Raw genomic sequence first — 70274 nt, forward strand, 5'->3', positions numbered from 1 at the left:
TAGGGCGAGAGAGAGGGTGAGAGGGAGAGAGAGAAAGAGAGAGAGTAAGAGAGAGAGAGAATGGCGAGAGAGGAAGGAGAGAGAATGGAAGGCCGACGTCGCGAGGCGGCGGCAACGGCTAGGGTTAAGAGGGATAGGGGAGGCTGGGCAGTCCTCCAAGAAGAGTTAAACAAAACTCAATTCTTGAAATTATGACTGCCTATTGTTTCTTGAAAACAATGGCCAATATATAGGTCTTGGAGGAAAGAGAAATTGACGAGAAAGTAAAGATGTGCACCGTGTCACGCCAAAGGGCAGTTGTGGATTTACCTTTGGCGTCGTGTCCTGACGCGCGTAGGGACGTGCGCGGGTGGAGACGTGCTAGTCGACGGTTGCGGCGTGTTGACTTTCGTGTTGACTCTGGTTGACCGTGGCGGGTTGACTTTGGTTGACTTCGTCGTCGGGTCCATAGCAGGCGTGTTGACTCCGGTTGATCATGGTGACGCGTTCAACAGCGAAGTGTTGGCGTCCTGGCCATCAAAATGCATTTCATTTTTTCTTTGGGGTCACATTCTTAGAGCAGCAATTGTGTTGCATGCGAGTTAAATTTGTGATTTTTCCCCTTAACACGTGTCCATGCATGGTTATAAAGTGGTGATTAGTCCTCAAAACCAATCATTATGGCTTAGTAAATTACAATGTCAAAATAATGTGTATGTTCGTGATTGATAAAACCCATCATCGGCAAAAAAATTGTGAATTTGATTGTGACAACCCCCACCAATAACTAAGATTGCTCGGGGTTGGATAATCTATCAAATGCTGGTTAAGTGTGGAGGATATAGGTTGTTTAAGAAGAGAGAATCGTTGGTTCCTTATAGTCATTTCTCTTTTCTATCGTGACAACTCCTGTTCATAAGATCTAGAAAAGTGTTTGTCGACTTCGTGAATTAATTTCTCAATGAATTTGAATAACAATTCAACATAATATGAAATGTTCATAAAATTATTTAATTATTTAAGAAATTCAAAAAAGTATTTGCTTACTTTTAAATTTGATCTCTTACTGAATGTAAAGTCATAAAACATAGATACATAATTACATGTATTGTAAAATTAGATGACATGCATAGAATTATCTCTAATGTTAGATAAAAGAAACAAACATCTTCATGATTTTTAATCATGCTTATCTACTTCAGTTGAACAAATAATGTGGTAAAAATGAAAGAGTAACATGTTAAATTATATTTAATTTGATGGTACCAAAAAAATAAAGATCCAACTGAATAAAATATGTTAAAATACCAAAAATCCAGAAAAACTTAACCAATGATAATTGTGCTTGAGGTGAATTTAACCAATTATACCATCGTAACATAGAAAATTGATTTTTTTCTTCAAAATTTAAAGCACTTCCCAATCATGATTTAATTAAATTAAGTTGAATATCAGAACTTCCCAATCCGGTTGCTCCCTCCTAGGAGCACCCTATCCATTTCATCAATCCCTGCTCTCCTTTGCCCTGCTCCCCTCCCCCCACCCATATACTTCCCTCCCTACAGACCCCTATTTGTACCCCCCTTCATCCTCCCTCCCTCTGCCCCCCTTCCATGCTCCTCCCTCTATGTGACCCCCTCATTCTCACACTCCCCATGATGATCACAAATGACATGCTAATTTTAAAATTTATGTGAAATAGTTAGCATGCTATTTTAGTTTAAAATATTTTTATGAGTCAGAACATAAAAAATTCATTATTGATATTTTATGATTTTTAGTGAAATTTATTACGATTCAATTTGCACCACCATTTGTCGCATTCTGATTTATCCGACTATAGCAAATAATTGGTTGCGACCAATGATTAGTTGAGAGAATTAACACAATTGATTGATAACTACCATTTTAACTTGAAAACATTTATACATTGATTGATAACTCAACTAACTTAAAGCACAATAAATGTGATGGAGGATGACTAGGACTGACGCAGATAGGATAGGCTAACTCAACTAAGGATGGATAAAACAGACCACAAATCAATACGATCAATTTCAAACATTTAAAGTCAGAGAAAATGTTGATGGTGCAGCCCCTCTCCTCGGTCGAGGGTGGGACGACTGTCTTACAACCACCATGGTGAAAACAAAGCTCCAAATCTAATATCCTGAGTGGTCGGAGAAGATTCAAACCTATTCAACTAACCTATTCTACTAAGTCTGACGGGGGTGGAAAAACAAGCGAGAAAATACTGGATGAAATAATGTGGATCACTAAAGAGGGAAGGGTGGACCTTTTGCGTTGGTAGAGCGCAATAGGGCGATGCAGGGAGTTGTGGAGGTGTTTGGTGGCGAGAGCAGATGACGTGCACTTTAACAAGCCATATGCGGAGCCAACTGCGTGGTCAATTAGCATGGGGTCAAGGGGGAGTCACCCCCTAGCGGGGTTCGGGACAGCGCCCTGAAACCTTAATAGTAGACGAGGATGACTGCTATGTACGCCAGTCGCGAGGGCGGCGGCTACGGGCAGCGGTCGCGTTGACAACGGCAGATGATAGGGAAGTCTCCTGTCAATGGTGGTAGCGGTGGCAAGCAGCGGTCGCAATGGCAGAGATGAGACTAGGGCACTTTCTTTTAGAAGAAAAAGTTCAATTCCAAAGAAAAATCACCAAGTTCAGTACAGCATTGGCATATTTATAGGCCTTGGAGGGAAGAAAAACTTGAAATAACTGTGAAATTCAAATCTAATTTTAAATGACGCAAGGATCCCGGGTCCAAGGTTGGTGTTGTCGACGTGTCATGACAAGGGACATCTCCTGCGGTAGTGGTGTAACGTCCGGTGATGGTGCGTGGTCATGTGTGCCACCAAAATGTGATACGATGCATATGACATGTGGCCAATGATGATAACTGCCATTTTAATTTGTAATAAGTGCATCTAACTCCTTTATTGAACATGGATATTAGAAACAAAGTGATTTGACTGATGGGAAATGACACATTAGATGAGCCAAAATACCTTAACTTTATTTATTTTTAAGGTCCATATGGTGGAATGTTATTTGAAGGAAATTTTAAACATCAATTTGAGGACTAATGGTTGGATTTTTTAGTCTTAATGTCATGTGTCAGGAACTGATAAAATGCACTTCTAGGAAAAATTTAAGGATTTGTGTCAGAAACACATTGATTTAATTTTAAATGAATATTTTATGCCAATTTATGGGGAATATAAATTTAGTAACTTCAAATCATGATATCTGATTATCCATAATGAGTTTCAGGCTCATTTTTTTAGGTTATCTCCATATTTATCTTCTCTATCCATGCATGGCCTTGAATACCACAATAATCTTAATTTAAGCATGCATTTAGCATGAATGTCTGCAGTTGAAGGATTGTATTAGTGTGTTTTCATGAGAAACATTTATCAAATTTATGACCATGATGATGATTATGTGAATTTTCTTAATTCTTTTGGCATCTACTTAATGTTGAAATGATTTTTCTAAGTCAAAGATAATTTTTATTTAATGATTCTAGATACTCTATAATTTTTATTAGGTTTCTATTTATTAGATCTTGCTCCATCCAATGTTCCAGTTAATATTGGGATATTCTAGCCAGCGATAGGTTTTAAACATAATTGGAAGACATATCATTTGACCTCACAGTTTGATAAGTCCAGAAAACCAAGTAGGGGTTAATTGTAACGTTTTAAGCAGATGGGGACGCATGTGAACTGGAAAAATTACGTTGTTTAAACCACACTCAATGTAATTACTCATCGGGAGACATGTCCTAATGGAAAATATGTGTATTTTGTGTAATAAATGCACACAGTGTTGACGACTTTGTCCAGTGAGAAAAAATGGTGTATTTTTTTGCAATAAATGCATGCTGACTGGCGATGATGTGGGCCAATCAGGAAATGGAAGATTTATGTCACATTTAATGAGATACCATATAATACACTCCCTTGAACACATATTGCTCAGTGGGTGGAGAAAAAATGTATCTTTTCTGAAATCTAACATCTAATGGATTCACTCTGACTGGACCAAAGAAAAATGGGAATTTTCATGCCAGTCTAGGCACATCTTTTTGGGTGAATGAAAAATAGATAAACCCTAAACTGTTGGTGGACGCATGGATGAGAGAGACGAAGGATCCAAGAACCATGATTTGTTGAACTTCAAGTCATGACATTTCAAGATCCGACATATAGATTTAACGTAAACTATAAGGGTAAACTTCATCTTTTAGCCATCTCTTGATCTTGTAAACAATATATTTGGGTAGAACTAGAATGGGTAAATGTTCTTGATATTAGTTAGCCTGGATGGACACATCAAGCTTCATAAGTTGACATTTAAGGGAGTTCTTAAATTAAATCTGTGAGTTTCTTCTCCTTCTTGATATCCCCCTTATTTTTTAAACATCAACCATGGACCAAATATACATGCTCTGGGATGGGTTAGTAAGCAAGATCATCATAGTCTTCTAAGAGTGCACAAAAATCCCTTAAAAATTAGAGAGGTAGATCTATATTCAATCCCTCAAACTGGTAGGGTATACAGTCAATATTTAAATACCTAAATTTTAAATTATGATATACTATTTCCATTAACTCTCTCATCCTTATCTAGGATAGAGAAGATAAGGATGAGAGAGTTGGATCCTACCCTACTTTTCGTTCATAGCAGTGAGGCAATCCTAAACCCTGAATGATGCCCTGATGGATGCAATGTGACAATTGAATGGAGCCTAGGCAGGGGAAACGGCATCTAACACAAGTAACCTAAAATGGAACCCTTTATGATGACAACTTTTTGTTTCAAGAAATGGACTTCATAAAGTATCTCGTGATTGATAATTCTTTGTACATCAAGTTCATGCCAACTTTATGTGAATTTTGACTTTTGTAGCTTGAGTTTGACATTGATTAGTCAACCCAAATAGAACGGACCAGACAAGATTAGTCCAAGTTTTTGCTAAAATCTGGGACCATACTTGGACTGTCAAACCCTAACCGGTGTACTTTTTGAACACCAAAAGACCATATCATCATCCAAGATATACACTCAAAAGGAAGGACCAAATTTCTTTGATTTTTTTGCACGTTGCAATTATTGAACACCAAAAAGCCATATTAACACTCAAAAGACTGAACCACAATCAAATTGGATGTTACCGATGAGACCTTGAATGGCATACCCACCAAGACATTCCCATAAATGGGAAGGACTATCTTAATTTCAAACTTCATAAATCTGTCCGTGAATTAAAAGAAAAAGTTGGGTTCTTATCTTCAGAGCAAAACCTACTGCATGTAATTAAAATGATTCGTGTAGCTATATAGCATAGCATTCCAAGATACACCAAGATGATTGAAAATTCTGCAGTGTATGGGTCACAGCTACATTACACTAGAGAGAAGAGTCTCCCTCAACAGAAGGGATGGTTAAACTTTGCTTTTTACAGTTAATAAAATAATAATTACTTAAAAACCATAATATTATTGTATACAAAACATGATGACTCTATTGAATTCAGACATTTGATACACTTATTTTTATTTTGATGAAATGGTCAAGACTACACCAAATATATATGAATTCAGACAATAAATTTTGGCACATAGTTCAAAATAAAAAAAATACATATGACTCAAAGGATCTTGCGGGATTGAGATTTTAGTGATGTGATTATGATACCTCAGCAAAATGTGTTTGATAGTTTTTTTTAGAGATATTGGTTTTCATGAATTCAATCCATGGCACACCCTCAGGGAGCCAAAGGCCCAGTTCAATTTATTCATACCATTATAGAAAACTCATTGGGCGACAACCTGACCTTTTCACATCCTAACATCAAACTTGCAATCCTTGATCCGTCAGTATTGGCTTATTTTCCCTGAACTATCTATCTGCAGACTTGGGATTTCTCAGATTTTGACTTTGCTGGGGACAGTGAGTGACACCAACTTTCTACATTTTCTATTGGGATAAGGTTCAGGAACTAGGCGTTGAATTTAATTCTATTTATAAGCCAGTCTATCAGTAGGCCGTGAGATGTTGGTTTACTTCTACATGCATTCTTTAACAAAAATAATCCCCTTCTTACCTATACGGTAGAACCAATATTTATGTGTGCGTCAAACGTTTGAGTCTCTTGAAGCAACATTTTCTATCACACTTGTGTTCTTCAGGCTACTACAACCAAGTGTTAACTTTTACTTTGAAGTTAGTGGCTCCTAACTTTTACTCTGTGTCAACCAAACAACTATTCCCAAGCAACTCATTGATATTTTACTAAATATTCCGTGGTCGACCAAAGTTTCACTGAGATACACCTGAGGAATGGTAAAGAATTTTGGTGCACGCCAAGCTGCGCACAAGAAATTATAATAATTACGCTGCACCAGATCTCTCTTGATTGCATTTTTAATGTTGAGTTTATCTTAGCAAGTTACGCGCTCACTCATGTGCCATAAAAAAGCAGCATGCACACGTCAAACTGAGAACGACAAAAAAAACATTTAATAATAAAATTCCATGACCTCTGAGAAAAAAAGTTGTCAGATTTCGTACCAGCCTTGAACTACAAATTTAAACATGAAATATAAGCGATGTACCAGGTTCCTTTTTCAATACTATTTATTTAGAACACGATCATCATCACGATCACTTAGCCACATTAAGAAGAGAGAATGCAGGGCAGCGTCTTGTGTGTTTTCTTAATACAGTTCTTAATTTTTAAAAATATTTCTTTAAACGAGTTTCTCCCTATCTCCTTCTCGATCTATTCATTTTTCTATCTCTCCCCCACTTTCCCTCCCTCCCTCTATCTATCCCTCTATCTGCCTATCCATTCATTTATCTATACAACAATCTACCTATCCATCTATCGATCCATCAATCTACCTATCCATCTATCTATCTGTCAACCTATCCATCCATTTATCTATACGTCTACTATCCATCCATCTATCTATGTATCTATCAAATTATTCATCCATTTATCTATAAATCTACCCATCGATCTATCAATCAACCTATCCATCCATTAACCTATCTATCAATCTACCTATCGATCTATCTATCTATCAACATATCCATCCATTTATCTATATATCTACCTATCCATCCATCTATCTATCTATCTATATATATATATCCATCTATCCATCTATCTATCAATCAACCAGTCCAATTTATCTATATGTATCTGCGTATCCATCCATCCATCTATCTATCTAAACATCTATCTATCTATCACCGTATCCATCCATTTATCTTTATATCTATCTATCTATTAACGTATCCATCCAGTTATCTTTATATCTATCTATCAATCTACCTAACCATTCTTCCATCCATCTATCTATCTACCTAACCAACCATCCATCTATCAAGCAACATATCCATCCTTTTATCTATGTCTATCAATCTACCTACCAATCTATCTATCTATCAAGCTATCCATCCACCCATCTATCAATCTATATCAAAACTTTAGCAGGAAACGAGGCGAAAACGAAGAAGAAAAGCCAACGAAAAAATCGCAAGCCAAGCCTAGACCTTGTCGCAGAGCCGGGAAGAGGAAAAGACGGCCGAGTGGCCAGGGGGGGAAGACGGAGAGGAGAGAGAGCACCAGGAGAAGCGACGGGGGGACGTGGGCGCGGCTCCGCCGGCCACGACCCCCCCACGGAGGGGCGGCAGCGGCCTGAGCTCAGGCGATATCGGCGGCGGCGCCGCCAGACCCGCCGCCGGACTCGGCTTAGGCCGGTGGCGGTGCAAGATAAGCCCAAGCACAGCCCACAACGCTGTCAAGAGAGAGAGGGCGACGAGAGGAACGCCGACGGCCAGCGCGAGCTTCTCGGCGTGGGCGGCGGCGGGGGGCGCCTCCGCCGCCGGCAGAACGGGGATCGACGCCGGCGGCGGCGCCGCGGCGGGCGGCGGCGGCGGCGGCGGGGGAGATGGGAAAAGAGGGAAGAAGGGAAGTGGGTCGGTTGGGGGAGGAGCGCTGGAAAGAGACGAGCTTGGAGGAGAGAGAAAGCCCAGGACTCCGGCCATGGCGAGCAAGGGCAGCATGGTGGCTGATGGCTTCTCTCTCTCTCTCTCTCTCTCTCTGTCTGTCTGTCTCTCTCTCTCTCTCTCTCTCTCTCTCTCTCTCTCTCTCTCTCTCTCTGGGTGTGAATGGGTCGGAAAAGAGAGAAAGAGTAGGGCTTTACTCTAGATGGTGGATGATGGTTTCTCTCTCTGGGTGTTTATGAGTCGGAGGAGAGATAAAGTTTTACTCTAGATGGTGGGTTACGGTTTGTGTCTGGGTGTAATAGGTCGGAGGAGAGAGAAAGAGTAGGACTTTACTGGTGGGTAATGACTTCTCTCTCTGGGTGTTAATGGGTCGGAGGAGAGAGAAGGAGTAGGATTTTACTCTAGATGGTGGGTTATGGTTTCTCTCTCTGGGTGTTAATGGGTCGGAGGAGAGAGAAAGAGTAGGGTTTTACTCTAGATGGTGGGTTATGGTTTCTCTCTCTGGGTGTTAATGGGTCGGAGGGGAGAGAAAGAGTAAGGTTTTACTCTAGATGGTGGTAATGGCTTCTCTCTCTGGTGCGGATGGGTCGGAGGAGAGAGAAAGAGTAAGGGTTTTACTATAGATGGTGGGTAATGGCTTCTTTCTCTGGGGTGTGGCGAGCAAGGGGAGCATGGTGGGTAATGGTTTCTCTCTCTGGGTGTGAATGTGTCGGATGAGAGAGAAAGAGTAGGTTTACTCTAGATGTTGGGTAATGTTTCTCTCTCTCTGGGTCTGAATGGGTCGGAGGAGAGGGAATGGGGGGGTGGTCAAGTGGGTGTAGCTAGTATAGTGCTGTTACTTGATGAGAGTGGTCAAGTGGGTGATGGTTTCTCTCTCTAAGCCGTGGCTAGCACGGGCGACATGGTGGGTAATGGTTTCTCTCTCCGGATCTTAATGGGTCCCAGGAGAGAGAAAGAGAGGGGGTTTACTGTTTAGTGTTTACACTGGCTGTAACTAGTGTAATGTTGCTACTTGCTGAGAGTGGGTTATGATTTCCCTCTGGATCTTAAGGGGTTGGAGGACACTGGCTCTAGCTGGTGTAATGTTGTGACTTGCTGAGGAATGGTTTCTCTCTCAAGGTCTTAATGGGTCGGAGAAGAGAGAGAGAGAGAGTGTGGAGGTCTTTGCTCTTTACACTGGCTGTAGCTAGTGTAATCTGCTAGTCTGCTTAGATTGGTCAAGTGACTGATCTACAGTGTTTAAAAAAGGAAGCTTCTGTATTTATAAAAGGAATCTCGACAGAGGGGACAAGGCGAAATGACAAAAAGGCGACTCTTTTTTAAGAAAGAGCAGTCTGGGAATGCGCGTATAAAAAAAATGCAGAGCATGTTTGATGTTGACGTTAGAGAGGTGGGCCCCACCTGAAAATGTTTTTCTACTTTTTTTTCCATTTTCGGGCAAGAACATTAGCCCATTACATAGAGATTCATAGTAGACCGTTTGGCCTGAGGCTAAGTCGAGTAGAGCCACCAACTGAGACATTTGTTCAAAGAGCTGATTTTTACCATGATCTAAAACCCTAGAAAACATAATAATACCGAATGAAACAATAAAATTCAGCAATATAACCAGCAAAATTCCCAAAAATTTATGTATTCATAAGGTATTTTTATAATCCAGGATTATTCTTTCAGAGAATATTAGTCTTCATATGGACGTAGACAATAATAAATCGCCTGTCCCAGGCCAGAGATCGGATGACTACATTTCGATTGATGATGTAGCAATATTGGAAATGGGAAATCTGCTCTCTGTATTTACTAATACCCAGATATCAGATGAGGAAATTGGATAATTACCTATCCCGATGTCAGCATCCATCCCGATGTCTGACATTGGTGTTGAATATTGGGTTTTCAACATATAGATTGAAATATATTTTAAATTATTAAGTCAAACATGTTGAAACCAAAATTTGAACCCCATTTCTATTCTCCACGCCCGACCCAAGATGCATAATGTTTTGTGAAACCCAAATAAAGTTAGACTAGGTCAACTCTATGTAACATGTGAACCCTAGAGCACATTTTTTTACAGTGTGCTTTAGCTTGAAATAACTTATATTGTTTTCTTCTTTTATTTTTCCATATGGAACAATGGGTCATTAGTTTTAAAAAATATCCTGATATCATGATGCCAATTTTTTGGTATGGTTTTATATCTGATATCCAGATATCGGATCCTGACCATTACAATACCTATCCCCACAACCAATAACAAGCAGATATTTGATATGTGTCTGATCTGATATTCGGTATCTGAAATCGTCTGAATTTCATCTGGTCATCGGATATGGCTTGTCTGCTATAATATATCAGACAGATACAACCTAAGATACAAAATAGAAATGCCTACCGAAGAACAATGAGGTTTTTCTCTTCAGCACTAAAATATTTCAGGACAAGATAATAAGGACAGTGACCCATCCTAGTTTCAGTAGGGAATACTGATAACTAATGGAGGTTTATCATTTTATATAGTAACCTTGGAGCTCCCTCTCAGAAACTTTAAAAACCAGAGAGCAGAAGATTTTGGGTACCTGGTGAGACCGTTCTTATAGTCCACGAAAATGATTCCGAAACGCTTGGAGTAGCCCTGAGCCCATTCGAAGTTGTCCAGCAGGGACCAGACAAAGTACCCACGGATGTCAACACCATCCCTGAACAAATAAGATGCCCACACGTGGCAAACTGAGGTTCACAGGCCCAATAAGCTGTTGGACCCGTATGGGCAGAGAAATGTACCTGATAGCTTGGGCCACTGAGGCTATGTATCCCTTGAAATAGTCAACCCTCAACTTGTCATCCACAGCTTGCTCCAGGGATGTGATTTCCGAGTCTTCATCATCCATGCCTGTGGCGGATGTAAACTTTTTATACTGGATTCGGCTATGTATAATTCCCAGATGATTGGAAATTTGAGAACTTACCATTTTCGGTGACGTATATCGTTGGGTTGCTGTATTTTTGGGCAACATAGTTGAGGACTTTCCTCAAACCCCAGGGAACGACATATAGCCATTCAGAGGCTGCCTGTGCAAGAACGCTTAGGGTTAGGGTTTTAATTGGAGGAATAGGGTCATAGTAGGAGCTCACCCGTGGGCCAATTATCTCTCCCCCCGGCCAGCTGACTAAAAAAGGACGAAAGAGATTAAAATTGACTTAGTATACCAATTATAATACAAAAATAAAAATTGACTTAATCTAGTTTTTGTGTTTGATGTGGAGGCCGAGTATCTGTTTTTCTTTTATGAATCGATATAGTTCACCTTAAATATTTGATTATTATAAAAATTGAAGAAAGAAAGAAAGAAAGAAAAATACAAATGAAAGTTTGGAGGAAGATACCAATTCTTTCAAGCTCTTGAGATTGATAAACTTGGTCACAAGGACTTGGAACGTGGGCGATAAGTCTTGTTGTGTAATGATTTATGCCCACAAAATCAAGAGAACGGTGCAGTAATTCCTTCTCCTTGTCCGAGAATTCTGGAAGATTATTTCCTAGTTTCTCACGCATCGTCTTGGGATAATCACCAAAGAATATTGGATCCAAAAACCTTCATGAGGAAAATTATCAAACTAGTAAAAAGGAGTTTTAAATGAGTAAACTATTATCCTAAGGATTAGCTGCTATTTCCAATACACTGACTGCCAGATATTTAACAATAATTCATTCACTGCAAGAATTTACCGATAAAATTAAAATCACCAAATCCTCTATTTCACAAGATAATTATACTATCCCAGGCAGCAGGAATCCACAAGAGCTGCAATTTTAGACAACAGAAAGAAATTGTATATTTTCATGATTTTTTTTGGAAATTGTTTTTTTAACAACTGTTTTTTGAAATTGTATCCTCATTTGAAATGAAAGGCTATTTCCAGTTCAGTGACTGCCTGATATACAACAAAAACTCATTCAATACAAGAATTTACCGATAACATTAAAATCAGCATATCCTCAATTTCACAAGATATGTATAACATACCAGGCCGCTAGAATCAATAAAAGCTGCAATTTATTAAAACAGAAAGAAATAGACTATTTTGAAGATTTTTTTTTGAAATCTTATCCTCATTTGAAATGAAAGGTTATAAACTGTACCAGCCAAGATGAAAATCAAGGCGCCTCTGCGCAGCAGTTTTATCATGGATTGCACTTGAAAATGGTTCAGCCCATTCACAGTCAACTACAATTCCGATCTCACCCCCTTGCTTGGCCTGGAAGCAGTAAGAATTCTTGACATATGGCACATAACAAGAGTCAATAACTTGTTAACTATTGAAAAATAGCAGTAAACCTTATATTTCTTCCTATAGATGTCAACGGCTGACGCATGGGCTAAAAGCTGGTAGTGGGCAGCCAGGTAAGGCTCTGTTAATGGGTTATCTTTCCTTCCGGGAGCAAATGTGCCAGTTTGGTAGCCGTTAACGGCTGTTTGAAGTGGTTCATTAATTGTTACCCAGTGTTTCACTCTATCCCCAAAGCACTCAAAACAAGTCTCTGCATATGCAGAAAAATAGTACCTGAAATTAAAGCAGAGTAGTAAATATTTGTTTCATTTGCAAAATAGTTGCCATTGTCTCATGAAGGATAAAATCTTTATTATGTAAACATTTTATAGAAAACCTTTCACGCCGTGATGAGAATGACTTAAGTAAACTCACTGATAATATTTTTTTTTTGAAGAACTCACTGATAATAATTACTGTTTAGTTTTCGAAATTCTGCCCTCACTTTTCTTCAAAAAGGATCTGATAAGAAACCTCAAAACAGTTACTCTATTTCAGCGATAGGAAAGTATTGCTCCTCTCACAGGCTTAGTTGATGCCTGGAAACGAGGTACCAATCCCCGGTTCAAAGTGGAACAATGTATCTGGGAGATAGAAAGGGAAGGGGACAGGGGAACTTCAAGGGAAGCGGAAAGAACGTCGCTTCCGGGTGAGAGTAGCGTCCTCTGGTGCAGGTAAGAACATCTGTAGGGCAGTAGGAGCGGAAGGTGAGCAAGGGGCCAGCGACAGGGTTCGCTAGGGAAATGAGAGAGAGGGAGAGACTCACGGTGATTCAAGCTGTGTCTCTCTTCTTTCTCCACAACCCTTAAGTTAGGGTTGCTGTTGGGCTTGTGGGCTGCTGATGCTTCTTGGGCCTCCGCCGCTCGTAAATGCGGCCCGGTATCATATCAGGATCACTGCCTTAACATGCAACACAATATGCTAGAACATGGCATACAAGACTGATGAGAACCTGGTTTGATTAGCAATATACGCCTGGAGAAAGAGACACTATTGGGAGAGTCAGGATGTTAGGACACTAGGTCGATCTAACAATGTATCGAAGCAAATCTCGCACAAGATTCAAATGTATGTGGTACGAATTGGTATTCCCAGAGAGAACAAACAATACAGGATCGTAATGTCTGGAGATAGGGATGTTAACGAAGAACAACAGGGGAGAAGTAAGTAGACTGTGCTCTCCTGTTGATGGATGGCGAAGACTGGAGGCCGGATCAGACGTCGTCAGCTCCTGCGAGGATGATCTCCCGCAGAAGTACTACCGCTCTTTATTTATAGCCCTTCTCCACCTGCTCATTTCCCGCCCTTATTCAAACTCTCTCACTTGTGAATTAGTCCGCACGTGTGGGCTTAGAAACCGGTCTCTTCTTCGTCTGCTAAGTTCTAAGGAGATGCTTATCACAGGAGCAGACCAATGAAGAAACAGGAGGGGCACGTGCAGGCCCCACCACGTACCCAGACTCATAATTGTTTCTAATTGCAGTGATGCGAGGAAGACGAAAAGTCTATAATACATGAGACAGAAGCAGTGGAAGGGGTTACAGTTTTTCTGAAAAGGTATTTAGGCATTCTTCAAGGGCAAGGACTGCATCCGGCAAGGGCCAGGGAGAAGTCTTCGGCTATGTCAAAGTACTCATCATCTTTTGTTTTCTTTTTTTTCAAAAAAAAATCCATCATACGATCGATTCCGGTGGTTTTACTTAAGTCAAGGTACTCATCATATTAATGTCCATCATATGCAGAGGTACTATACTCATCTTCTTATGTTCTGCCGTCCGAGTTATCACATGTGATTTCTCTGGAAAGGATCCAATTCAGATATCTTTTGGAAATGCAAATCAGAAACTTCCATTAATTTTCGACCTTCTAGGATGACAATGAGAGACCTGACGGGTGATTTTTCACTAGCGAAGACAGTGCATTATTCCAAGGCAGGAATTTTTCATTAAATTTAGTTTATTTTATCCACTTTAATTCCTATTGAGAACACACTAACATGTCGCTCTAAGCCACGTTACAACTGTATAAGGTCCTGAATGACAATGCAACCCCTTTTCCTGCTCGCAGGTGATAACGTGTTACAGCTTCAAACTAATACGTTGTCATTTGATAGACAACGTATTAGTTTGAAAAAAAAACCATATTAGCTTGAAAGGTGGAGTTGATGGCGGAAGGCAATATAATGTGCAGGAGATGCCACCAGAGAAAGGAGGAAGGAAAGAGGGAATAATCATCTTCCCCTGGGGCTGGAAAGCCCTGATGTTTGTACAACAACACCAGGGTAAAATAGGAGGACATGGAAACAAGAAAAATACAAAGGAAAAAAGTCTAACAACATGCCCCCTTGAGCTGGTTAATGGAATTTTTCCATGCACAGCTTGTTACAGAACAAGAAAAATTGATGAGCGACCCTTTACGAAGATGCTCGCTTATTGTTAAGAGGAAGAATGTACTGATCCTGCATGTGGAGCTTCTTCTTGATGAGGCGGAGATCCACTTCTACATGCTTCATATGGTCATACTGAACTGGATTGTGAGCAAGACTGATAGCTGATTTCTTGTCATAAAACAAATGAACTGGATGACCAAAGAAGAGACGAACTTTGTTCAGCATTTGATTGATCCATATAACTTCACACAGACCCTAGGTCACTGTCTAAGAAAAATAGAAGATTTGGTCAGTCTTCCTCTCCTAAAATCTCCAAGGGCGCTTGCAGCATCCTCTGCCTTGTATCAGCTAGGGTTTGAGAGGGAAAATGGCATTCTAACAATAAGTTCTGACCAGTTTAAATACTGCAGCAAAGTTATTTCCCACAATGGGAAAAAGACATACAGCATTTGGGTGATGTGGACACCTACTTACATAATTTATTCACCACGTGGGAATAAGCCACGTAAGCCTCCTTTAGTAAGAACAAAAAAATAGAAGAGTTGTGGATCACTTCTAGAAAGTGGCCCACTTTTACACGGGTAGAAAAGTTATGAGAGCACTCATGGGACACTTGTAGTATGTAACCCATTTACAGATGGTTGAAGAAAAAAAAAGGAAAATAGATATAATCAATTGGTATCAGAGAACCTATGTGACCATCACCGCATGCACCACACAGATCTGCTGCAGACATCACCACCACTGCCACCACGCCGAAGATGTCAACTCCAAGGACAATAAACGCCAGGTTGTAGACGACTCTCATAATAGAAACACAGTTGGAGATGGAGCAACTGCTCCAGGATGCCTCTGACATCAAGGCGTCCCATGCAACCCTCAATGTGCTACTGGATGCCCTCACCACACCGATCGAGCAGCTGCTCAAACATCAAACCTTACAGGAGGCCACCAACGTGCCACCACCCTCTGACTTCCCCACCCATTCCTTTCCCTATTGCCAGCTCCCTTATTTCAGAACAACACTCTGCTGCCACCAATTGTGCCCGCAGAAACTTTGCCATCGCCCAGATGCCACAAACCCTCATTGCCAGCGACGTGGCCCAGCACCAGGACAAAGGCAGTCCTAATCCCCAAAGAAGGAGGCCATCTACCTTGTGCAGACTGAAGCCGGCCATCTGGGAACCACTCTGAACGTTATCTCAGGACGACAGTTGTCTTGGAGCCCACCTCCAGCAATCACCAGATGTGTCCAACATGTTCAGGAGCTATGAATATCGCTGTTATCTTCTACTTCAACTAAGACCTTCAGTCAAAAAATGCTTAGTCTCTCTGGGCGGCAGCTCCGCCAGACTATCCATTTTGTTTTACATTCTACACTCTTTCTCTCTCTCCCTCCCTATCTGTCTCTGACTCAATGGCCTACCAGATATTTACTCACTGAGATGGTATCCATCATATCTGTATCCATCTTCTTGTATATATACATAACATCTCAGTATCACTTATAACAAGTCTACATCTGAATCAAGTGAGATGTTGATAAGTTCTTTAATAGAACTAACCGTAGAAGGAAGGAAGCACAACTTTGACACCAAAAAGCACGCGCGCGGAAGCCGGCACGTGCCAAGGGGATTATAAATAATGAAGAGGGTGGGAGTTCAATGGATAAGTTTTAAATCTCTTTATTATTTCCCAATCGGAAGGGAGAGCCATGCTCGGCTGGCTGGACATGGGAGTGCACCGCCACCAGAGGAGAGGGGAATGACATTGCTCCATCTCCATATCTTCTCACCAATTCTCATTTCCCTTTTTTGATCTTTTCTCAAACATGAGATCACGGTGAACTCAATTTGAATCATTAAGATTCTTGAAGTTGTTTTGACATCCGAATATTTTTGGAGGATTAATCATTCTCCCAAAGTATTAGATTCAGGTAGAGATTCTTGTAATACATAGCCATCTGAGTGGTCCATCCATGTCCACTCATATTTTAGTGGGAATTCAGATAAAATGTGATCTAACAAGCCTACGTGTGACAGTCAGAATATTTATACTGTGGAACTGAAAAAAAAGAGAAAATTTTCACTGTAAGAATAATTTTACTTTGCACATACACTATCTTTGAATTCAGCCATCCTCCAAACGAAATATCAAGGCTGTAAGGAAGGTCCCAATGGTACAGTGTCACCGAAGGCTGAATACCTAAAACACAAAGATGCAATTCAATAAGGGCCTGCTGCATGAAAATTTAGAAAGAAAATCAACTGATATAGATACCTTTATCCAATAATGCATTAATTAGGTTGTTATAGTAACCAATCCCATCATCATTAACCTTAGTCCCGAATCCATCTGCAGAAAATAGAAGGATAAAATTAAGGTAATGGAAGGCATATAACTGATTTTTTTAGAACACAGAGGTAGCTTTATTCACAATAAAAGACTAACTAAAGAGAATCTCCCATGACATCAGCTTCTAAGCTAGGAACAGATCTGACCACCATTATTAGACTATATGGGTTTGTCACAAGATTTTGAAATTCAATCTCATCGCATTGTTTTCTAATGAGAACTTGGTCTTCCTACCTAGATGAAAGGGGGTTTTAGATGGTTGGAAGAGAAGGAGACTTAGGTATCAATAGAGATCCTTCCATGGTCTCCCTTGCCTCTGAAAGAGAGGTAATCTACAGGGGAGTCAGCCGAAGATCCAGTGATACTGAGACTATCACAAGGGGCTGGGGATCCTCAGGAGTTGAGGGGATGACAAAAACGAGGACTAGTTAAACCCCATAGGGCTTCAACCTCAATTCAATATTCTAGGCATCCTTCCTAAAAAGAGGGAAACTATTATTTAATGGGAAATTTTTCAAGAAAAAATATTTAAAGGGAAAAATTCAAAGGAAAATACCAAACTACCACAAGCTGAATGTAAATCGCCCTGGAGGAGACTAAGATATTATCAATTTCCCACAATAGAGCCAGCTTGTCCCCAAGCTGTTTCACCATCTTCCATCAGTGCATTGTTGTTGGAGTCTTCCCCTTCAAGCCACGTGGCACTTTCTGGGTGAGAGAATCTCAGCTTGGTGAGGCTGCACTCTTGATACACGTGTGTGCCCAGAGGAAACAATGCATCACCACATGGCACTTTCAGCTCTGTCCTGCCAGCCAGATCAGTCTTACCCGCCTCCTATGAGAGGGAGCACACGGTCATAGTGCTAGAACAGAAATGGAATGTAATTTCACATCACACAATCTCCACCAACCAAAATAATTTAAAGTTCTAACAGCTACAGGTCCATGCAGACTATTAAAAGTGGGTGATTAGGCTTATGGGATACATCTCCAACACTGCCAAGTATTAGTTAGATTTAATTTATCATTCTGTGTTCATGGGCACAGCCCATTAATTAAACCATGAATATGAATTATGTGCGCCTTCCCCACTTGAGACCCTAGTTTCTCATTTCTCCACTTGGTTATAGAGATGAGTAAGAGGAAAAGGGTTACTGGGCAGTCCTGATAACCTAGGTTAGAAAAGAGCTGCTTCAACACTCCCCCTCAAGTTGGAGAGTGTATGTCGTCCAAGTCCAACTCTCTGCACACCTATTCACTGCAGAGTCAAGTCCTTTTGTAAATACATCAGCCCATTGCGCTGCAGAAAAGATGAATACCATGCAGAATGACCGTGCTCTTGTTCATCTCTCTCCCTGCATCTCTTTCTTCATCCGTCTATCTCACTACCTACCTCTCACTTGCTCCCTTCAACCACTCTAGTCTCCCTTAGTGCCCACCAACTAGATGGCAGATGAAGGCACCCACAACTGGGGTCCTGACAAATGACAAGATAGAGAAATACACAGCTCACATATCTTGCATGTAGGAGTAAAAACTCAACAGCTCTCAGGCACTTTCACATATGATGAAATTCATTGGACCCAATAGGCTGAATAATATTTTAAAATTTCAAATAAGCCAAATGCCACAACAGCAGAAATGGCACTTCATCCCAATGACCATACAAATGAGGTGAATGCAGCAAAATAGAAACCATTGGGCTACCATGTTCAATTGTCTTAAATATGAAATGAAGTCATACGTACAAGTTGCAAGGACAACTAGACAGGATCCAAAAAATATTTTATTTCCAGGACAGAAGTGAGAGATTAATGCTTCACCCAATTAAAAAAGGGGGAATAAGTGTATATATAATAAAACATTTTAAGAATGCTACCATTTCAAGGCAAAGGTATACTACCAGGGAAAATACGAGACCAAGATAAGGAAAATCGATATGCCTTGAACCCTAGTTTTGAGATCAGCTCAACATCTTCCTGCATCAAAGAAGCCGTTGGTGAATTAAAGAAAATATAAAAAACTATTATGATAAAAATATAAAACGGATAATTAACAAGATTAAGAAACACAAATCATTTGTTCGACATGATTATCGAGACATGGAAAATAAAGATGAAAATAGCAACACAGAATTGTCCATATTTCATCATAAATTTTCTGCACTTCAGTTTCTAGATTACCTTCTTGTTAGTACCACATAGGTGTAATATTTAGCTTCTACCCTAATGATTTTCAGTGGCGACAACTACAACTAGATCTGATCACTTTTGTGTGTTAAATGATGTCTTAATGGTTGAAGATGGCAATGAAAGGTGTCAACTCAAGAAGGCCCAATGGGCCCAACTGGCACAGGATTGATATTACCCAACCATGTAACACCCTTTCGCAGAAAGAAGCAGAAAATTGATAAGTATGCATCGCCATGTATTTGTGAGAAGGTGCAACTGGTGCACGGAGACACTCTCCCCCAATGGTGACTCATCCATCCTCTATCCCTCTCCTCTCTCTGTCGTGCCCTTTTTTCTCACGACTCTGGTTCCTCTGTTGTATCAGGACAAATATTAGACTATTTTGAGGTACAAAAACCAGGAAAGTTTTTGGGACGATCCTAAGTATTAATATGATTGCCAGAGGGATCGTGACAATTTGGTATCAGACATCATCGGTATCCTCCCCTTACTCCTCTTGTCACTCTCGTTTTGACCCTCCCCATTGGCACTGCAAGTTGTTGGCACTGCAGCAAAGCCCTCTGATAAGTTCTATGCAATGAAATACAAGAGGAAACACAAACACAGAGCAAATCGGTGCCCTGTTGACTAACGCCGTTGACCAAGAAGTTACTAAATAAAGTCCCGAGGGTATTTCCCTATAAATAAGACGGAGGTCCAGGTATGAAGCAGGGATTTTTCTTGAAAGTAACTCGGCAGTTACGTCGGGAGGCCGAAGCAGCTGGAGAGAGTTCGACAGCTGATCGGAGGGAGGAGCACGACTCGTCGGGCCGCCCAAGAACTAGGAGTCACTAGAAGTCGGAAGATTCGAGAGGCATCATCAAGATCTTGGCCGATCGCGGAGAAGCAGCCTCGGGGTGAGAGTATCCCGATCCGCGAAGATCTGATCGGAAGAGATCTAGAAGTTGTAATTTCGAATTCGGAAGACATTAGGGAAGAAATAATGAATTTCGAACATTGATACTTCTACTTGTATCAATCTGGTATCAGAGCAAACGATCCGCGGCATCAACCGTACCAAATATCGAGATCGGCAAGGAATTCGACGAAAGCACTCAACGATAGCGGAACAGTGATTGGTCAAGATTTATTTGGGCTTGGGCAAGCTATCCAAGATCATTATGGAAGACAGCAAGGAAAAAGGGAAGGCGATGTGCGACGAAGTACCTGTACCAGCGGAGATCCTGGTCGGCATAATGCAACAGCTCCAACTTATGAATTCGAAACTGGAAACGATTCCAGCTTCGGCGCCTAAACCAGTCCCAGAGGGAGAACCAAGGTACAATCGAGTCCAGACACTTCAAGACAATCCTTCTGACCAAAAGAATGTATACCGCAAGGGAGACTTGCCTTATTTCAATGGCGCCAATGCACAGATGTGGTTGAACTGTGTTGAAAGATTCTTTTCAGTCAACAGACTCACCGACGACGAGAAGCTGCAGTTAGTCTCACTGCATATGGAAGGACCTGCACAGGGGTGGTTTATATACACCGAGAAGAATTTTGGATTCGATAACTGGCTGGTATTCCGACATTTCTTTGAAAAAAGATACAATTTCTCAGTAAGGACTCTCTGCATTCAGCTTATGAATCTCAAACAGACAGGCACCGTATCAGAGTATCGGTCAGAGTTTGAAGACTTGGTGGCTTTCTTATCACATATACCAGCAGACGTCCAAGAATCGGCGTATCTCAAAGGGTTGAAACCTGAAGTACGCGTAGAGCTAAACAAATATCGTCCCTATGGCATACAGGACATTATGGACTACTCGCTTGAGGCAGAGAGTAACTTGGCCATTTTAGATGGACAAGAGCAATCGGCGCCAGTTGTTCAACCTGCTTCAAGACCAGCTCTCAATAACTATCAGAGATCGGTGGTGGCAGGAAGAGGGGAAGGTCCAGCTCAAAGACACCCCCCAAGAGAGGCACCAAACCCAATCAGACAAGAAATACCTCTGAAGGAAAACAGAAAGAGACTTACTCGACTCTCCCCTGAGGAATTTTTACAAAGGCGAGAAAAGGGTCTATGCTACAATTGCAATGAGAGGTACACTCCAGGTCATAGATGTCAAAAGAAATTGAGTATATATATGCTTCAAGAAGATGTTGAAGAAGAAGAGCAACCGATAACGGAGGAAGACCTCATGCAGCTGGATGAAGCACCTCTGATAAGAGGAGAATTTATGTCAATTCAAGGGTCAAAGGTGGTCACGGGCCCAGACCCGCTCCTTTCAGACTCTGGGGCCGACTCTACAACCAACGAGTGACTATTCTTATTGATGGTGGGGCCACTTTCAACTTCATTAAACCAAAAGTGATCCAACAGTTGAAGATACAGGTTACACCATATCATAAATTTAGCATTACCTTGGGTGACGGATTTCGTCGACAAACGGAGGAGTATGTTTGAATCTCCCAATAGAAATGCAAGGGCTGACATTCACTCAAAACTTCATTCCATTTCCCTTGGGAGTTGTGATATTATTCTTGGCGTACCTGGTTGAAAACTCTGGGGTGGTTTCACTGTAACTATCACCATCTTATGATCAAATTTTATCTGGATGGGCAGGTCCATACTATTATTTCCGACCCAGAGCTGAATGCGTTGAGATTTACAAAGTTTGCCATTGATCAAGCTCATCAAGAGTGGGAAGAGTCAATGACCTACATTAACGACGCCAAAGATCAGCCTGCATACTCAACTTATGAGGTACTTGCTCTCGCGCTAGATCATGGTCTGCCTTGGTTAAGAGAATGTTACCCATATGTTTTTGAGCAACCGACTGAATTACCCCCATTCCGTGATTGTGATCATCGAATACATCTGGTTCCCGGGGCTAGTCCAGTTAATAAAAAACCTTATAGATACTCACACACCCACAAAAATGTATTGGAAGAGTTGGTACAAGAACTTCTGGCATCAAAAATTATTCAACACTCCAATAGCTGCTTTGCAAGCCCAGCATTATTAGTCAAGAAAAAGGATGGCGGCTTTAGATTATGTATTGATTACAGAGCTTTAAACCAGTTAACAGTACCCAACAGATTTCCAATCCCCATGGTAGATGAACTGCTGGAAGAGTTGCAGGGGATGACGGTCTTTTCAAAAATCGATCTAAAATTCGGATATTATCAAGTGAGAATGCATCCTAGTGATATTCACAAGACGGCATTTAAAACGCATCATGGCCACTTCGAGTTCCAAGTTATGCCATTCGGATTGTCCAATGCTCCGGCAACATTTCAAGCACTTATGAATTCTATTTTCTACCGACATCTTAGGAAGTTTGTATTGGTGTTCTTTGATGATATCCTAATATACAGCAAGGATTTCCAACAACATGAGCAACACCTTAAGGTTGTATTTGACTTACTGATGAATAATAAGCTTCATATCAACCTGAAGAAGTGCAAGTTTGGGTGTAAATTCATCGATTTCCTGGGTCATATTATATCAGCTGAAGGAGTGTCCACCGATCCCTCAAAAATAGAGGCAATAACACAATGGAAGACACCTATCACTATCAAGGAATTGAGGGGATTTCTTGGACTGACTGGTTACTATCGAAGATTTGTGTCAAATTATGGGGCCATCGCCCAACCTCTGACCACCCTTCTGAAAAAGAATTCCTTCCATTGGACAGAAAAAGCTGATGCTTCCTTTGAAAGTCTGAAACTAGCCCTGTCCAGGACTCCGGTATTGAGGTTACCAAATTTCTCATTGCCTTTTATCATTGAGACAGACGCCTCAGATATAGCCGTGGGAGCTGTTTTATTGCAAGAAGGCCACCCAATAGCCTATTTCAGCAAGGCCTTTCCCAACCCCACACGGTATAAATCCGCATACGAGAGAGAGCTCATGGCAGTAGTTTGGGCCGTCAACAAATGGAAGCACTATCTTATGTTCAACAAATTCATTATACACACAGATCAGTTTAGCCTACGCTACTTAACAGAGCAAAAAGAAGTGCCTACTCAATACCACCGATGGGTGTCAAAATTATTGGGATACAACTTCGATATTCATTACAAGGCAGGGAAGAATAATGTGGTAGCTGATGCATTGTCTCGCTCTCAACTAGAGATCTCAGGAGAGTGCCTCTCACTTTCGATGACACATTGGCTGGACAAGATAAAACTCATGCAAGAAGTCAAAGATGATCCGAAGCTGGGAGAAATTTATAAAAGAATTGAAAGTGGCAGCGAACAAAATTCCAATTACACTATTTACCAGGGGTTACTACTTTACAAGGGAAGAATCATCTTACCGACCAACTCTTCTTTAATTGCTGCGATCCTAAAGGAATTCCATGATTCGAAGGTGGGAGGACATGGGGGTTTTCATAGGACCCTCAAAAGAATAACTCAACAAGTCTCCTGGCCCGGTATGAGAAGGACTATCAAGACATATGTGAATCAATGCCCAACATGTCAACAGCAAAAATCCTCCACATTATCACCAGCAGGACTGTTACAACCTCTACCAATCCCCAACCAAATCTGGGAGGATATCACCATGGATTTCATTGAGGGTTTACCCAAATCGGAAGGGTTTGACTCCATTTTGGTGGTGGTTGACCGCTTAAGTAAATACAGTCATTACATCGCAGTCAAGCACCCATACTCGACTTCCACTATTGCTGAAATATTCGCTAAGGAGATTGTCAGACTGCACGGGATACCAAACTCCATCGTATCAGATAGAGGCAGCCTGTTTACCAGTCACTTCTGGAAGGAATTACATCGACTGCAAGGCACCCAACTCAAATTCAGCTCATCATACCACCCAGAGACAGACGGTCAGTCTGAAGTCACCAACCGAGGGTTAGAATGTTATTTAAGATGCTTCACTTCAGAGAAACCTAAGAATTGGAAGAATTGGCTACACTGGGCTGAATATAACTATAATACTTCCTATCACACGTCGATCAAGACTACTCCCTTCAAGGCAGTATATGGGCGTGACCCACCTTCACTGGTTCGCTATGGGTCAACTTCCTCCCCTTTCGATTCTATTGACCAGCTGCTGGTAGAAAGGGATATTATGCTCACAACCTTGAAACTGCACTTATCAAAGGCGCAATCAAGAATGAAAATTCAAGCTGATAAACATAGACGAGATGAGGAATTTGTGGAAGGCGATTGGGTCTACTTAAAGATACGACCATACAGAATGAAATCACTAGCAAAAAGGGTGTGCGAGAAGTTGAGTCCAAGGTTTTTTGGGCCTTACCAAATTACTAAAAAGATAGGATCAGTCGCCTACAAATTAGATCTGCCCCTTACTTCCTCACTGCATCCTGTCTTTCATGCATCTTTATTAAAACGAGCACTAGGGTCTCCCCACCAGTATGCTCAACATTTACCCCCTTATCTGACTGATGAATATGAATGGCAGGTATATCCAGAGAAAATACTTAAGGTTCGGCAAACTCCCTACGGAACAGAGGTCTTAGTCAAGTGGACCAAACTCCCCATCAACGAAGCCACGTGGGAGTTGTTACATCGGTTTCGCAAATCATTTCCAGAATTCCAGCTTGAGGACAAGCTGGATCTACAAGGGGAAGGTATTGATAAGTTCTATGCAATGAAATACAAGAGGAAACACAAACACAGAGCAGATCGGTGCCCTGTTGACTAACGCCGTTGACCAAGAAGTTACTAAATAAAGTCCCGAGGGTATTTCCCTATAAATAAGACGGAGGTCCAGGTATGAAGCAGGGATTTTTCTTGAAAGTAACTCGGCAGTTACGTCGGGAGGCCGAAGCAGCTGGAGAGAGTTCGACAGCTGATCGGAGGGAGGAGCACGACTCGTCGGGCCGCCCAAGAACTAGGAGTCACTAGAAGTCGGAAGATTCGAGAGGCATCGTCAAGATCTTGGCCGATCGCGGAGAAGCAGCCTCGGGGTGAGAGTATCCCGATCCGCGAAGATCTGATCGGAAGAGATCTAGAAGTTGTAATTTCGAATTCGGAAGACATTAGGGAAGAAATAATGAATTTCGAACATTGATACTTCTACTTGTATCACCCTCCCATCTCACTTCCATTCTCACACAGAAGCCTTCTCATCCTCTCTCTATCTCTCGTTGTTCCGGGCCGTCCCCCTCATGTCGGCCATCAGGCCATCTGCCACTACTTGTGCACCAGCAATCGTGCAGCACAGCTCGTGCCCAACATGTCACACTCTTGTGTCCTGCTTGCCCAGTCGCTAATCACGAGCGGTCACTTTCTGCCATTGTCTCTCACGCAGCCCGCGTGCAACCGGCACCAATCACGACATTGTCCAGAATCTCCATGTTTGCGGTCAGTCCTTCCCGCTTGCATATGTCTTAACACGTCGCCACGCATCTAGCCCGCAAAAGAACACTGTCTTCCAGCCTCCATCTCTTGCAACTCTGTCTCTCCGCATCACCCTACCACACTTTGCTTGGGTCAAAGGTCCATTGTACACTCTTTAGTGACTTGCATTACTTCTTCTAGTGTTTTCCCCTGCTTTTCTACCAACGTTGGATTTATGTGAATAGGTTAGTGGAATATATTCATGATTGTCAATGATGTTGAATTTGGAGCTTTGTTCTGTTGCAGCGTTTGTAAGACACTACTCCCGACCTTGACTGAGGAAAGGGGCTTTACCATCATTATTTATCCATATCTAAAAGTTTGATAGGTTTCCCCGGATGCGTCGGGGGCATTATCGTCATGCTGCTATGCTTCCTTTCTCTCTGTGTTGCCTTTAAATAGCACACCCTACTTTGAGGAGGGCAGACTGAATGTTTGAGTTTAAGTAATAGTTGGTTTCCTTTCCCTCTCGTCTCTTCTATATCCACGCTCCGTCTCCCTCCACGATCCCCGTCCTCGCGATCGTCTCTGCATCACCGCGTCTTCAGGCGGCTCGTCCCCGGCCGATCCCTACCTCCCCTGCTCGGCCTCCTCTTCTACCCTTCCCGTTTCACCTCTCTACCCTGCGAATCTCCTGCCTCGCCTCGTCCTCTTCCCCTTCTGATCCGAACCTAACACAAGGTTCGTATCAAAGTTTGAGTTACCTTTAAAGGCAATAACCTTTTGTCCAACCCCAGAATTACCTTTTGTTGTCCCATCCCATGTTCCTCTTAGTCATAGTGCATCAATTTCCTAACTATGTTAGTGGGCCACCAGACATAAGTGGCCCACATGTGTCCTTTATTTTATTTTAAGTAATGTCAGCGGGCCATGTCATAAGTGGCTCACTGTGTTTGGTCTTTTACTTCTTTAAAAGATGTAGTTGGCCAAATAATATAAGTGGCTTACATTCTGTGTCTTTTTTGAGTCACTTATTCCTATCTGGGAATAAGTGAGGCAAGTAAAGTGGGGTCCTAGCCCACTTTGATTTTTCACTGGTATTTAAAACTGATGTGGCTCAGAAGCCCATTCTCTGAGGCCCATTAGCAACTTGTGGCCCAAGAAGGAGATTCTTCTAGAACTGACAGGATCTGCAGAAAATTACTTAGAGCCTCTCAAAATCCTCTGACATGATTCTCTAACAGGATCCTCTGACAGGATTTTCTCTGACATGATTTTCTCTGACAGGATCTTCTGACGAATCCTCTAATAGATTCTTCCTCTGCCAGAATCTCTGCTCTAACTTGTCAAAGCTGCATATCTTCTGGTTTGTCCCATCAGGATCTTCTTGAGCCGCACAAATATCTCCTGACAGCTTCTACAAGCCCCAGAATCTGCAGGATATCTCTACTCAGGCATGTCAGGCTGCTTATCCTCTGTTTTAGCTTGTCATAATTGTTTTTCTCAATGTTTTGACTTGTGATTTCATGGGTACAGTCATTATGGACGACCCTGCACTTCTTGTGGCATATATAAGGCCTCCATGTACCCTTGAATGATTATTATTGAAGTCTATTGTTTTGTTGAAACTGTTGTTTCTCCCTTCTGAGTGTTCTCTTTGATAGAGAGTGTGTTTTAGTGTTTGTGGATTCAGGCACAGCCTCTTGTGGACTCAAGGATTGGAGAAGCTAGTTCTGTCGATTCAGGACTTGGCTCCTTCAAGTAGAGCAAGGCTTGTGGATTCAAGTCATGTTCTTACACCATTCGTGTACTAAGGCTGCGTCAAAAACAGTCTGATTGGGCATAGGAATTAAAGGATTCCATTCCTTTTGTCTTTCTGAAACTCTAGCCTCTCTATCTGGCTGCAGTACTGATAGGGAACAAAGCTTCACTGTTCTTCTCAAAGGAAAGGCTTAGAATGTCCTAAGTGGGCCCAAGGGGTCACAAGCTCAAATCATAAGTGGGCCGCATGTTATTAAAGACCCACATTATGTTCTTAAGTTGCTTATTCCCACATAGGGAAGAGCACTTAAACCAGTCATTCCCCCTACATCTAATGGTAGGTTTGCTTTTGTAAACCGTCATAAAAAATGAGAGAGGCTGGCGACATAGGAGAGGAGAAGATTACACGACAAAAAATATAAAACAATAATTATCATAGATAACATAAGTATAACAATATCCGGAGGAAATTCAGGCACGAATCGAATAGGAGAAAAAAATATATAAGGGCAGATATAAGAACAGTGAGGATCCTGAAACTTTTTCCATCTCTGGATGAAGATAACATTCTTCAACAAACCTAGAGTCCTGGTATTTTCCACTATAATGGTGCATGCGGGGGCTATTTCTCATGATGCAATATTGAAAGTAATCATGGAGCATTTTGGTTCAAAATGATCATCTAGCCTTTTTTTTGCCATTTCCCTTTCTATACACTTCCCCTCATCAAGAGGATCACTGATGTATGAAGTTTTCCACCGAGGGATACAAGTACGTTCTTTAGTCTAATTAAGTTCTAGGTTTGTGTGCTGGATACATTAGATGCAAACCATAAAATGGGTCATGAACCAATAGGCTCCATGAATACATTAAATATCGTAACGTGCAGCCGTAAAATACTAAGAAATATTAGGCGAAAACCTTATAACGATGATATTGATCAACTGCTACGTCTGCATTGCTTCCACTGTGGACGTTACCTGTAGAAACAGCACAATTAAATGAAACTGCGGAAATGTTCTGTAGAAAGCTTCTCAAAAATATTAGAACGTTTAGATCACAGTGCCTTGTTTTTCTGCAAAAATATCCCATATATTATCCCCTCTCCCGCCTTCTCTCCTTCCTCCTTCGACCTGAATACGAATATTTTTACTTACCAAAGAACTCTGAATAATAAGAGAAAGTTTATAAAGAAGACCAAACCCAAGGGATAAACATATGCTCCACTAAAAGGAGATCGAAAGATGCTCACGCTCGATAAGATGTCAGTCAAGTGGAAAAGAAAACATCCAGAGGATCTTGTTTTGAGATGTTTTTCCCATGTATACTGAACAGAGTTCTTAGAAAAATTGCCCGTTTAAAGCGCACTGGATAAGAAACCAATACATCCAATTCCTTACGAATGGAAAGACAAAAACACATCCAGAAAGGACTGAATGAAGACAAGGAGAAGACGTCCCACTACTTTATTGAGTTTTTTTTTCAATATCTACCCTAAATTGATGGTAAAAATTGTCTTCAAGAATTTCAGAAAATCATTCCACATTGAAGAGGAAAAAAATCGTAGGATGTTCTGAAAGTCTCCCACGACAAAAATTATATCCAAACTGAATCACCAAAAAATTGGTGTTTAAAAATAACCATGCACTACGCAGATCCCTGAAAATGATCGCTTAGAACAAATTCTTCAAAAAAAAAGAGACCGTTAAGAACAATGCGAGCAATGCGACCTCAATTCACTCCAATTGATTCTCGAAATACAAATAAATCACCAAAATCTGCCACCTCGACGTGGAGCGCGAGGGTACGGAGACCGATCATGCAAATCGACATCAAATGCAATCCTTCAAAGTTTTCAACAGGATGTGGAGGGGAAAATTTGGAGAAAGTAACCTCACAGCCCAATCGATCGTCACCTGGTAAGCAGATGTAGCGACTCCGAAGAGGAAATCCTCGGGGAAGTCGCTCCGAGAGACCTCCACACCGCCACTGCCGTCGCCTTCTACCAGATCCTTCATTGTCAGATCATACAACAGGAGAGAACCCAACCGTATTTATAGGAGAAGAAAAGAAACTGAGTAAAATTTGCAGTGTAGGGAATAGTGCAGGGACACGGACGGGACGGTTTTTTCATCCCAGTAAGAAAAAACCGTCCCGTCCGCGAGGTTGGACGAAACCGGGACGGAAATTCGTCCCGTGACGAACGGATGGGACGGTTTTCGTCCACTCGGATGAAAGAATCGTCCCCTCTGGAGATCTCGGACGAAAAAACTGTCCTTTTCGCGTCCCTGCTTTGATTCCAGACGTCGGATGGGACAATCTTCGTCCCCTCCTGTCCATCGTCCACCTCCCCAACGATCCGGAACCACCACTATGGATCTTACTTACGTCCCGATGACGATGAGATGTGACGAAGACATTGACGTATGGATGACGAAATCACTATGACTGTGTCTTCCTCAACAGGAATCAACATAAACACCAACATCATCTATCTGCCGAGTCCTTAAACTTTGTGGTCATTCATGTCGACGACAGTCATCAATGCCAGGAGTATAGTTCTTGATCGTACGAGACGGGTACAAAGGACGGGCCAGGACGAAGATCGTGGAATTGTCACGTCCAGAGTTTGTCCTGTCCCAAATATTTTCGTCCATGTCCCGTCTCGTCCCACGTCTGGGACGAAGCAGGGCGTACGCAAACCATGCATCAGCATCAGGGCACTCTGAATCTGACACATGGCACGGGACATGTCGAATTCCACCTGGAGACACCGTCCCGTCTGCGTCCAAGGCCCTGGACAGGACGGTTATTTCATCGATGGACAAAAAAATCATCCCGTTCGGAGACTGGCAGACAGTCTTCATCCTGCCATTCCTCCGGACATTTGGACGGGACAATTTTTCTGTCCACTGACAAAATTACCATCCTGTCTACGTCTGTGCACCATAGCCAGGAGTGGACCCATTTCCCAACAGGACAGTTCCCAGATAGGACGGTTCTGGACGGGGCTGTTTTGGACAACCCGAAAAAAAGGACTCGGGACATGACAAAAGCTGCCCTGAGTGGTCTGACAAAGGACGCGATGATGCAGAAACCGTCCCGTTTGCCGTTCACGGCCCTAGACAGGACGGCAATTTCGTCCATGGACAAAAAATTCATCCCGTTCGGAGACTGGCAGAGGTCTCTTCGTCCTGTCATTCCTCCTAACATCCGAATGAGACGATTTTTTCTTCCACGAACGAAATTACCATCCCGTCTGTGTCTGTGCACCATAGCCAGGAGTGGACCCATTTCCCAACAGGACAGTTCCCAGATAGGACGGTTCTGGATGGAACGGTTTTGGACAACCAAAAAAAAGGTATTTGGGACATGACGAAAGCCGCCCTGAGTGGTCCGGCATCTCTGTCCCAGATGATCGTGCACTACAATCGTCGTCAACAAAGCCGTCCACGTCATCCATGCATGTCATACATATACAGTGCAGGGACGCGGACGGGAAGATTTTTTCGTCCTGGGACGAAAAAATTGTCCCGTCCAAAGATTCAGACGAATTTTGGGACAAAAATTCATCCAGGGGACCACCAGACGGGATGGTTTTCGTCCCATGGGACGAAAAAACCGTCCGTCCAGAGGTCACGGATGTTGGACAGTCGAATCTGGACGGAAAATCGCCGAATTCACATCTGATGGTTGAGACGTAGCCACGTGGCCTCGCAATGACAATTTGCATCAAAGTCCCTGTTTTTTTTACGCGTGTGCAAACGGACGACGCTCTGAAATAATTGTGCATATGGCCTTTTGCATTCTCTCTCCTCCATAATTAATATTATTAAAAATCTGTATTAATATTATTAAAAATATAAATTGAGTTTTTTCGTCTGGGACGAGCGACGGGACAAAAATTCGTCCCAGGTGGACTGGACTGGACGAAAATTCGTCCCGGGAGAACTGGACGGGATGGCTTTCTAACCATCAGAAGAAAATTCGTCCCGTCCTTTGTCCCTGCACTGAATTCGAAACTATACATAAACAACACTAATCATCAAAATCTCAAATTAATAGCAGATGACGGGTGATGGTAGACATGAAAACAATATTAGAAAGAAATAGTGTGAAAATAGTTTCTAGTGAGAGAATCCGACGTGTAAAATCAGGTTTATATTTTCAAGAAATCCTTTAAAATTGACCTGACCTTCTTCAATCTTCCCCTTCAACCTGCTGAGCAAACCCCCGCGGTCTTCAATTCTCCACTCTTGTTCGTTCTGGCGAAGAGTTCGTCGACTTGGGCGATTTCGCAATGGGGAAGAACCAAGCATACAAAGCTATGCAGAGGGCGCGCGTGGGATCGAGCACCGGAGGCCCCGAGGATGGTGATGAAGGAATGGTTTGTACCCTTCCACCCTGTGAAACGTGTTGATTATTGCTTGCTCCGTTGGTTTTATTTGATGTTCAGGCAAAAGGGTTTTTTTTTCGATTCATGTAGTGTAACCTGCTTCTTTCAACCGATTAATTTTAGTTTTTTTCTCTGGGTTTGGCGGGAGTTTATGGGGTCAATTCTTCCGCCTCGTTTTGGTTTTTGAGCTCAATTTCTCGACTTTACTTTTCTCTAACTCGAGAAGTTGTCTGCTTTGCTCTCCAAGGACCTTAAAAAAGTTGTAATTACTTTGCTCTTTTTGTCATCTGGACTCTGGCCGATGTTGCTTTACGCTTCAATTTTAGGCAATATAACTCCTAAATATCTTCTGAGCTGTGCTGAATCGCATTGGAAGCTTTGGAAGTTGATGCAATTCATGGGAGAGCTGACCCCAGTCCCATTGCTTCTTGGGTCGGGGTTTCAGTGTTGGATTTCAGTTTTTTGTATACTGTCTGTCGATTTCTGGGATATCTTCTCCTGAAATATTAAGTACCGATTTTTCAACTTCTATTTGGAACTGATTGTTACATATCGATTCTTGAAAGAGTATTATATGATATTTTAATTTCTCTATTTATATCATTCACAGCTAAGGGTCGGGGGATAATCAACTTCTAGAATTAAACCTTTTTCTTCAGAATACTTGCTATTTGCCTCAGTCTGGCAGTGTTTCTCGCTCCCCTGTGGCTATTTTAATTCAGCCATGGATCTCATGCGGTTTGATTTTACCGCTGAAATGTCACATGGGATGATCTTTATGGATAGCTCTTTGGTGGCTGAGATAAGTGTTAGGAACCTCACCAAAATTGTGTTTTATGATGGCGTTTGTTATGATTTTCTAACTCCTGCCGACGCAAGGTTTTTCACAAAGTAGTTAGCATGCCGATAATCCTTATTGCCTATCATTCAGCCTCAGCCGTTGACAAATCCTGGTAGAATAATTTTTGTAATTACTAAAGATAACCCTGTTATGTGATTTTTTCTTTATGAAATACTCATCAGATCATATGTTGAAATATGTTGAACAATTTTCACTTCTCTTTGTTGTCTTCTTATTGCCATCGGATAATTTGGAGATTCACCGGCAAGTTTTTTTGTACTAGAGCAGCTATTTAAGTTCTCTTGTAAAGTCAAGTTGTCTATTCTGCTTTCATTCTATTTTGATGAAATCGTTTCAATTTTTTTGGCCATATGTGGCAAACTGGGGAAAGAGTTATAGATCTGGAATAATAAAGTAGGGATACCTACTCTATAACTCTTATATTGAAGAATGTAGAATTGAGATCGTCGTTATCTTTAGGTCACATTACATATGTATAAATCTTGATTTGATCCGTTGAGTCTCAATTATATTGCAACATAGTCCTGTGTGGGATTTTTACTAATGAGGGCAGTCGCAGACGGATGGTTCTTTTCATTCACCAGAGTGGCATGCTGCACGTCTGGCCAGCCTGAGAACTTCTCACACCATAACATGGGAAGAGTATAAACGGAAACAGAGGGTAACTTCTGATCTCTCGCAAAACCTTCGTTTAATCGTAATTCCTTTTTTAAGCCTTGAAAATTTATAAAAATCCCATTGAAATATTCAACCGAAATTTTAAGAAGGTATTTTCATCAAGTTTTCTTTCAAATATTTGTGGGCTTTGGGAAGCTTTTAGATCAGATCAATTTAGAACCATCAGTACAACCTTCTGTCTTTATGGCGACTAGAATGCAACGCAATTGCATCAATTTTATTTCTTGGATGAATGATCCGGCCAATTAACACTTGCAGCTCGGCAGCATAACTAGATAAAATTTTGGAAGAGCATGGATACTGAAAGGACCCCCAACCTCTGTGAGGATATGTCCGTCATTTTACCTGGTAGGAGTATATAGCGTTTGCAAATGATGCCAACAATTGTCATCGCCATCTAAAATCTGCCGTCTTCATTATTTTATTGTTGCCATCATCATACTTGTGGCAGACAAATGATGATGAGATGATGATTTCGTCATTGTCCCTCATCATCTGAGTGAGATTGACAGAGGGAGAGACGCAAGGTACTAAGAAGACAAAATCATCATCTTCATTGTATCACGGACGAGCAATGATGATGATGATGGAGGGTACTTCATCAGCATCCTGACAAGGACAAATGACAGGGAGGATGACAACTCATCATCATCCTTTTCTCATCACCATCAGGAGGGCGGAGACTAGGGGTATCTTGGTCATACCCTTCTTGAATGTTTACATAATGATTTTGACATCTTACCGACCTGGAATGTTATCGAATAAAATTGGTATTATGTTTGCTATGTCTCCAGGAGGATGAAGCAAAGAAAGATGAACTAGAGGCCGACAAGGATAAGATGATGAGGGAGTACAGAGCCCAGCTGGATGCTGAAAGAGCTGAGAAGCTTGCCCATGGAAGGAATCATTCGAGTAGCAAGTCTCATCGATCAAAAGGTGGAAAAAAATTACATTTCTGAGCTTCCTTGAATGCCCCTTTACTTGTTATTGCAACTAAGTAACACTTTTCTCGTCGATGTTGGTCGATCATCTTGTAGCAGATAGAAAGGAGAGAGATCACAAGAAGAGGGACAGCAAGAAAAGAAAGGTCTGCTGATCTGTGGATGATCTAATGAGTCGAATTAGTGTGCGTTGACCATTCTCTGATACCGCTTTTGAACTTGGCCTTTTAGCGGTCAAGGAAGTCGTCATCGTCGTCACCATCAAGTTCGTCGAGTTCGTCATCTGAAAGTTCAAGCAGTGAAAGCGATGAGAGAGGGTCAAGGAGATCCAAATCTCATTCCAAAAGCAGGCGCAAAGAGAAGAAGAGGAAGAACCGGGTCAAGAACTCTGGCAGTGGTGGCGAAGATGCCCAGACCTCTGGCCCAGTCCCCCTCTCAAAATTTTTTGGTAGCTTAAAGAGCTGACATTTCTCTCTCTTCAGGTATCTCTCTATCACTCTTATCTCTCTCACTCTATTGCTATTCTATTTAATCTATATATCTCTCTATAGCTATTTATCTCTCTCTAGTTCTCTCTCTCTATACCTATTAATATCTCTCTCTTCTTGTTTTCAGTGTAGTATGCGCCTAACGGCTCCCATTAAATTAATACTATTTTCTTAGCCAATTCATGCGTTAAATAGACTGCAGCAGGATAAAAACCTTCTACTCTGATTTTGATTTAATGGGTTTCAGATGATGGAGTTTCTGTCAGATAAAATTGCTGACATCTGTATTTATGATTTTTCTTCATCTAGACTACTGTTGCAACTTAATGAAGCTTGTGGTGTCATCAGGCCATCTTTTACAGTAATACATGACAGTTTATCTTAATTAATCGTTTGGACAATACAATACATGAATTATATGCCTCTAAATCGTCTGAAGGGAGACTGCATAATGTATTGCATGCTCTTTAGGGGAGAAAAACCTTTGCTTAAGAGTATATACATTCCATGGTAACTTTTCACCTTGCTTGTAAATGTAAACTTTCAGTCAGTCTTCCCACTGAGGGAAGGGATTAATTGCGTGAATCCCTTTCAGAGCAACGGAGATCAGTAATAACATATGCAGAGAGATTAGCTTGTTTGATAGCATTGATGTAATAAAGTTATACAACTGTGAATAGTGTGTTATGTAGTTGTCTGGTAGAATGTGGGTAATCAAACTGCAATTGTGATGGGAGCTTTCAAACAGAAACTGCAAGGATATTATTATAATTTGATTGGAAAAATACAGGATAAAACCTGAAACTAATCTAGGAAAAATACTTACCTGAGTTGGGTACTCCACGTTTACTAAGACCCTCTTGCCAAAGCACAGATACACTCATCTCATTAAAATTTAAAAAATGTGTAAAATGAGGAATAAGACTAATAACAGACAAATCATTACAATAATATTATGAATATAAATTTATCTGCATTTGATATTATATGCATATTATCAAGCTTAAAGTGATTAAATCAAATGAGAATTGATATTCTGAAAAAGTCAAGTCCTTGCAAATTGTACTATATTCTTGTCATGATATCATTGCCTTATAGCTGAAAATTGTACTAGAGAGAAGTCATCTCGGAGCTCTTAAATCAGCATCACACAAAGTATCTTTTATTAGCAAAAGGGCATCAAGTCCAAATACCTATGTTCTTGACTTTAAGGACATTCACCTATGTCCAAAGACCTATGTATCAGGTGACTTTAGCATGACTTCTCAAGCCTTGTTCATCAAATGAGGAATGGGAAATTGTACATCTTAAAGGTACATGCACATTTCATCATTGAAAAATGTTAGTTTATAGAAGGATATTACATTTGGTTCTTAATACTTATAAAAAATAATAATAATTTTCTTAGATGGAAACCTATGTGATGGGTTTCATGGCCATTATCAATTTTCCAAAGATGACTTCTCCATCAAAATTAAAAAATGGTTACAAAATTTAAAACTGAAATCTAAACCATGAATGATGGAACCGCGTTTCACAAAATTGAAATACTATCATTTTGGTATTTTGAATGAGCCATCATGGGTTGGACAAGTGTTCGACCTCTAGATTTATTTGTGCAGTCCTCGGCACATCAAATCTCCTCGTCTTTCATTATTCTGGTTTGGAACGATCGCTTTGGAACGATCTTATCATTATTCTGGTTGAATTGGGAAGGGTTGCACTCAAGGAGAGAGTGGATAAGAGGAGTTTGTCATGATCTGAGAAAGACTGGCATGGGCATATTTTTTTGGGGCTGCCTTCCTCTATGCTGAAAAGGAACTTTTCATTAGAAAATTGTGTACTTTAATTATATCCTTTGATGTTGAACTAACCTTATGAGTGTGACCCTTTAGGCTTATATTCATAGAGTTATTTACTCGATAATCCCAACCGCTCTTTATTTTATAGAATAATTAATTCACTATATTAAATATATATTAATTAATAGTGAAAAAATTTGGTTGGAGGCCTAGGTTGAAGCCTTGGGCATGCATAGAAATAAACCAACTCAAGTTAGTTCATTTATTCCTATGTTACATTGTGCAATAACCTTTTCATCTCCATTGTTCCTTAAGTCATGCATTTTCTTGCATTCTCTTTGTTTGTGTTCCTAGCTACTCCCCCTGTAGGTTCTGTTAAGAAACATACTATTCCCCTGGAGCTTGTCCAACACCACCAACCAATACTAAAAATTCATCTCCTTCTACACTCCCACTTATATATAACCCAATCAGCAGGCTTTTGCCAGCACATGAGGTGCAAGCTACAACACGTGCTCTAGAAGGTACTTTAAGATTTCATGGCCACGATGGATGATCTGAAGACGATTCGAGTAGAAAAAATAAGAACAAATAGTGAAAAGCCTTAAAAACTGAAATGAGCATTGCCAATGATTGAATCAACCAGCAAAAAATCCAATCTTCTATTATTTTGGCTCATCGAATGAGTCATCATAAACTATTATATGGCCTCCAGATGTATCCATGTGGTCCTCGGTAGGTTTATTTTCTACATCTTTTATTTGAAAATGACATCATAGTAACCAGGATGATCTTCCAATCATTTTGGTCACAGATAGAAAGGAGGGTGCCTAGTGAGCGAGAGAGGAGGGCAACAAGATTGGAGAATGACTGACATAGGCTTATTTTATCTAGTGTTCCCTTCATTTTATAACTAATGAGAATTAATTAAATATAAATGCATAAAGATTTATTAATGAAATTTTTATTCAACCCAATAGATATGATGGGCCACCAACAGGTACGATGCCAAACTGGACTACATGATCTACAAGGAGATCATCAACCATTTAAAGAAACTTTTATGTCCTTAGTTTCTACGCACTTAGAATCCTTACTCTGTAAATTATGAACCACTTCAAATCTTTATTTTTAAGAGGGGTGATCAACTCTGAAAAATATCGACTGAAACTTGAATGTGTGTACATGTATGTATGAAGATGTAAGTCCAAAAAAGACAAAGATCACACCAACCTTGTTCACCTATCTGATAGGCCAAGTGGTTTCTTTCATAATATCTCTTGGATATATTTCATCCTGTCAGTCTTTGCTCTTGGAATGCAAAATCGTTATCAGGATATATTTCTATATACAAGATGGCAGATCGATAGAGGAGAGAAAGAATGAACTGCTAGAAAATTTTAGCTCAAAACCTTTTCCGGATCATTAGATATCTTCACTTGAAGTTGGAGCGATCACATGTGTTTAATTTTCTCTCCTCCAATTTTCTCTTCTTCTTAATTTATATGGTGGCTTACCAACATGACATAAAATTTTAAGAAAACCTGAAAAAATTTCAAAAAGATCTTTAAAATACGATATGAAATTAAACATTATATTTCATGTTTTTTATGATCTTTTTGCTACAAATTTAATGTCGGAAAATTCCATAAAAATATTAGGAAATGCGGAAGAATCCAAATTTCATTATAAAAATGTAATATCCATATAGAAATATTTAAATTAATCTATATATATATATAACTTGACTTATAATTTTTTATTTATGAAATTAAATGACAATAATTTTTTTAGTAATATAAAATCAACAAAAAAATTGAAATTCATTCCAAAAACGATAAAACAATGTAGGAATGATAACATCAATCTATCATAATTTCAATGAAATAAGCACATAAAATACATAAATTAGTATGCTATTTGTGATAATCAATGAGGCTGTGTGACCATGTCAAGACATCTTTCTCTACTCTCCAATGATACCAGACCTCATGTTTGTGAATTTTTGGGTATTGCTTAACATTTATGGGATGTTTAACCATCAAATTATATTCTGCTGACATGTGTCCTGATTTTTTGTCACATTTCTGGAAATTTAATTTCTACTTTAACACCTCCATTGTAAATAAAAATGTCATTTTTCTATTACACTTGCCTCAAGTGTTATGAAAAATAAGATAGTGCCTCATGATTGGTCAATTATGGCATCACAACTTTATAACTTCATAATGGCATCCTTTGTAACGATTAGTGCAGCTAAGCATTGCCAAAATCAATGCTTGATTTCCATCCAAATAAGTAACATGTGGCAGAGTACTATCGATAACGGAAAAATCTATTAAAACGGTGCAATAACATGATTTTTTAGAAAAGTAATTCTAACCGCAAAAGTTGATACATACATAAATTAAAATTTGCATTCCATCAAATACTTTTTTGGCTTAAAAATATCATTTATTCAGACATATGATGTCATTATATCCTATAAAAATACCAAATCCACAAAAATAAAATATATTTATATGATTTGTTCATGTTAAGCTTGATAACACATATATATTATCATTTTAATGAAAATAAACATATAAACTCATCATTTCAATATAATAATTACCTTGTTATTATATATATACTCTGGATATAGTAAGATCTGTTGTTTATTTCTGTTCTCACGTTCCTGTTTGAAATGCCTGGCTTGGGAGTAATGTAAAAGCCATATCAACTCATTTAAACGTGAGCAGCTATAGGTTAGATTGGATCACAGTAAAACCATTAAATAATTTCATCTTTTCATGATTTTATTTGAGTGATTATTAGAGTATCTGTCTTTGTTTTCTTACTCATTCATCATCCCATTATTTTATTGAAAGCTCGATTTTGATTGTATTGATTATCCAAAAAAGATTGGTACATTTTTATAATTTTGACATTCCATCCATTCATGGCATCTATATCTCTTATATCTAAATTTTTTTTGATCTTGTACTGAACTTAAAAGTCAGCTCAATTAAACCTTTTTTCTCTGGGGATTGACCCTTTACTCATCACGATACTCTATATCAGGTGCTTAGGGTGAATTATAAACTCTGTTGTTTGTCTTGTTAAAATAAATACTATTTCAGAATGAAAATGAGCTTATCATTTTATCTAAAACATTTTTTATTCAATTCAATGAATTTTTTCTCTAATGAGCACCCATGGTTATAAGACACTCCCTTTTCTTAGTGTCTCTACACTTATGGTTATATAATAAATCATACTATCAAAGATATTGTTTTTCGATCTGGATACTTTGATGGCTTTCTTGGATATGTGTAAATATAAGTAATCACCATTTTTTCTCACCATAATTAACTAATTATTTCATACATTCTTGAACATTATTATAAGCATTGAATGTGCATAGTAATTAACATAGTTGACTTAGGAAATATTGAAAGGGATGTGGACTGTGTGATTGCCTTGTAGACCTTTTGTAATCCCATCACTATTTTCTAGAATAATCACTTAAAAAATTGTTTCAAATTATTATTTTTTGTTTAAAGGTTAATCTTATAAGGACTTATTTGGAGTAATCTTTATGCAATGACTGAGTATCACACTTCTATGTGTCATGTGATGTTTATAATGAAGTCATTTAATTCATGTAAAGATTATATTAAGTATGATGAGATTTCAATATAATGATCGCTGGTCTTTAAGGTTTTCTTCTACATTTTCTAATTTGAAGGATATTTAAGATGGACATCAAATATTTTGATAAAATAACACTATTTAATCATGTGTATATGATAAGGATGGCTGACAACATAATAATTAGTGTAGACATTAAAGATATTTTGTGGGTGCTCTTTAGGGACTGATTTCAGTAAATCGATATGTATGAATCCTTGAATGGAATTATATCTAAATGTTAACTGGTTTCATTCATATCACAACTATGTAAATGATCCTAATATCTGGGATGTTAGAAGACATTTTGCATGGAAAACTATGTTTTACTATAAATTCTAAGTCCCTAATTACATTATTAAAAGTATTCTTAGCTCATTTATAGCAAGAAGCGCAAAAAGGTGACCGAGTAGTCAAGATGGGTTTATCTGCCATGGGTATAAGAGGAGATCAACTCAAGGATGTTTATAATTGTCTTAGAATTTTCCATGCACAACACATCTTCAATGTCTTTAGTCTCATAACCATTTACACAATTGTGACATCAATCAACCTAATTGACAGTCAGGTATATTACCATTCATAGATTCATATGGATCCATTCAGTGAACTCTTTCCCTAAAGAGAACCGGCTATATGTCCTTTGTGTCTCCACACTAATGGTTCTCATATATTTGATGTCCAGCATATGAGTGGGACAAGATAGGGCAATTCTATCTTGATATTTTTATGTCCTTCTCGAGTATCCTTTGAATAGGAATATCCATAATACAATATTATCATAATTCACTGAGTAAAAAAAAGTATTAATGTACGTTTGATGTAGGACGACTAGGAAATGGACGGCTGGAGGGGCGGAGAAATGATAAGGACGGGTGGAAGGTAATGGATGGATTGGGTAACGGAGGGATAAAACAGACCATAGAAATCCACATGGTTGAATTCAGAGTTTAAAGCCGATGAAATACTAGTGGTGCAGCTCCGATCCTCATCGAGGGCGGGAGTATTATCTTCACCCACCGCGACGATGCCGAAGCACCAAAATCAATACCCGAATTCACGTCTTGATAGAAACTCTCGAAGAGAATGGTAGGAAAATCCAAATCAAAACAAATCTGATGACGGTGGAGACTTCTCGTGGAATACTGGACGGAGAACACTTCGACACCAAAGAGTTTAGGCGTACCTCGGCACCGTAGTGCGTGAAGAGGTTGCTGGGATTTATGAGCGTGGCAAAACTAGGCGAATCCAGGCGTTGAGTGGCCCACTGGACGAGGAAGAGTCTGGGCATTCCAGGCATTGAACGGCCCTGGCAGTGAGTTGATGTCGTTGTCGCAGAGTCAAGCGTAGGCGAATACCCGCGCCCGCGAAGCGCGCGTAGGGTGCGCGGAGCGCGCGGAAAGCCTGGGGTGGCCTGGGGCTGCCTTGGGCGACAGCCTGGGGCGGCATGGGGCGGCGGCCTGGGGCGGCGGCCTGGGGCGGCTGCCTTGGGCGGCAGCCTGGGGCGGCCTGGGGCGGCGGTCTTGGGCTGCCTTGGGCGGCAGCCTGGGGAGGCCTGGGGCGGCGGCCTTGGGCTGACTTGGGCGGTAGCCTTTGGCAGCCTGGGGTGGCGGCCTTGGGCTGCCTTGGGCGGCAGCCTGGGGCGCCGGCCTTGGGCAGCCTTGGGCGGCTGCCTTGGGCTGCCTTGGGCAGAAGCATGGAGCGGCCTGGGGTGGCCTTGGGCGGCCTGGGGCGGCCTTGGGCAGAAGCATGGGGCGGCCTGGGGCGGCGGCCTTGGGTTGCCCTAGGGTAACCCAAGGAGGGCGAGAGAGAGAAAGAGAGTGAGAGAGAGAGGGAGAGAATGAAGGGAGGGGAGAGACGAACGGGAGGGTGGCCGGCGACGGCGACAATGGCGGCGGTGGCGGCGGCGGTGGTCGGATCAGAGATGAGATAGGGGAGGCAGAGCAGTCCTCCAAGAAGAGTTAAACAAACTCAATTCTTGAATAATGACTGCCTAACTATTTCTTGAAACAATGACCTATACATATAGGCCTTGGAGGAAAGAGAAAATACAACTTAAAGACGAGAAATTAAAGACGTGAGACGTGCTTCGTGTCACGCCAAGGGGCAGTTGTTGATCTGCCGTTGACGACGTGTCATGATGCGTGAAGGAGCGTGCGTGCGTGGAGACATGCATGGAGACAGTTGCGGCGTGTCCGTGGCAGAGGCGTTGACGTCAGTTGACTGTGGCGGTGTGCCCATGGCGGAGATGTTGACTTCGGTTGATGGTGGCAGCGCGTCCAGTGTCGATGCATTGGCGTCCATGCCACCAACGTTGCAATAAGAATCACGTCCAATAAATGAATATATTACATCACTAACATTACATGGGAACCAGGTTATTGTTAAATCCCTTGAGATATAATTTGGATAGGCAGCCTGTTATTTCATCATATTTAAAAATTAAAAATATTCATCACTCAAATTTTATGCCTGAGTGATGATTAAAATACCACTAGTCCTCACAGTTTGTTTGATTTGTGAGTTTAACTTCCCTTCTCAAGTCTTCTGTCATCAATCTCTCAGTGTTTAAGTGCATAACCAAAATCATAGAAATTATGTATTTTTTGGAGTGAATGTGAGGAATAAATATTTTTTATGGTGTAACATTTTTCACAAAAAATTTAGCATGATTTGAGCAATCATATTGGCAAGAGTCTTGTCGTGATCATGATAGCAAGTAGGGATGACCTTTAAAATTGACCCAAAGTACATCCCTCAAGAGATGGTGGTGCAGTGTGGTGCAGAAATTCACCAATGTGGGAAATTTTTTTGACACCCCAAGCCCTTGGTGTTATAGTGAGCAGTTGTGGGACACAAATCCAAACTTCCCATTACCCAAAAAAACTTCTCCATAGGTAGGGTTCATCATTTACACCAAACTTAGGTAAAACTGGTCAGAACTGATACCATTGGTTTATGATTTATGAGTGTACCAAAAATTGGGTACTAGTTTTGGTACAAACCACAAACTATATTGAGAACCAAAATGATGTCCAAAATGGAAGAATATATTGCTATATTTCACCTGATATATTTTAGAGAACCATAGTGATGGGATAGACCCTTCAACCAGCTGACCAATCGCAATAATATAGATGAATAAATCCTAGCTAAGATATGGATGAATAAAATTAAATATTTATACTATTATGAAGAAGATGATTTCAGATATCTATTATAGTTTTATAGGAGTTTTTATGTTAAATTTATGGAGGAAATGCAATTATTGGACTTACCTTTTATGGTTTATGAAGTGAATGGAAAACTTTTAATTTTACCAATTTACTAATTGAAGTAATTATTATGTCGAATTTTTCTCTCTCATGTGAAATATGTTATAATGTTACATTTCTAAAATTATAGACTTGCCCCTTTCAATTTCGAAATCCATGTAGCAGATCAAGCCCTAATATTTGAAAACGCCTATCTCCCGCTCTTTGCAAAAAATCACACAACAAAGAACATGCACAAGATATGGCCACCTACATTAACTTAAATGTTTTTGAAAATATTTCAACTCTGTGTTTTTAACATCATCCTAGATCCAAAGGATTTGAAATCAGTTTTTTTGGGTGCAGATTTAAGAAGTTTCAGGGAGAAAAATATTGTGCCCTAAAGTTCATGTTGTTTGTGTGCTTGTTCTGAATTTAATCATTTGATATTTCTGAAGTTTTAGATATTAAATGTTTTTTATTTTTTTAATATAAAAGCTACTACTACCATTCATTTTAATCAGTATCATCAAGACTCACTACATCATCACATTTGGAAAATATGTGATAGCATGCTATCACAGAATGTATTTTTGACATTTATAACCAATTTTAACTCCTAACTCAAACATATTAGATACATGTTATCATGTATTTTGATCACTTCAACATTCATTGCATGTCTCCCATGTTTTCTCATTTTAGTGAAATTATCATTAGTATGATGTAATTTGCAGGTTTGACCTTCCGCAAGGTCAAACCTTGATGAATTAGTCATTTATTGAGTTTTATGATGTCCAGGAGCCAGGTTAAGAGAATCCACGACTAAATGATCTTTGCACGTCAAGTGTGTGCAGCATTTCAGGACCAGAGTACCTACTTTGGCAACAATTTTGAATGCCTGAATGACTCTGATTTGAAATGCAGGATGAATGAATTTAAAGCCCTATGAAGATAGAAGAATTGAGTGAAAATTTCACTCAATTAGGAGAATCCCAAAAAGGAGATATGCCCACTTGAAGTCAGATAAAAATTCAGCTTTAGTTCTAATTTTTAAAGGATTTTCTCTCTTTATTTTATTTATTTTTCTGTTTTCAGGTATTTTTGTTATGATTTTGTTGATATTTTTGGATGATTTTGCAAAAATAGAAACAAAACAAAATTATTTTGGTTCCAGATGACATGCAACACATGAGTGCCACGTAGGCAGGACCATAAACATGGCATTCACGTGCCGTGCAAGGTCTACCATGTGCTCTACCATGTGGGATGCTTGTGTGTTGCTAAGGGCATCTAGGTGGTGCATTGGTGGCGCCCACGAGGGCATACATGGCACCCACGTGGGTGCCATGCACGCCCATGTTGGCGTGCATGGTGCCCATGTGGCATACACAAGAGGATTTAATAAATTTTGCATAGCTGTAATGGTTCATCCTTTTATACATGATATTCTCTCTTTTTTTTTCGATGTGGGACTAATATCCCTTCTTCTCTTTTGTAGGTGGTGTGGCCACACGATGTACATTGATTGCGACAGCAAAATGACGACCGTTGGATCAGGTGGACCGATCCACCTGATTTCTTAAGTGAAAGAGGTGTGTGGCACTTCGTGAGTGGATGACATGAAAACAATTCTGTAGTGTAGTGCGCGATGTGTGAGGAGTGTACATGGCATGATAGGAGCTTCTATAAGTTTGTTGGATGGTGAAGAGTGATAAACATATTTATGGAATATTTTGACAATCAATTTGGAAAGGTATAATTTTTCTAAGTCAAAATGTATAATTATATGTTTTTTGGACTTTTATTTTAACCAGTATTTTATTTTAATAAATATGATTTTTCCAATCGTCGAATGACGACAAATCACATCTAGTGGCGATGATGGGCAACATCCACTCATTAACTCAGTTAATGATTAGCGTCAACCAATCATTTAGCCGAGCAGTCACGTCATCGCGATTAGGGAATCCATGATTGCATTTATGATTAATGTATCAATTTTTTAATTTTTCAGGCGAAGGGCGACGTGGACCAATAAAAAAAGAAGACCTTTTTTGCAATAAATGCATGCCTTGGCCGAGGCAGAAAATGACAAAATCTAACTTTTCCTTTTTCTTTGAAATAACAGTGGGCAACGTGGCCGCACGACACGACACGACATGTACACGTGGCCCATGCATGTACACTTGGCTCTCATGTGACAGCCGCTGATTGTATAAAAAAATGAAAAGAGCCGATGTGGCGTGCGCTGACACGCTGCCACATCATCTATGAGAATGAGAAGTAAAAACATTTAAATATAAATATACTAGGATTCTCTTTTGTCTTTTCCCCCTATAAGTACACGTGGCACCTACGAAAAGCATGAGCATGGAAGACGATGCGGCGAACACTCCTAACAACGTGACAGTTTAACGGAAACAGAAAAAGAGGAATCATCAGCGACGTTGACAAGGAGAGAGAGATAAATTTAGGGCCAGGATTGCTCCTACTTCAAACGACGATATTTGACAATTTACAGCTCCAATTGAGCTGAAACTTTCAGCACTGGTTCGTCTCCCCCTCGTCTTTGCATCTATAGCCTATGATCCCTATGAAATTCATCTTGAACTTGGTTCCTTCTACTGTGTAGGCTGATTGAAATATAATGAGTTTTGAGATCCATCAAGTGTGCTCTTGGTGTCATGGGAGCTTACTACCCACTCGTAAATTGTCGTGATCATGGCGGAACATTAGGATCTAAGGTAAGTGTCTTCGCCTTACGTTTCTCTTTTTTCGACATCGTCATTATCTTAATTAGGGTTTATAATTATCTTTTAACAATCCTTTTACCCTCATATCTCGTCTCTCGCTCTACCATCACATTGTTCATACACTCGATCTAATATTGTATTCGTCTCTTCCTCTACCTTATTCTCGTAACACAGCTCATAATTCTACTTTTACTTCCTCTTTTATTTGCTAATTTTAAGTTTGAATTATGACTATTACAATCTATTATCCAATTTCACTATCTCGCTTATTAATTCTCGTCTTTATCTTTTCTCGTATAGTAAATCAACATAGTGAAAAAATTAAATTCTTAATCATCACTCCCTCTGGAGACAATCTGTACTCATCACAAACTAAATATTCATAAGTAAGTACGGTTAAATATATTTTTCATTGAATAATCTTAATTACAGACAATAAATTAAAACCCTAAAATTGAGAATATCGAAGAGGAGCTGCAAATGACATACAAGCACTGCGATGCGCACACACACTCAAGGGGAAAATATGCTGTTGTTTTCTTACCATTTAATCTATCTCCTGCCGTGTATCATCATGACTGTTCATGTGATTTGCCGCGCCCATTAGATAGCCATCATGCAGCTAATCTGATGGGCTGCACATACACTCTCTCTCTTCTCATGTACTCTTTCTCCTCTCTCTCTTGAATGTTGGGTTATAGTTCCTCGATCTAAATGAAAACATAGAAGAATTTTCAAAAAAACAACTGCAAATGGAATTGTAACATCATCATTAAAACCTTGAAATGAATCACCTGGCTAGGGATTGTATCTATCTTTTCTTCGATTCTTGATTGAGTCATCTCAAGCTGCTTATGTATGTAGCCTCTTTGCGTATCCAAGTATTCTTCGATTCAACAAATTTCCTCCTCCACCTTGATGAGCTCTATTCATGCTCTATCACCTCATTATGTCGTCCCAATCACATCAAGAGAAGCTATGGGGAGAAGAGAAAAGAGAGGGAATGCCCCTAAACAATTCATGACTGGGTATATTTCATTCAGGGGCCTCCCTAATTTATACTAAGTGAATATTCTTTCATAAAAACCTTCAAACTCCAAGTATGAATTATGACGTCCAGAATACCATTTGTGTATGACCCTCTAGGCCTATGTATCAATCTTGTTAACAACTACATTTGGCTAAAAACCTTTATCAATCTTCCAAATTAATTAACTATATCATCAAATTGATTAGTTAATGTCATATTAATTTAATTGAATTGATAGGTCGAGTCTAAATATGGTGGGATTGAAAGCTACAACTCATGTTCTAGAAGATGCAAAGGAGTGTGTATGGACTCACTCATGTAACTTGTATATCATTGGTTATCGTATACATATAGTCCCTCATCCATTTGATACTACTAGAATGACTTATGATATGATCAACTATCAAGCCCTAATTGGTCATCTGAGTTGGTACTAATGCGTTAGGAAATCATCGGAGAACTCTTTTATGATATTTCAGTGCTTTGGCCAAGGACTTCATCTCATTGCCTTCCTTGAGTTGTATCCTCTTATTCTAAGGTTAGAAGATCCCATCTTGACCACTCAATCATCTTCGTGAACTTCTTGATGCAACCGGACTTAGGCTATCTAGAATCTCATGGTTAGAAACTCGTATATCATAATCAAAGTACAATTATCCGACCGCAAGATGTCTTTGGTGTCTTAAGTGTAAAGACCACTTACATAATCGTGACGTGAATCAACCTGAATAATAGTTTGGTATGATACCATTCACAGATTCATACGTATCAATTCAATAAACTCTTTCCATTAAAGAGCACCATTATCTATGTGATTGGCCATACTCATTATATGAGTGAGACTAGACAGTGTTATTATACATGGATACTTTGATGTACTTCTTGAGTATCCTTCGAATATAATAATTAAAAAAATATTCTTAAAGACTATTGATCTTTGCATTATAATCTCATCCTAATTCATTGAGTCCAATCATGTATTCATGAACTTCACTACGAGCATCACACATGCACTATAATGAATACATTATATTAATGAACATGGAATGAGATATGGATTGTGTTTGGCTTGTCAGCCACATATATTTCCATCATTGAATATGTAAAATTGTAATTTTAATTTATATTTTATGATTTTTTAAATATTTTAAAGAACTATAATTAATTTAATAAACTTACTTAAATAATTATAAAATGATGATACAATAATTTTTCTTGTGAAACTAATTTATCCAAATTTATAAAATAAAATTTCCTTGATAATTTTCATGGAATTTTATAATAGGTACCTTAGCGGGTGCTTGCTAGTAATAATTGATGGTGGTGGTACGAAATGAGTGATTGGATGAATTAGGTCACTGTGGATTATGGTAGAGATGGTTACAAATACACATTGGTAAGTGACAAAGAGGGCTAGTAATCCCTAAATCCTCCCTGCCCGCCATTCTTGACAGGTTTCTCTAGACGTAAAAATCGGTTAGACCAGACTAAAAGTCCTAACATGAAGGAAACTTCTTTGACAACAACATCCCATTATAATCAGACATACTTTGTTGTTCATTAGACTTTCTCCCCACAAGTGTTTTTGGACTGGCCTCTAGGGAGCGGCACGTCCGGGACGTGATGGGACAGCTGACAATTCGTGACGGATGGAGACGTGATGAACGTTTCATCATGTCATCGTCCCGCCACACGTTCGAGGATTTTGGAAAAATCTGTCACGTTCATGTCACAATCAGGATTTGCAGAGTCCCCGTCATGTCCCTGTCACTGAACGACGTCACGTTCACATGTGATGAGAAAAACAACAATGCAAATGAAAGAGAATTAGAGGGGCATATCTCCAATTATTGTTGGACGACATCCTTTTTGTGCGCATGAAATAATGCAGGGACTTTTCTGCAAAATATCGAGTTAGCGCCACCACGTGGCAAATTCTTGGCCACAAAAACCTTAAATCTAAATATTTTTAAGTTTATTTGGTCATTTTAAAAAAATCCGTCATGGCTGTCATCTGTGACGGCCGTCCCGTCACGTCACACGTTTGAGGAGATCCGCCACCGCCGCGTCACCATCACGCCCAGTTCGTCATTCGTCACTGTCACGGGCCCCTAATTTCGTCACAATCACCGTCACGTCATCCATCACGTTTCCATCACCGTGACGTGTGACATGACAGATAACGGCTCCCGTTCCCTACTAGTGGAATCGAATGGACACAAAGCTAGGAAGAAAGGGGCCATTAATTACTTCCCGTTAAAATTGGAGAGGCCCAATAAGAATCCAACAAGGCTTTATTGCTTAAACCCTAGCAAGGTTTACGTTGGCCATCAATGGAGTCTCTGAAGAGAAAGTCTCAAGGTAGCCCGTCTCCGGACGGCGTCCAGGCGAAGAAATCGACCAGAATTGAAGAGAAGATCGTGGTTGACGGCCCTGTGACTTGCCTCCACGACGTCTCCTATCCAGAAGGATTCGTTCATTCTTCCCGTCCATCTAACCTTGATGATGGGTTGAAGTCGAAGCCGGCAAAGGAATTCGCTTTTGAGCTCGACTCGTTTCAAACCGAGTCAATTAAGTGCCTCAACAATGGCGAATCAGTCATGGTAATGTTGAAACAGCGTTACACGCGATTTAGTTTGTGTTTTGGTTGTTGAATGTTTGAATTCTCAGGTTTCCGCGCATACATCGGCGGGGAAGACCGTGGTTGCGTTGTATGCGATTGCCATGTCTCTTAGGGATAATCAGAGGGTCATCTATACTTCCCCAATTAAAGCTCTAAGTAATCAGAAATATAGAGAATTTAAGGAGGAGTTTTCAGATGTTGGTCTTATGACTGGAGATGTTACCATTGAGCCCAGTGCTTCTTGCTTGGTAACAATTTAGAAAGATGAATGATTTGGTTATTTTGGTGGCTGATCGTTGACAAATCCAGAAATTCATTTGACGTTCTTGTTTATGCATTTTTAAGGTTATGACGACAGAGATCTTGAGAAGTATGCAGTACAAGGGTTCGGAGATTATGAGGGAAGTTGCTTGGATTATCTTTGATGAGGTGCACTACATGCGGGACAGGGAAAGGGGCGTTGTATGGGAGGAGAGTATTGTAATGGCTCCTAAGAATTCACGCTTCGTCTTCCTCTCAGCAACTGTGCCAAATGCAAAGGAATTTGCCGACTGGGTCGCAAAGGTATGAAATTTGCGCAATCCATGTCTTAATGATCACAAAACCCTGAACCTTGAACCCTAAATCCTTAATTAGATAGTGACAAGTTCTTCATCATCTTTCATCTGTGAAATGATGTAGGATGAGGATGAAGGCTGGTCATTGCCCTCTCATCACTTTCCCTATTGTTACTCTTTCAGATGAGAAAGAGATAACAAATTGTCACTGTCCGGATCACCTGTTTATGACCAAGACAATGAAATTTTTTTTTGTCATTATCCTTGTGAGAATTGTTGAGAGATGATGACGACTAGTCATTGTTTTCTCATCGATTCACGGTTAAGAATAATGACAAGGACGTCTCGTCATCATCCCTTGCAGATGATGAACTTGTCATTGTCTTCAAAGCATTTCCTAAACCTTAAACCCTAAACCATTTGTACTTGTACAGGTTCACCAGCAGCCTTGCCACATTGTCTACACTGACTATCGGCCCACCCCACTTCAACATTATATTTTTCCATCTGGAGGTGATGGCCTGTACATGGTGGTGGATGAGAAGGGAAACTTCAGGGAGGAGAGTTTTCAGAAATCTTTGAACGCACTTGTACCGGCAAGCGACGGGAATAAGAGAAAAGAAACCGAAAAATGGCAGAAAGGCTTGGTGGCTGGGAAGCCTAGCGAGCAAAGTGATATCTTCAAGATAGTGAAAATGATAATTCAAAGACAATATGACCCTGTGATACTCTTCAGCTTTAGCAAAAGGGAATGTGAATTCCTTGCAATGCAGGTGATTTAATTAATTATTCGTGATGTGTTATGTTGTTGATTATTCGAAGATGAATGTCCCAACATAACTGCCCTGGATTTGGCTATTATTTCGTCACTTCAGAGCGGTCTTCATCGCAAATCTCTCTTGGTTTTTTCTTTCGTTTTGAAAGGAATCGCTAACCCACTTTCTTTTCTTGACCATCTTCTAGATGGCCAAAATGGACCTAAACGAGGAGGATGAAAAATTGAATACTGAAACTATCTTCTGGAGTGCCATGGATATTCTTTCTGACGATGACAAGAAGCTTCCCCAGGTATATTTTTGTTAATTTTCCTGAGAAAATCAATAAAAATAAGTCCATATTCCGAGGTCAAAGTTTAATGTCGTTATTCGTGTATTGACTATCGCAGAGTGAACAGCAAGATAATTCTTCGATAAGAGTTGTTGAACCCGCAATCATTACACCCGACAAGTAGGCCAAATAATATAAGATCAAAGACAAAAGCAAGTAATGCGCTTAAGAGTTAAACCAATGAAGGATAAACATGAAGGAACATATGATAATTTATCGTAGTTTATCACATTATTTCTTTCTTTCGGCAAAGTTTTCTTAGATGATTTTGTTACTGATCGTTACTTTCCTAGTTTTGTAGATATGCAATACATTTTAAATTTTAAGCGATGTTTCATTCTGCGAACATTTTCCTCGTATGTTTTTGTTTTGGGCACTTTTTAAATATAGTGGGAAATAAGTGTAACAATTGATTGAAATATCTCTTTGATTATTCTTTAATGCGCAGGTCGCTAATATGTTACCTCTCTTAAAACGTGGGATTGGTGTGCACCACTCTGGCCTGCTTCCAATTTTAAAGGAAGTGATCGAAATACTGTTTCAGGAAGGGTTAATAAAGGTCAGTCTAGGCTAGAACTATGGTTCACTTACGATGACAAGCTCATCATCTTCTGGGGACAATGACAAGATGTCCTCATCCACGGTCAGAATGAGAGGACAAAAAAGGGTCACCGTTATCATCATCTTAGCCATATGCTGATAAAGAGGAGGATGACGATTCATCCTCTTAATCATCATCCTCAGCATCTGAAAGGGCGAAAATAGAGAAAGATAGTGATGATGATGAACACATTATTGTCATCATCTTCTCATCTTCGTCCGCAGTGACAGTGAATCCTAAGTGGAACGTGGGTATAATTTTCTTAAAAAATGGGCTTGATTTTCAGTTCCAAATTATGAATATATTGCTTATTTGGTTGTTTGGGTATCTCTTCTGCGGTGAGACAAAACTCAATGAAAACTCTATTGCAGTGTCTATTTGCCACAGAAACGTTCAGCATTGGGCTCAACATGCCAGCAAAGACAGTGGTGTTTACAAATGTCCGAAAATTCGATGGGGACAAATTCAGATGGATTTCAAGCGGTGAATACATTCAAATGAGTGGCCGTGCTGGCCGTCGAGGCATTGATGACCGTGGGATTTGTATTCTCATGATTGATGAGAAAATGGAGCCATCTACCGCAAAAATGATGGTGAAGGGAAGCTCTGACCCTCTAAACAGGTTTGCATATCTTGTTTTTCAAATACTTCTTTTTTTCTTCACAAAAAACTAAATACTTCTATTATTGAATATTTACTGTCAAGAGAGGAAGGAAGAAGATAATGACATAACTCAATAGAGTACATGGCTGGGTATACATATACCCTAGGAGAGAGAGAATGATAAGAGGGCTAATGGGCTTATAGAATAGGGCCCATTAGCCCATAAGGCTGACTATCTCACTAACATTTACTTCTCTCATGCTTATGTAGTGCCTTCCATCTGAGTTACAACATGCTTTTGAATCAAATGCGATGCGAAGAGGGAGACCCGGAGAATCTCTTAAGGCATTCTTTTTTCCAATTCCAGGCTGATCGGGCGCTTCCTGATCTGGAGGTCTTCAACTTTCTTATTTTTGATAAATAAGTGCCGTATAATTTTTTCCTCAATTTTATTCGAGAATTTCTTTTGCAGAAGCAAGTGAGACTGCTGAGAGAAGAGCGAGATTCAATTGTCTTTGAGGAAGAGGATAAACTGAACGACTATTATGATGCCCTAAAAAATTACAAAAGCTTGAAGGAGGATGTTAGAAGTATTGTAATAACCCCCAAGCACTGTTTGCGATTCTTACAGCCAGGCAGGCTGATCACTATTCTTTGTGAAAATGACGATGCTGCCCCCACGCTATCCTTTGAAGAGCAGTTATCCTGGGGCGTAATTGTTAATTTTGAAAGGGTCAAGAGTACAATTTCTGAAGGTAGATCTAATTTTTTTTCTTTATTTTTATGGTCCGTCATTTATTTTTTACATTCAATCAGGGAGAAAAGCAGAGGATGCCGACTATGTAGTACATGTTCTTGCGAGGTGTACGGTAAAAAAAGATTCAGGAGAAAAGAAGTCAACGCAAGTTGTCCCTTTGAGCGAAAATGGAGAACCCGTTGTCATTTCTTTACCATTATCCCAGGTGTTTATCTGTTATAATTCTGACTAATTATGGACTTTTTACTTGAAGCCGCTGACATTTGTAAGATTTTCTGTAGATAAATAGCCTGAGCAGTATTTGTCTGCACATGCCGAAGGATCTTATACCTCTAGAGGCTAGGGAAAACACTCTGAAGAAGGTTTCCGAAGCATGTCTAAGATTCCAAAAAGATGGAATGCATCTACTTGACCCTGAAGATGACATGGGGGTGATCAGATTATTTCTTTGCAAACTTTCATTTTCTTTTTTAATCATAATTTATTTTCTTATTTTTTATTGCCCAGGTCCAATCAAAATCATACAAGAAGTTTGTGAGACGGATAGAAGCCCTTGAAAGCTTGTTTGAGAGGCATGAGCTTCGAAAATCTTCCCTAATTCGGGAGAAGCTCAAGCTCTTGCACACCAAAAAGGAATTGAGTGAGAGGATCAAATTAATCAAGAAGTCGATGAAAACGTCAACTGCGTTAGCCTTCAAAGATGACCTTAAGGCACGGAAGCGAGTTCTTCGTCGGTTGGGGTAAGTGAATGTCATTATTGTCTTTATTTTACCAAAACATCCCATGATTACCTTAGCGGCAATGCCCTAAACCCTGAACTCTAAAATTTCAACCCTCAAACCCTAAGCCCTAGACCGCAAACCTTAAATCCTAAGGCCCAAGATTTAAAACCTTAACTATTCATCCTAAATCATTAATCACAAATCATAAACCCTAAACCCCGAACTCCAAATCATAAAACCTAGACTCCAAATTCTAACTTTGAACCCTAAACTCTAAATCTTATCCATAGATCTTATACCCTAAACCAAATCTCTAAACCTTAAATCGTGTACCTAAATGCTAAGCTGTTGGCCATGGATTGATAAACCAAGACCCTAAACTGTAAACCACACATTGCTAAATATAAACCCTAAATCCTTGATTGTTTTACAAGGAGCTACAGAGAAATTCAGATATTTGTCTTCTTGAACAAAAAGAGAACCTTGCATATATTTTTTTCAACAATAGGACACTCAGGTTTCGATTAAGTGTGGTTGGCTAATTTCAGGTATATCACTGCGGAGGATGTTGTGGAGTTGAAGGGGAAGGTGGCCTGTGAAATCAGCAGCGCAGATGAACTAACGTTGACTGAGCTTATGTTTGGCGGTGTCTTCAAGGATATTACAGCAGAGGAAATCGCTGCAGTCTTATCGTGTTTTGTTTGGCAAGAGAAGCTGAACAACTCTCAGAAGCCCAGAGAAGAGCTAGACCTTCTCTTCTCTCAGCTTCAAGAGACAGCCCGGAAGATTGCAAAAGTCCAACTTGAATGCAAGGTAATTTTCATCTTTTCCACATTTTTTTCCAAATAATAGAAGAAAATACCCATCCTTGAATCAGTCCAGAAGACGACGACGATAACTTAATCTTCGTTGTCATCTTCACTCAAGCTTGTGATGATGACAATGATGACTTCGTTACGGGACAAGAAATGCTAATATGCAGGATAATTTTATTTATTCCTAGAATATGGTTGTTTCTTGAGTGATTAGTGAGATCAATGCCGAAAACTTTGCTCTGGAAATCACTTGTTAATTTCATCTTCAAAGTTTTGAATTATTCTCCTATGATTTTTGCAGATTCAGATGGACGTCGAAGGATTTGTAAAATCATTCAGGCCTGATATCATGGAGGCAGTGTATATGTGGGCACGTGGATCAAAGTTCTACGAGATCATGGAGATGACAGAGGTGTTCGAGGGAAGTCTAATCAGAGCCATCAGACGGCTAGAAGAGGTGCTCCAGCAGCTCATCGCCGCCGCAAAGTCGATCGGAGAAACCGAGCTCGAGGCCAAGCTCGAGGATGCCGTGGTCAAAATCAAGAGAGACATCGTCTTCGCCGCCTCTCTCTATCTCTAGCCATAGTCAGGTCTCCTGTTCTCCTCTCATCGTGTGTAATTTTGTGATATCTTATTATTTATTGATGGCGATTCCATCATTCTGCTTGTCATTCTTTTCATAGATAAATGTAATATAATTTCTATGCTTTCTTCTTTCTTTTGATTTTTTTTGTCATGGAATCTCTACCAGTAGTCTCAATGAGATGATCTTTCAAAAAAATATAGTCTTAATGAGATAGCAGCACAAGTACAGAGAGAGATAGGAATAAACATGGTCGTTCTGTTCTTTTTGTGCGAATTAATCGTTCTGTTTGGTTTTCCGAACAGAACAAAACAAATTCGAACAGAACATCGCAAGATCTTTTGTTCGCTTTGTGCAAATTTTGTTCTATTTTTGTGTGAATGTGTGAATTTTGTTGGTTTTTGAAAAAAAAAGAACAGAACAAAGAACATGGCCCTGTGCTGTTCTTTTGTGCGAATTTTTTGTTCTTTTAAAACGAACATAACAGAACAACCATGTCTAGATAGGAATCATCAATACCATCCTTCTGTTTGCCATTCTTTTTGGGTGATCTGTATCATATGTGTGATATGTTTTTTTTAAGAAGTGTGATATGTTATTGCTCTGTCGGTTGATTTGAAGTTGAATGTCTATCAATTGGAGCCTTACTGATGATGCCCATCATTGGATCGATTCGAAGAGAGAGAGATACAAATGGAGAGATGGGGATCAGCAAGAGCCCTTCCCTTCTCTATCTTATTCTTCATTGGAGGCAATGCCATCATTTTGCTTGCCATTCTTTTTAGGACTTGGAATCATACCATTGTTTGATTTGAAGTGGGGTATATATCAGTAACCTTAATGATGATGGATAGAGATACAAGTAGAGAGAGAGATGGGCAACGCCACCATCAGCAAGAATAATCCCTTTCTCTATCTTATTATGCATATACGACAATGCCATAATCTTGCTTGCCATTCTTTTTCAGAGATCTGTATCATACAATTGTCTAATGTGTTATACAACTTTTTCGTTGAATTTATAATGGGATGCATAGATTCGTAGAGATGTAGAAACAACTAGAGAGAGAGAGATGGGGATCAACAGAAGTCCTCTCCTCTCTCTACACATGACTTTTCCATTTCAAAGATCTTATCCCACTTTCATCGTTCATTTTGCAAAACAAACATGGCATTCCCAACTGGAGAAAACATGAATTCGTGGATAGAAATAGAGATAGAGATAGAGAGAGATTAGATATTAGAGATGGAGATGGAGATTAGAGATGGAGATGGAGATAGATTAGAGATTAGAGATTAGAGATTAGAGATGGAGATGGAGATTAGAGATTAGAGATGGAGATAGAGATAGAGATTAGAGATTAGAGATTAGAGATTAGAGATGGAGATAGAGATTAGAGATTAGAGATGGAGATAGAGATAGAGATTAGAGATTAGAGATTAGAGATTAGAGATAGATATTAGAGATAGATATTAGAGATTAGAGATTAGAGATGGAGATAGAGATAGAGATAGAGATAGAGATTAGAGATAGATATTAGAGATTAGAGATTAGAGATGGAGAAGCAACAGAGATAGAGATAGAGATTAGAGATGGAGATGGAGATGGAGATGGAGATGGAGATAGAGATAGAGATAGAGATAGAGATAGAGATTAGAGATTAGAGATTAGAGATGGAGATGGAGATGGAGATGGAGATGGAGATGGAGATTAGAGATTAGAGATGGAGATAGAGATAGAGATTAGAGATTAGAGATTAGAGATGGAGATAGAGATTAGAGATTAGAGATGGAGATAGAGATAGAGATTAGAGATTAGAGATTAGAGATTAGAGATTAGAGATTAGAGATTAGAGATGGAGATAGAGATTAGAGATAGATATTAGAGATTAGAGATTAGAGATGGAGATAGAGATAGAGATAGAGATTAGAGATAGATATTAGAGATTAGAGATTAGAGATGGAGAAGCAACAGAGATAGAGATAGAGATTAGAGATGGAGATGGAGATGGAGATGGAGATGGAGATAGAGATAGAGATTAGAGATTAGAGATGGAGATAGAGATAGAGATTAGAGATTAGAGATTAGAGATTAGAGATTAGAGATTAGAGATGGAGATAGAGATAGAGATTAGAGATTAGAGATTAGAGATGGAGATAGAGATTAGAGATAGATATTAGAGATAGATATTAGAGATTAGAGATTAGAGATGGAGATAGAGATTAGAGATAGATATTAGAGATTAGAGATTAGAGATGGAGAAGCAACAGAGATAGAGATAGAGATTAGAGATGGAGATGGAGATGGAGATGGAGATGGAGATGGAGATGGAGATAGAGATAGAGATAGAGATAGAGATAGAGATAGAGATTAGAGATTAGAGATTAGAGATTAGAGATTAGAGATTAGAGATTAGAGATTAGAGATGGAGATGGAGATGGAGATTAGAGATTAGAGATTAGAGATGGAGATGGAGATGGAGATAGAGATAGAGATTAGAGATTAGAGATTAGAGATGGAGATAGAGATTAGAGATAGATATTAGAGATTAGAGATTAGAGATGGAGTAGAGATAGAGATAGAGATAAGAGATGGGGATGGAGATGGAGATGGAGATGGAGATGGAGATAGAGCTAGAGATAGAGATTAGAGATTAGAGATTAGAGATATATATTAGAGATTAGTGATTAGAGATGGAGAAGAGATAGAGATAGAGATAAGAGATGGAGATGGAGATGGAGATGGAGATGGAGATGGAGATAGAGATAGAGATAGAGATAGAGATAGAGATAGAGATAGAGATTAGAGATTAGAGATTATAGATTACAGATTAGAGATAGAGAAAGAGAGAGATAGACATAGAGGTAGAGAAAGAGATAGAGATAGAGATTGAGATAGAACTAGAGAGAGAGATGAGGATCAGCAGAAGTCCTCTCCTCTCTCTACACATGACTTTTCCACTTCAGAGATCCAATCCCACTTTGAATGATCATTGCGCAACACAAACAGGGCATTCCCAACAACAACAAAACATGAATTCACGGATAGAAACAGGCACAAAGAAAGATATATCGATAGAATTAGAGAGAGAGAGAGAGAGATGGAGGAGGAGGAGAGAGAGATGGTTCATCTGCTAATTGCTTCCATCGACGGGCTTGCCTTGCTGTCTGAGCTGGGCGACGGCCTCTTTCATGGCCTCTTTCCTCTTGATGCTGGCGAGAACCTTAGCCTGCAGCGGGCTCAAGCTGGGGTCCTTCTTCTCCTTGGGTGGCGGCGGCGGCGGCCTCCTCCCGGCGGCCTCCGCCTCTCCCCCGCCGCGCGCGCCGGCGCTCATCCCAACTCCGACCACCATTGAAAGAAACTCCCTGCTCCGCCCATCCTCTACTCTTCAATCTCCATCTCTAATCCCTAATCTCAAATCTCAAATCATTGTAATCTCTCGAAGAACTCACCTTCGCCGACGCTCGCCGGAGCTTCCCGCCGGTAACATTGAAGCATTCCTCGCCGCCGCGCGTGTGCCGAACGCCGCGCTCGTCGCCATGATCGGACCTTCTTCGATTTCCTCTTCTTCACCCAAATTTTCTTCTTTTTTTTATTCTTTCTGTTTTATAGATTATCTCGTGGAAGCAACCAGCCAGTCAGCCACTCGTTGGCCCTGGAAGGTAAGGTTTGTGGACGGATGACGGATGATACGATTCCGTCGTCCGTTCCGTCGTTAGGTTTGAGCTTTGGGAATCTCAAACTTCATCTGTCGTGGTGATGGCGGTGTGTTGTGAATGTCTGTCCCATATCCGGTATCTGACAACCAATATTTGATATCCGTAAAAAATCGTGACGGCTTCTGATACCGGATATTGAATGGATACCGACATTCATCTGTAGAGCGTCTATCGGGATGGATATCGAACCGTAAAGGACAAGGCGTGAAATCCGATATCTGGATATCAGAACCGATATCCTGACATTGATATCCGGTATCAAGAGAAAAAATCAATGTTAATCAAGATTTCAGATGATTTATGTTAACAAAGTCCATATGGAAGAAAACAAAAAATTTGAGGGGTATATATTAAATGAGTTAAATAATATATTTAATTTATATTTAATAACTATATATATGATTGTCAGTATCCCTGCTTACCTGCTGGATGACAGATTTCCTCTCCAAACCATTGTGCATCCACAGCTACAACGTTTCTATGTTGGATATCGAAATCCGATATCCAACTCTGATATCTGATATCGTCATCCTTCTCGAGAGATGGAGGCGGATAATAACATTGAGACGGATAACAATATCGGATATCGGTACTGCAGCAACCAATACCGTAATCTGATGTTGGTATCAGGACGGGTAAACACTAGCAGTGTGACAGTGACGGATGATGTTTTTAGAAGTTAGTGTGGAAGTTCTTGGATGGGTGATGGGACTGCTGTTGCGAAATGACGGATTTTTAAGTTATAAGAAAGAGGGAAGAGGGAGAAAGAGACACTCTGAGAGAGGAAGACTGGCTGAGAGGAAGAGAGACCGAGAGAGAGAAGAGAGAGAGACACCAAGAGAGAGAAAGAGAGTATAAGAGAGAAAAGAGTGAGAGACAGAAAAAGATAACCGAGAGATAATGAGAGATAGACAGAAAGAGAGAAAGAGAGGGAGACCGAGCGAGTGAAAGAGAGACAAAGATGGTGATAGAGAGACACCAAGAGAGATAGAGAGAGATGGTGATAGAGAGACACCGAGAGAGAGAGAGAGAGACTCCCTCTCTCTCTCTCTCTCTCTCTCTCTCTCTCTCCCTCTCGCACACAAACTTCATCTCTCGGACTTCATTACCCTCTTTTGACCTCTTTTCTGTCTCCCCTCTCTCTCTTTCTCTCTGCCTCACCCTCTCTCCCCTGCCGACTGGAGGTCCTATACGTCATTGAGTAGAGATCAGGAAACGAATCTGTAAGAAACTGAGGAGAGAGAGAGAGTGAGCCAGGGAGAGAGAGTGAAACAGATTTTAGGGCACAATCAAAAGGATCATCTCTTTACTTCACCCTGGCCCCTTTTATACAACTTAATAATTCACAAGAGGAAGAAAAGTCAAGAGGGATATTCCCTGAGGGGAATATTCCTTCCAAGGGTCATATTTAAAAATATGACCGTTGGAGTCCAGTCCAGCTGCAGTCAGCAGCTGGACTGTCCAAGGACTGGATTTCCAGTCGTTGGAGAAAAACTGGGCCTGACTAAAGTCAGGCCCAGAATATATTAGGCCCTAATGGGCCTAATATATGGGCCCTACCGGGCCTGCACTAATGGGCCCTTAATGGGCCTGTAGTGAGATGGTTCGGTTAGTGGTGTATTTTATTCCTTCCCTAGGATTAGTCTATTACACTTTACAAGGCCTTTGGCCCACAGAATGCTATACTGATAACAGAATCTACCAAATTTCAGTCTGGCAAGTAGGTCAATCAAAATGCAATTCAAATCAATATGATTGACTCACTTGATGTATTATACGCTCTTTTAACATTGAGTAGAAGGAAAAAAGAAAAAGTGAGGCCGGGTGAGATCAGATCAGGATGAGAAGATGGTGTAAGTTAGACATGTGCGAATTTTGTTCTAGTTTTGCATGAATGTACGAATTTTGTTAGTTTTTGAAGAAAATGAACAGAACAAAGAATAAGGCCCAGTGCGGTTCTTTTGTGCGAATTATTTATTTGTTTTAAACGGACAGAACAACCATGTCTAGGTGTAACCCACAAAAGAGACGCACCACAAGAAAACCCAGAGAGAAAAAGAAGCTGCACAAAAGATTGCAAAATGAGGTTGTTCTCCTGAAATGACACGACCCTTCAACAAAATCGACCACTAATTTGTGACCTCAGAGAAAGAGCAGAACAAAAATCATAAATTTAATTTCTTGAAAGCGGTAATATCCAGATCCTAACTTTGACAGCAAAAGGAGAAAACTCTAAATCCGGGGAACATGATTTCGGAGTCCACTCGCGAGAAGTAAAATTTAGTACAAAACTAGGAAGCAGATCCAGTTCACTCCTCGTCTTCGTCGTCGTCATCGCCCTCGCCATCGTCGGCAGCGTTGAGGGCGTTGAGCCGCTCGATCAGCTTCGCCTTCCTCTCCTCGTAAGTCAGCTTCTTCAAATTGAACCTGGAGACAACCCACCATGTTAAAAACTTGAACGTTTTGTGAAAATTTCGAGTCAACGGGGCTCGGAGCGTTGACCTCTTGTGTTCCTTGGGGGCGGGCTTGGTTGACTTTGTAGGAGATGGGTCAGCGCGGATGGCAGCGTGAACCTTCTTGTACAGCTCTTCCATTTCATCTGCTTCGATTCCTTTGCTGATGAATTTGCTGAAGTGGGTACTGTACTTCTCAGGCTCGTCTTCCATCAAAGTCTGAAAAGTACTATTTAATGTGAAAATTCTAGAGAGAGAAAGAGAGAAATCCGGAGAGAGAAAGAGTAAGTTTTGACCTTCATGTAGGATGCAACGTGGCCACCGTAGATGTACTTCCTGTGGACTTCTGCGTCGAGCTGCTTGTCTTCTTTGTTGAAGCCGGCGAACCTCTTCTCACCGTGAGGAATGTCTAGACCGCCATCCAGAGCTCCCTGAAAAAACCCACAAAAATTAATTAAGACTCGCATTTAGTGGGTATTTCTCCATATCAATTGCGAAGAAATTAACCTTCAGAGCACCGAAAACTCGGTTCCCGGTTGTCGTCTTGACGAGACCGACGTCGAGGAAGGCGCGGAAAGGCCTCCTGCTCTCATTTGGCTCAACGGAGAAGTCCTCTCCGGTGGCCTGAATTACAGAAATGTTGTTAAATGATACAAAGAACTAATTAATGATTGGTAATTAATCATAATTGTGACTTATATACCTCGACATTCCCTTCGTATTCACCGTCCAAGTTGAGGGTCTTCAGGACTCGGCGGGCGAGGAGAAGCCCAGTGCAGTAAGCTGCAATAATGTATTTGTTGTTTTAATATAAAGAATAAATTTAATTCAAAAGAAGGGTTTTGAAAACTTACCAGCGGCATAGTTGGTTAGACCAACAGTGAGCCCATACTTTGGGAGCTCGTGCGAGTAGGCGGAGGCAAGGATCAAATCACCAGCAATGCTGGCAGAGACAATCTGGGCAACGATATCCTTGTTGGTCTGTTTTTATAGTGTTAACCATGGAAAACTTTGGTATAGATGAGAGATAAAATTAAACTAAATGAAAACTTCCTCCTAAACACGTTTTTGGGATACAAATCGGACGACGAAGCGATACTTGGGTGTGTTATACTTGTTCTTGTCCTGGTTGATCAACCGGATTCTGGCGCGATAATCGGTCTTACCCTCTGAAAAGAACCAATCCAAATATAAATATACACTTGGGCAAGCAAAAGAATCGAATATTAATTAAGGGTTTCCAAAGATTTACGTCTTCTTCTCTTGAATTTTACTTGGAAACGCTTGAAGTATGCCCTAGTCTTCTGCGCCTTTACAAAGGCCTGAAAACATGATGCACACGGATATCTCTATTAGACTAATAAAATTCATAGTGTCTAGAAATACGGCTAGGCAAAGGGATGGAAAAAGGAACATGACGTTACCAGGAGAGAGTTTCAATATTGTAAGTGAAGTTTTAATTTTGTAATCGTTGGATCTAAAATTTGGTAACTTCAACAAATCAAGAGGTTAACATGAACATACCTGACTTACTGAATAATCTTGGAGCTTCGCATTAAATAAAAAAAAAGGTTTCACATTAAGATGTTTTCTGTTCTCGCGTGAGAAACAGCATTAAGAACTGAAGACGGGCACCCTAGCGAAGATATAACGGAATAGCAAATACGACTACTTGTATAGACACTTTCAAGCAGTGTATGATTACATAACGAAATCTTATAAGAATCATGCATTTCATTTTCGGATCCCGGATTAATCAAAAGCAAAATAACGACGTTTAATCCCAAAGGCCAAACTCAGGTGTGTAGAGTGGTTGAATGCAAAACAACATTGATGAAATACGAGATAGAAAGAAGTTAGAAATCTAATCAAAACGAAGAAAACGGCGAAATGAAAAAAAGGTAACCAAACTGCCTTCCCTGTACTACACAAAAAAGGAACCTGAAAAGCAAGGCAACAACCTGATTTCTACAGCCAGAACAGAACCAATCGTTCAATCTTCTATAGATTAACCACATAACAAAGAGATTAACCCGTGAAACAGATCAAAACTAAGGAATCTAACCATCGTAGATCAGCTGCTGCGTCGCCTCCTCGCACCAGCGCCGGCAGGTCGAGTGATGAGAGGGTTTTGTGGCGGAGGCGCCCTTCTCTTTAAGACTTCCGCAAACCCTAGCCATAAAACAACGATGTGGACGGCTCAGATTCATCGAGCCCCACCAGCGGCTCAGATTAAGCTCTACCGATCGGACGGTCGAAATGTCCCCATCTCCAATCCGAACCGTCCATTAATTAGTCTCCTCATAGCCGGGCCAGTTAAGAGAGAGGATCCGATATGCGACCGAGATATCGGGTTTTAATTTACCGGTTAAGAGGATCCGAAGTATTCGTTCTTATATATTCCTCTTTGCTATGCTAAACTTTCGTGTCTGATTTTCTCGTCACGCTCGGTGCCAAGTAGAGAATTTCGTTGGTATGCTTCCTTTTTCTACTATTTTATGATGTTTTCTGTCTTGGGTTGGCGTGAAAATTACGTCTTTTATTTGATCTTTCGTATCTCTCTTTCGTTGTCTTCTTCGAGTAATTTTATAGCTAGGGTTTAAGCTTGGGTTTTCTGCTGAAACTGGCTGTCGCGAGAGCTAGATCGTGGTGTTTGTTTAATCTTTTTATGCAAATATTGAACCCGAGAAGTAGGTCTATGCCGAGAATATTGCCAAAAAATTGGATTTTATGAAAATTGGATTAAGAATTAGGCTTGCGTACTACTTTAATAGTTACCTGAAGTCTATTTATCTTTTTACTTCTCAGCTAGTGTTAATGAGGAGACCAGAGGATACTGTTTTTCTTAATCACTGTATTTTTTGCATAACTGGAATTAAACAATTGATCTGGCTTGCAGCAGCATAGGGAAATATGTGATTTTTTAATAAAGAATCTTGATTCAAAGTTTTTCTGTGGATCATTAATCTGAACCCAGTATGATGAGAATATTGCTGTAGATGATAGTAGAAGCCATAGCTGATAGCAAGGGTGAGACTTTATTTTTTAATGTAGTCAGTCAATCAAGCAACCGAACTTGGCATTCAAGTTTATGCAGGACGTGAATATTTATCCAACTGTGAAGACCATCATGTTGCCTTGAACGTGTCTATTAATTGTTATCCTCGGCGCAATTTTCTTATCTTTCTCGCTTTGCTCACACCCCAAGAACCGGCCATTGGAACGTGGATACTAGCTGATTTCATCTTTCTCAGGCATTTAAGAAAGGGAAAAAGAAACTAACTTGCCAGTTGGGTTTGATTGTGAAGTCACTCTTTTTCTAAAAGTTGGTCATTTACTTTTACCTTTTCATGTTCATCGCCAAAGCCAAATGCTTGTCAGACGGGCAGGCATTTAATCTTCTCTCTAAATTGAGAACAAAACCAGCCTTCATATTAAATTTCATGTGTTTAACATGCAGCGTGGGAAATGATGTTGGCGGCGCCCGGAGATGGGGCGAACTCGTGGGCACTCTCGGCTCCAAGGCCCGCAGCGGAGCGGCCCGCCCACGACGCCGTTAAACCGAAGCGGAATTCAAGCTTGGAGTCTCCGATCATGCTGCTAACCGGCCACCAGAGCGCCATCTGCACACTGAAGTTCAATCCCTCCGGCTCGGCCATCGCCTCGGGGTCCCACGATAAGGAGATCTTCCTCTGGAGAACCCAGGGAGACTGCAACAACTTCCTGGTGCTGAGAGGCCACAAGAATGCGGTTTTGGAGGTGCAGTGGACAGCTGACGGCGGCCAGCTTGTCTCTGCCAGCGCCGACAAGACCCTCCGCGCCTGGGACGCAGAGACGGGAAAGCAGATAAAGAAGATGACGGAGCACGCCTTCGTCGTCAACGCCTGCTCCGCCGCCCGCCGCGGGCCGCCGCTGGTGGCCAGCGGCTCCGACGACGGCACCTCCAAGGTCTGGGACCTGCGCCAGCGGGGCGCAGTCCAGAACCTCGGCACGGAGCACCAGATCGCCGCGGTTAGCTTCTCCGATGCCTCCGACAAGGTCTACACTGGCGGCGTGGACGACGTGGTCAAGGTCTGGGACCTCCGGCGCGTGGAGGTCGTGGACCGGCTCCACGGCCACAGCGACATGATCACGGGGATGCAGCTCAGCGCCGACGGCTCGTACCTTCTGACCAACGCCATGGACTGCACACTGCGTATCTGGGACATGCGGCCGTACGCGCCGGAGAACCGCTGCGTGAAGATCTTCTCCGGCCACCAGCACAACTTCGAGAAGAACCTGCTGCGGTGTGGGTGGTCGCCGGATGGGAGCAAGGTGACGGCGGGTAGCGCGGACCGGATGGTGTACGTGTGGGACACGACGTCGCGCCGGATCTTGTACAAGCTCCCCGGCCACACCGGCTCCGTCAACGAGACCGCCTTCCACCCGGCCGAGCCCGTCATCGGCTCCTGCGGCAGCGACAAGAACATCTACCTCGGCGAGATCTAAGAGTGTTCGTCCTCCCCCCACGATCTCTTTCCTCGTTTGTCTGCAACTGGTCGTTTTTTTGGCGGGAAATCGCTGCGCCAGAACTACAAATCCGTCCCATCGTCGTGTTTAGGACCGAGGACCGGTCCATTTGAGGTTGGATAGGTTTGTCCAACAGGTTTAGGTGCAAGGGTCAAACCGGACCGAAAGTCTATTGTTTAATATTATTTTAATATTTTCTATAAAATTCTAAAAATATCAAATGCCTCTCGATGGAGAGGTTTAACATTACTAGGAACATGTTTTTGACCATCTGAGGGTACCCACTTGATGTAGAGTATATTTAACATTACTAGGAACATAAATTTTCCACTTTGACTTTGACAATGACAATTCAATCTGATCAGACCGAGGCTGGTCGTTGGATGGGACGGAGAAGTAGCATTGGGACGGGACGGATGACGGGTCGTTGGATTTTTTTTTTAATTTTTAAATTTGCTAGTTTGTTACGGTGTGGGCCGAGATTGTGGGTTGTTGGTTTCTCTTCAGTATATATATTATTTATATTATGTTCACTTGTTCTAAGTACGTCGATTTTGGGAAGGAGGGGGTTTTCTCTCTGGATGATGGAAGAGCGCGTCAGGTGGAGAATTGTTGAATAGAGGTGATTTTCTGGATAGATTCTTTGCTTTTCCCCCTTGTTTCTGCATTTTTTATCTTCTGAAAGTGGAGAAGATTGTGCGGTTTTTCGGTTGTCGCGGTTTCTGTACTGCGGATCGCGTCATGAGATGAACTACCGTCGTCTTGTCGCCAGTCCGCGTTCAATTAACCGCGACTTCTTTCGGATGCTGCTGCATTTAGATTTAAGTTCAACTTCTGATCGCCTGGTTTCGTCAATTTGTAGTTAGTCCGGTCACGAAATCTTGATTCTTTTGTACGAGTTTGTGAATTTTGGAAATTTAAATTCGGAGGACAGCGTTTCAGTTTCCTCGATATTTTCCTTAAAACCAGGGTCTGGATTGCCTACTTGTCCAGTCTTTGGCCCTAGAATTTGCCGTCGGCTTAGAACCTCACCGTTTGTGGAATTTGATCTTATTCAAATCTCGCGCTGATGCTGTTTACTCGCAAGATTGCATATAAACGCATGAATGAAGAAAAGTCCGGAAAATTAGAAACATGGAAGAATTGTATAGCTCTTATATTCTTGGCCTTCCACTGATATATCCTTTTCCTCATCATATCAATACCTAATATGCGGATTCCATGGCACAATGGATTTTCATAAGGGTTTGGTTAAAATATAAAGAAGCAGAGGATGAAGGAGAGAAACATGATCGTCCGTACTTATTACACAATCTTTTTCTTTGGAATAATTTGGGGGTAGGTGTTATAGTGGAGAAGAAGCAGCAAAAAGGGGGTTTGGCAGTTCCAATTTGTTGTATGCTTCCTGGGGCTTCAAATGCGCCGCCACATTTTAATTATTAAATCAACATGTTATTATGACCCCACATGATGCAATTTGTCCTTTTTAATCACATCTTATACATAAAATATGAAGAAGATCATCATGATCATCTGTGGTGGGCTTTCATTGTGCTGAATTGGAACCACATTCATGTCGTCCAGAAAATTGTTTTATTGCATAGTTTGTCCTTCTGCAGACGCCCCTTGGTCCACCTGTCTAAACCGTAGCTGCCAGAGGGATAGTCCTAAAGAACAACTCATTTCGCCGCTGAGAGTCCCAATATTTGTATTGGGTTACAATGTGATTGGTCTCGAGGACGCTATACGATGGATTCGATAAAATCGGATCTCTTAAGGGGATGATCACTTATGTCCCAATACTTACAGGTAAACAGGCATCTTTCGACATAATTTCATGATACCCACAACATCTTTGGAAGGGATGAATTCTGATTTTTACTTTTTTCTGCTTTGTATTTGCTTCATGGAACTTCTTGGGTTATTGTTCTCTTTTCGGGTACCCTTTAGAATTGACATCCTCTAACGACCAAATGATTGCTCTCCAGGCTTAGATTTTGAAATTCCATAAAATCGGTCATGGCAGCAGACCTGGCAGACGATTGCCTCCTTGCCATCTTTGCGAAGCTGGAGACCTCTGATCACAACGCCTTCGGCCTCACCTGCCGCCGCTGGCTTGCTATCCAGAACGCTGCACGCACATCCCTAACTCTCAAGCCGTGCTACAACCATCACTCCAGCTCCATCTACTCTAGTTACCTCCCCAGGCTTCTGGCACGGTTTCCGCAGTTACACTCCATATCATTCTCCGGCTGCCCAAAGTTGCCAGCGACAGCTCTTAGAATGCTTAAAGAGTCGAGCCAGCACCTCCGCTCGCTTGCCTTCCACTACTGCACCGATGTTTCAGACAAGGCTCTCTGCTTCCTCTTTGCAGGGTGTTCTCGCTTGGTCTCCGTAGTGCTCTATCGGAGCAGCATCTCCGACAGGGGGCTGGAGGTTCTTGCCAGTAGCTGCCCCGGTCTGCTCAACCTGAACCTCTCCCACTGCGCCGCCGTCTCCGACGCCGGCGTCGCCGCCCTCTGCCAGAATTGCCGGCAGCTGCGGGTCCTGGTGATCACATCTTGCAGTGGCATCTCCGGTCACGGCCTCGCCGACTGCTCGTCCACGCTGGAGTCTGTGGAGGCAGAGTCCTGCCCGCTAACTGTGGACGGGCTCCGTGCTGCAGTCAGCGGCGGCGGGCTCCGGTACTTGAGCATTGCCGGGCTGAGGAATTGGGCTGGCGGCAGTGGCAGCTTGGCGGTAATCGGCGGTGGGATGGCTGCCGGACTTCGGGTGCTTAACCTGAGGCTGTGCAGGTTCATGGGGGATGACGCGGCGGCGGCCATAGCCGAGGGGTGCCCACGGCTGGAGGAGTGGAATCTCGGGTTGTGCCATGAGATCAGGCTGGGGGGGTGGTCGGCAATGGCGGCTCGCTGCCTGAGCCTGAAGGTGCTCCACGTCAATCGGTGCAGGAACCTCTGCGACGATGGGCTCGCGGCGCTGCAGGGCGGGTGCCGACGGTTGGAGGTGCTTTATATACAGGGCTGCCCCAAGGTGACGGCGCTTGCGATGGAGGCGTTTCGGTTGGCCAGGGGAGCAGTCCTGGTGAAGCCAGAGGAGAGTGTGTACATTGGCCCCTGCTTGGATGCCTTATTTAAGGTAACTATTTAACTGATTGGCTCTCTTTTTACTACTCTGAAAATATATATATATATTTTTTGAAATTTTGAACTGTGATCACATGCCCATGCTGTGGTCACCAATGAGGACTTCCCAGGTGGTCACCCGTCGTGGTACTGCTATCGCCCAAGCACACTTAACTTCGGAGTTCTAATGGGATCCATTATACTAGTGTGCTGATACTGGTGAGATGGTTATAATTGTGATTATAGTGATATGTTGGGTTAGATTTGTCTACGTCTTCTTAGCTGAAGGTTGATGAATTATGCCAGGGTATTAGTTTAAGAATACTTAGCTTAATGATTTTGATTAGTGTTTAAAATTTGGCGTTACTGACTTAATCATTAACGTACCTCGGTGAACACAGTTAGATGAACCATTGACATTTGAGCGTCATCTGGTGATAATTGAATTTAAATTAGAAGCTTAATGGATTGAATTAGAAAACAAGAAGTTTAAAGTTTGACTATTTTGATGAAACAAGACCTCTTGTTGCAACCAGAGAGGTTAACCATAAATCCGATGTAGAATATATATGTTACAAAAATGAACTAAACTTGTTCATTTGTCACATACACATCCTGATGTTTTATACTCATTTTCCCTCGTAGACCAGTTTATCCAGAGTTCTTTTTTATGTTGGTCATAAGTTCTGAATTAAATGATAGGGGTAATGGGACTTGGCCTCACCTTTAGATAATTATTAATATGGTATTGTGGAGGTCCCACAAATCCCATTTGAGGTACCAGTAAAACCCACCTGTGATGAAAAACCTAGTTTAAGCATTGGATATCAATTAGTGACTCAAAATTTATAAA

The 70274-nt window shown here is 40.8% G+C and overlaps 7 protein-coding genes across 12 annotated transcripts; 4 read left to right on the forward strand and 3 right to left on the reverse strand.

Annotated features, from left to right (window-relative positions):
* Window positions 1–10381: 10381 nt before the first annotated feature.
* On the reverse strand, window positions 10382–29428 carry BGLU42 (beta glucosidase 42). 2 transcript variants are annotated; one of them, XM_078576443.1, is made up of 13 exons: window positions 29284–29428; window positions 28434–28500; window positions 28289–28347; window positions 19000–19075; window positions 17022–17096; window positions 16859–16946; window positions 12361–12586; window positions 12165–12280; window positions 11408–11616; window positions 11156–11190; window positions 10990–11092; window positions 10805–10913; window positions 10382–10719 (listed from the first exon to the last, which is right to left on the reverse strand). In XM_078576443.1, exons 1-13 carry the CDS (start codon window positions 29383–29385, stop codon window positions 10533–10535), a joined length of 1452 nt encoding a protein of 483 aa, XP_078432569.1. In that variant the 5' UTR covers window positions 29386–29428; the 3' UTR covers window positions 10382–10532. The 2 variants fall into 2 exon arrangements, with proteins under 2 accessions (XP_078432569.1, XP_078432568.1); XM_078576442.1 differs by having other exon boundaries at window positions 10990–11190.
* A 2134-nt stretch (window positions 29429–31562) lies between these two features.
* Window positions 31563–35117, forward strand: LOC144704684 (stress response protein). 4 transcript variants are annotated; one of them, XM_078577188.1, is made up of 6 exons: window positions 31563–31754; window positions 33185–33286; window positions 34098–34239; window positions 34341–34390; window positions 34476–34726; window positions 34980–35117. In XM_078577188.1, the coding sequence occupies exons 1-5, from the start codon at window positions 31668–31670 to the stop codon at window positions 34707–34709; spliced, it is 615 nt and encodes a 204-aa protein (XP_078433314.1). In that variant the 5' UTR covers window positions 31563–31667; the 3' UTR covers window positions 34710–34726; window positions 34980–35117. The 4 variants fall into 4 exon arrangements, with proteins under 4 accessions (XP_078433314.1, XP_078433315.1, XP_078433313.1 ...); XM_078577189.1 differs by lacking the exon at window positions 34980–35117 and adding an exon at window positions 34860–34911; XM_078577187.1 differs by lacking the exon at window positions 34980–35117 and having other exon boundaries at window positions 31564–31754; window positions 34476–34911.
* Window positions 35118–49569: 14452 nt separating this feature from the next.
* MTR4 (RNA helicase, ATP-dependent, SK12/DOB1 protein) lies at window positions 49570–55755 on the forward strand. The gene is made up of 14 exons (XM_078577200.1): window positions 49570–49849; window positions 49917–50117; window positions 50215–50433; window positions 50861–51199; window positions 51390–51494; window positions 51982–52092; window positions 52506–52756; window positions 53008–53131; window positions 53210–53492; window positions 53554–53699; window positions 53776–53925; window positions 54002–54234; window positions 54765–55029; window positions 55333–55755. The coding sequence occupies exons 1-14, from the start codon at window positions 49580–49582 to the stop codon at window positions 55609–55611; spliced, it is 2976 nt and encodes a 991-aa protein (XP_078433326.1). The 5' UTR covers window positions 49570–49579; the 3' UTR covers window positions 55612–55755.
* A 2821-nt stretch (window positions 55756–58576) lies between these two features.
* On the reverse strand, window positions 58577–59225 carry LOC144704826 (uncharacterized). Its single transcript, XM_078577373.1, has 2 exons — window positions 59068–59225; window positions 58577–58980 (listed from the first exon to the last, which is right to left on the reverse strand). The coding sequence occupies exons 1-2, from the start codon at window positions 59154–59156 to the stop codon at window positions 58749–58751; spliced, it is 321 nt and encodes a 106-aa protein (XP_078433499.1). The 5' UTR covers window positions 59157–59225; the 3' UTR covers window positions 58577–58748.
* Window positions 59226–61490: 2265 nt separating this feature from the next.
* LOC144704391 (large ribosomal subunit protein uL18-like) lies at window positions 61491–63946 on the reverse strand. The gene is made up of 9 exons (XM_078576806.1): window positions 63853–63946; window positions 63040–63109; window positions 62865–62956; window positions 62642–62768; window positions 62491–62570; window positions 62295–62411; window positions 62084–62218; window positions 61837–62006; window positions 61491–61761 (listed from the first exon to the last, which is right to left on the reverse strand). The coding sequence occupies exons 1-9, from the start codon at window positions 63853–63855 to the stop codon at window positions 61644–61646; spliced, it is 912 nt and encodes a 303-aa protein (XP_078432932.1). The 5' UTR covers window positions 63856–63946; the 3' UTR covers window positions 61491–61643.
* Window positions 63947–64150: 204 nt separating this feature from the next.
* LOC144704294 (Transducin/WD40 repeat-like superfamily protein) lies at window positions 64151–66429 on the forward strand. Its single transcript, XM_078576664.1, has 2 exons — window positions 64151–64260; window positions 65248–66429. The coding sequence occupies exon 2, from the start codon at window positions 65256–65258 to the stop codon at window positions 66273–66275; it is 1020 nt and encodes a 339-aa protein (XP_078432790.1). The 5' UTR covers window positions 64151–64260; window positions 65248–65255; the 3' UTR covers window positions 66276–66429.
* A 394-nt stretch (window positions 66430–66823) lies between these two features.
* On the forward strand, window positions 66824–69692 carry LOC144704293 (RNI-like superfamily protein). Of its 2 annotated transcripts, XM_078576663.1 has the most exons (4): window positions 66824–66918; window positions 67916–68105; window positions 68285–69434; window positions 69553–69692. In XM_078576663.1, the coding sequence occupies exons 3-4, from the start codon at window positions 68316–68318 to the stop codon at window positions 69607–69609; spliced, it is 1176 nt and encodes a 391-aa protein (XP_078432789.1). In that variant the 5' UTR covers window positions 66824–66918; window positions 67916–68105; window positions 68285–68315; the 3' UTR covers window positions 69610–69692. The 2 variants fall into 2 exon arrangements, with proteins under 2 accessions (XP_078432789.1, XP_078432788.1); XM_078576662.1 differs by lacking the exon at window positions 67916–68105 and having other exon boundaries at window positions 66827–66918.
* Window positions 69693–70274: the final 582 nt, after the last annotated feature.

Source organism: Wolffia australiana, chromosome 6, assembly GCF_029677425.1.
Source record: "Wolffia australiana isolate 7733 chromosome 6, ASM2967742v1".
NCBI lineage: Eukaryota > Viridiplantae > Streptophyta > Magnoliopsida > Alismatales > Araceae > Wolffia > Wolffia australiana.

Coding starts and splice junctions, on each gene's coding strand:
- BGLU42 (XM_078576442.1), bottom strand. CDS start 29,385: ATGAAGGATCTGGTAGAAGGCGACGGCAGTGGCGGTGTGGAGGTCTCT. Junction 16,947..17,021: donor TAATGCATTATTGGATAAAG/GTATCTATATCA, acceptor TTTGTGTTTTAG/GTATTCAGCCTTCGGTGACA. Junction 10,720..10,804: donor TCAGTGGCCCAAGCTATCAG/GTACATTTCTCT, acceptor TTATTTGTTCAG/GGATGGTGTTGACATCCGTG.
- LOC144704684 (XM_078577188.1), top strand. CDS start 31,668: ATGGGGAAGAACCAAGCATACAAAGCTATGCAGAGGGCGCGCGTGGGA. Junction 31,755..33,184: donor AGGATGGTGATGAAGGAATG/GTTTGTACCCTT, acceptor GGGCAGTCGCAG/ACGGATGGTTCTTTTCATTC. Junction 33,287..34,097: donor AGTATAAACGGAAACAGAGG/GTAACTTCTGAT, acceptor CTATGTCTCCAG/GAGGATGAAGCAAAGAAAGA.
- MTR4 (XM_078577200.1), top strand. CDS start 49,580: ATGGAGTCTCTGAAGAGAAAGTCTCAAGGTAGCCCGTCTCCGGACGGC. Junction 49,850..49,916: donor ACAATGGCGAATCAGTCATG/GTAATGTTGAAA, acceptor TTGAATTCTCAG/GTTTCCGCGCATACATCGGC. Junction 54,235..54,764: donor CGAGTTCTTCGTCGGTTGGG/GTAAGTGAATGT, acceptor GGCTAATTTCAG/GTATATCACTGCGGAGGATG.
- LOC144704826 (XM_078577373.1), bottom strand. CDS start 59,156: ATGGCGACGAGCGCGGCGTTCGGCACACGCGCGGCGGCGAGGAATGCT. Junction 58,981..59,067: donor TCCGGCGAGCGTCGGCGAAG/GTGAGTTCTTCG, acceptor TGGGCGGAGCAG/GGAGTTTCTTTCAATGGTGG.
- LOC144704391 (XM_078576806.1), bottom strand. Junction 62,957..63,039: donor AAAATTCAAGAGAAGAAGAC/GTAAATCTTTGG, acceptor GGTTCTTTTCAG/AGGGTAAGACCGATTATCGC. Junction 62,412..62,490: donor AATACGAAGGGAATGTCGAG/GTATATAAGTCA, acceptor TCTGTAATTCAG/GCCACCGGAGAGGACTTCTC.
- LOC144704294 (XM_078576664.1), top strand. CDS start 65,256: ATGATGTTGGCGGCGCCCGGAGATGGGGCGAACTCGTGGGCACTCTCG.
- LOC144704293 (XM_078576663.1), top strand. CDS start 68,316: ATGGCAGCAGACCTGGCAGACGATTGCCTCCTTGCCATCTTTGCGAAG. Junction 69,435..69,552: donor GCTTGGATGCCTTATTTAAG/GTAACTATTTAA, acceptor AGGACTTCCCAG/GTGGTCACCCGTCGTGGTAC.